The sequence below is a fragment of the Galendromus occidentalis genome, unplaced genomic scaffold (assembly GCF_000255335.2).
Source record: "Galendromus occidentalis unplaced genomic scaffold, Mocc_1.1 scf7180000077102, whole genome shotgun sequence".
NCBI lineage: Eukaryota > Metazoa > Arthropoda > Arachnida > Mesostigmata > Phytoseiidae > Galendromus > Galendromus occidentalis.
Genome location: NW_003805090.1, coordinates 59,110 through 130,821, shown reverse-complemented (window position 1 = coordinate 130,821; position 71,712 = coordinate 59,110). Strand labels below are relative to the sequence as shown.

Below are 71,712 nucleotides of genomic sequence, written 5' to 3'. Positions count from 1 at the left end.
CGACTTCATTTGCCGCAGGATTTGCAGTTCCGGCAACCTTGCCGAGAGCTTGCTCCCGGCAGGTTCCCGAGCGGATTCTGGGAAAGCGCGAAATCTCGTGACGAGATGTGACGGGGTTTTCGCGCGAATTCTCCCGGATCGGACAAGAAAATCTGAAAGCTCGTGCTCCGCGCACCCATCTTCTTCGTGAGCTTAATGGCTCATCGAATTGAGCGTTCTCGGAGGAAGGACTTCCCTTTCATCGAATAGCGCAATCCCACGTGCTTGGGAATACTTTCCCTTGAGGAGCCTGGGCGAGCCCTCCGCTTCTGACGAGCATCGATGCTTGCGGGGAGATCTTCAAATGTCCGACGATAAAGAGGCGAGAGATTAAGAGATAGACGGCGGCGGCGGACTGAAAGGAGAAGAGGACATAATGTCGGCGGCACTCTCTTTAATTGGAACGGCTGGTCTCGCGATAGCTCTGCCGAACCCCGTGGCCCCACCGAGCATTAGTTTTCTTTTGGCGTTGGCCGGAGCACCATTTCTCCTCTCCTCCGCTCTCGCAGTCCCCCTTGTCGTCGCCCTGTTCGGCAGCCGCGCCGTGACTATTGCTGCCGGCGCGGGCACCCTTATTTATGGCGGAGTCGCTAGAGTCGTAAAGTCATAGACGACTCCGCGTTCTCGCCGATTTATCATCAAACAATTTTGCATACATCCATGCGGATCGTCCTCGTATGACCCCTACAACATATATAGCTGGGTATAGCTTGTATAAAGTTTATAAGCCGATATAAATTATTGGAACACTGGACGCAGACTCCGTCGGAGCACTCAAGCTGTCCTGTTACCCGATCTGGGTACACGATGAGCTCCGCAGCAACGGGCTCGCCAAGGAGTCGAAACGGATGATCGACAGAACAGACGGAAGCGGCTTGCATTTAATATCGGCGGAATTTTTCCCGAGCAGTCAAGGCATTTTCGCTTCGGGAACAGCGACCTCCCAACATACGTGCGTGAACGTGGAGTTCGCGGACGCGACAACGACCGAAACGGCGACACTGTTAAGGGCTTGGCTGTTCAGCTGAGTCCCGACATCGTTCATGTCCTAGTTTATGATCAGGGCTCGTGGGAACGACGCTTAGGATCGGGACTACTATTTTGAGTTATTGAGCACATTTGCGAATACGCTGCCATCTCCCAATCGGGAGAATACGTGGGTACAAGGTGAACAAGACCAGGACGAGGACTACGAATATCTAACGATCACTTGTATGTAGTTCCCTACCCACGTACTATAAATTCCGATTCTGTCTAGTTTAGAGCGTTCTTGGAAACGTTATGCGACCGGAACGATTCCCGTATGAGCTCGGGATCCGAGACATATTTCCCCCTCCGAGACTGGCGGCGGATGGGTATTCCCGAGAATTCGCAATTCCGCCGTCGGGAAAGGCTACGGTCTATTCCGTTGACGCTGGAGACGGAGGAGCTTGAGCCATTATCCAAAGACGTGGGGTACACGTCAATGTGCAGAAGGCCTTTTTGCAATGAGACGACGAGGAGGAGCTTTTCGGAAAAGGCACCTCAATGGAGATCTCCGGAGCGTCCCTTAGCAAATTTACGAGGATTGCGCCGCTACGAGTGAGGACTCGGCTCGCCTGGCGCCTCCTTTGGCAGCTCTTCCCTCCGGCGGACCTTCCCCGGAAACCGAGGGTTTTCCTCGCAGTCGCAATACGGAAAACAGCTCGCAATAGCTGTCCGTTGCCGTCCGCATGGTCGCTTGAGTGGCATTCGGGCGAGCGACCGACCGACCGACTGAGTGACTGCATGTCCAGGAGCCGAGAGACGGACGGGTGAGCAAGCGAGCAAGTAAGCAAGCAGGCAGGCAAGCGCACAAATGCTCCGACAAATAGAACTTGGACGGCGATCGATGGTCTCTTTCTGCGCCGCGGGCAAAAGCTCCTCTTTGAATGAGTTCTTGTAATTCAACGTCTTCTCAGAATCAACCCGCTCGGCATTCTACGGCTTTTCTGACCTGGCGCACATCAATGGGCTTACTTATTTTTTTCGATTCCAGAGCAGTCGGAGCTGTTACTTCCGATGGATTCCATGCGATCGAAGCCTCTCCGAATCACCTCCCGCCCTCCACTTGATTCGTCTGAAGACGATCGGTCATCGGGAAAGATATGAGATTGAAATAATTGAATTTTGAATCGTGTGTCTCTGAGCGAGCCACGAGGTTAGAGAATAGTGTCGAGCAAATTATCGGGAAGAGATTGACTCTAGACATGGGCCGAAAGCCTTCCACAGGAAAATCCGCTGTAGGGTCGACCCCGCGGACGTTTCCTGGGAGACCAGCACGGTTTCCCGCCTGAATTCCTCAATCCGCGGCTGACAGAAGCTGTCCAGAACAAGGGACATTCCGAGAAATTCGACGAGACTAGGAGCTCGACGAAGAGTCGATTGAATCGATCGAGGGAATTCTGATCGAACATCTGATCGTTTTTTTACTTCTCGGGAGCTGACGAAGCCGAAGATTTTCGAACTCGAGTCAGTTCGATACGAGTCGCATCATGCGATATATGATTCTATCCGTCCGAATTCGAATCCATTTTCCAGCACGCAACTTTTCTGATCGCGACTCCCTCGAAGGGTGAACACAAGCTCAGGGACAATCGTTGTTCTATCGTCACGGGGTCGATCTACGGCCTTGATCGCTCACCTGCATCGGTCAGACATGAGACCGATGCGATTGCTTCGATTCAGTAGCTTATGCCCTACGAATCCCGAAGCGGTCTCATCCGTCTGCGTCTGACACTCAGAATACGTGGACGATGTCCAGATCTGAGGGCTTGAGGCTCCGAATCGGTCAGCCGGCTATTTGAATTTCGACCTAAACAGTAAGGCGCGGCTCAGCTCCCGTCGTAAGCCGAACAGCAAGGCTGCTACCTTTGGGCATGCGATAAGCGAAGTCACCGATCAGAGCGAATGCTGTGCCATAATCGGTGATCTCACGGAGGCTTCCGATACTATCAATCACAGCAGACTGTCGAACAGGTGTAAAGTATTCAGTGCCGAAGGCGATCTACTTCAGTGAGTCCGACTTCAATCCTAGGATGCCGATTCCTCATCTGCGCAACTCCGTTTGTGTGTAGCCCTACCCATTTATCGAGAGAGCTTCCCAGTGTCGCTACGCCGGACGAATCTTCGATGACGAACTCGGGTTTTTGAGCCAGTGCCCACGCGGATTCCCATCGGATGAGGCGGTTTCATAGTGGGAAGAGCGTCACGACTTCTCGCTGTCGACCACGAGATCCGGACCTTTGATCCAATCTACAGGGCAACGCATGCATTGTATAAGCATGCGGGATTTCCTGCGAGCCTTGCTAATTTATTCTCGACCGGAACATCAATCTACATAGGGAACGGTCAGACTTCTGTACCTCCAGCTACGACACGCTGGAAGCAGAAGCACTCAATTTCCGCTCAGCTCTGGGAACAGTTCATTTCAAGACTCTTATTCCCCGACTTATGCTCGATCTGATAATGGAATGAGTGTACTGTGTACTCTACGGCTATCCATTCCAAAGATTTTCGATCTGAGCTCAGAAGTTCGAGCTGTAATCGGTGGTGTTTTCGGGGACTCCGCTACCTTTTTCGTCTCTGTATCCGCCCTCCACCTAAGACCTCGCCACGTTTCCGCGAGTCAGCCTTTGTGTGGCCCTAAACGCTGATGATGCATTGTCGCAGGCATTGCACCACAGGCGTCCGCCTCGAGCGATAGGTGAACTCACAGCTACAATGTAATACTGGTCAATGAATGCTCCCTGCACCCACGGAAAAGGGAATTTCTAGCGAGAAGAGATCAGGGCTTGATATAGTCTCTTCAAATTAAGAGCTCGAGCGGGGTCCAGATGAGGTTTTCCAACAGATCCGGTTCCGCGTGTCAGGCATGCGAGGTTCGCCAGATTTTCGCGGGCCTCATCAGCTGGAATCATCAAGAATATACACACAAAAATGGTCATCGATATACATATGCACATTAGGATATGTAGCATCTGTTTACCGCAGCTTGCGAGGACCTGTATCTGCGGATCTCGATGGAAATTGCGGATCTCCGAGAGATCCGATACCGATGCATTATCTTACAGCCGGCTGCTTCCGAAGTAGGTGCTGCAGTCATCGCTAATCTTTGACAGTGATACGGTCTTCCGAGCAGACTGCCTCCACTCGAATTTTCGCATGGCAAAGGAGACGAAGCCCTCGGACGATCGACATTTCGGTCAGCGAGCTATGCTCAGGGAAAGATCCTTTTGAGCAAAGAGCTCCGTAACATCACTTTTGCTCGGGACATTAGTGCGGGCTTCGACTCGCACTGGATGAGACCCACTCGGGAAAGCTCTGCATCGGAATGAAATGGGCCACTCCTAGAGCATGAGCATCAAGGCTATGATATTCCATTGGAGAAAAAAAATAGTTCCACTCAACAAACTTTCCTCTTAACGACCCGGTCCGCGTAGCAGATTAATTCCGTTAACCAGGGTGTTCATCGTCAAGGCTCCGGAGTCTTTATAATCGTCTGGTCCTCAGACCTGCTCCGCATGTCCCTAAATCTCTTCCCGCGGAATCGGATGTCTCTTCCCTTATAGAGACATCTCTTGCCGAGAAGAGGAGCGCCTCAGGAATGTCCTACGGAGAGGAGGAAAGTGCTGGATCCTTAATCGGATTTCGCGGAACCCTGTCGATTGCGCGGAGCTCTCAAGCATGTGGACGTCTCGTTTCGATTCTGTTGATTGATTTATCGTGTCCTCGAGTGAATGGATTTCGTGCTAACTTGGGGAGCTAGGTAGATCGAGAGCTCTCAATCCAACGGAATATTCGGTATCCTTCGGTCCTCACGAGGATTGATACGAGAAACCGATCGTATGGCCGATCCTCCGGAACCCTCCGAAATCGTCTAGGCCTAGGGGCAAGAAATGAGTCCCGCATCATTGTCTCGGACGGCGCAGTCCCACTATTCCTCATGAGGAAATCGAGAATCATCACGAGTACGGGCTCGAGGTGTAAGAGAGCGTTACGACGCGAGTTCAGCATTCGATCCAGCACTTCATCATGTGGATCAAGGATCAAGTGAATTCCGAAATGAGAATTACGGTCAGGTGGTGTGACGCGTGATGCTTCGTCGGCCGCACCGCGACACTTTCACCGCCGATTTCAGCTTGGCCCTATTTTCGGAGGCTATAATGTGGAGTCCGGTCATTCGAACTCGAGACCGTCATTGAGCAGCTGTCCTTACAAATCGAAAGTCCAACTTCTCTTAGACAAGGAGACGTCGTTGATAAATACGGAGCTCGACGTTGACCTCACTCCAAACGGCAGCAGCAGCAGGTGTGAGGTTGCACACACTCGGAACTCATTTGGATGCTAGGGAGATGGTTGATGACGCGACTCCCCCGTTGCCGCCACCGAGCGCGACGCGTCAGAGTAGGCGAGCTGACGTGAGTAAGACGAAAGAGAGGGGTGAGCGCGAGACTGAACGACCCGCGCCGTAACTTCCAGTCCCGAATCTCGTCCATCCCACGGCAGCCCGCGGGGGGTTGATCCGAGTTCCCTCATCGGGGCTCCCCGTTTTCTGTCCGACCATCTAGTGGCTCCGTGAGCCGTACTGCTTCCGTCCCTGTCCTACCATCCTCGAATTCTCCGGGATCCAGAGACTCGGTCGCACAGTGAAATTCCAACGTCTCGAGCACCACTTTCAAGCCGATATTTGGAAGATCCGTTGGAACGAGGCCAGCAGCGAGGCGAGCCGGAATGGCCATAGAGAGATAAAAAAATTAGCATTGCATGACATGGCGCAGTCGATACGAGTGACGCTATCGTCCCGCTTCTGTCGTCGCAGGCGGAGAAGCCTGCCTAGATCGGTCCGCAGAGCCCGCTTCGGTGGTCGTCGGGAGCAAGTCAATTCTCTGTAAAATGATATCACCGGAAAGCGGTGTGGGTCTCTTTAGCCTACGTCTCCGTTCTCAGTCAATGTTTGCAGAAACGTTGGGATAGTGTCGGGATGACATGTTGAACGCCCGCTTGTGTGCTTGGAGAAATTGCGCAAAGCCTGTTGTCTTGGAAGCAATCGGAAAGAAGCCCGAGGCATTCAGACCGCAGAAATCGATATCAGAAAATTCCTCCGTCGACTTTCACTCCAATAACCTACGGCCGGCGACAACTGCATCAGCGAAGGGGAACGGCGGGATAGCCGAGGAACGCGGGAAAGGGTGAGACGAAGGTGCCACAAAGAAGAGGAGAGAGAACACCGCTCCTGCAGCCAGCTACCATCGTAGGAGAGGAGCTCATTTGTGTTTTCTATTTATGGGACGTTCATTCTTCGACAACTTTCGAGCTCTTCTCGCAGGATAGCGACCATGTCGTCCTTCTGTTCCCCTGGCTCGGAGTGTCTCGGCCTCGCCAGCAGTCCTGCCTGCTAGTCTCGATCGCTCCGGTTTCCGTTCGCTCGCCGAGCGAAGCTAAAGGGAAGATCACACATCGAAAGCACGCACTGTGTTCCGGCCGCATCCTGATGAGGAAAGGATGCGTCCGTTTCGACTTGAAAACGTCTCTGATTTCATCATACGAACGACCGAAGGTATCGCGTCTTTCACGACACCGAAATGTTCCTAATTCATCGCTCTGGTGGGCTTGACCTGATGGCGCGGTCTTGTCCAGGCACAAGCTATCAGTCGATTCTGAGGCCTCATAATGACTTGTACGCAGATATGACTGATAAGCATGTTCGTTCACCTTGCGTCGAATTTCGCCCCGATGTCGCGGCGGAAGCCGGTGTCCCTCAATTTCCCCGAAACTCCGGAAAATTCCGGACTGTGTCATTCGAGATGTGATGCATGGACTGAACTATCTATGTAAAGCACGTTCTTCGATTCGGCGGCAGCAATTGTGAATTTCGGGAAATTCGAGGCCCGACCCACAGCTTGCACCCACGACCAAAACGATGACCAGTCAGAATCTATGTCGTTCTTTCAATGAATGGAATCGCTGAATTCCCTCGTGGAGACTCCGATGACAATCATTGTCAACCTTCCTAGATCGACCTTGGCGTGATCGGATGGAACTTCCGGGTTTCATTCCAAGGGTGTCGGGTTTCATATTGTGATTATTGTATAGTGAAAGGACATTGAAGATAACGAAAACAGCCGATCTGACTCCGAGATTGAGACGATGGCTCCGGATCACGCAGAATTCCCACTGGAAATGGCTCAGTCTGAGTTTTTCACGCTCTTCATCTCCCAATGAGAAAGCGCTTGGAAACTGTAGCTTGGCTGAGCACAGCATGACTACCTACCAACTTTCGCTATCCTCTGCTCTCGGCTCCCGAAAAAATCCAATCCGCCCACCTGACGATCTGAAAAAAAGTTTGTCACATATCGTAGTTCAGCACGTGTCCTTCGAAAGAAAAGAAAACGAGTTCCTCCACGAGTATGTACAACGATTCGTTATGTCGCCATTACGAGGTGACTGACAGATTAACTTCGTTAGTGCGCCCGCGCCCGAATAACCCGACAAAGGCTTCGGAGTTCGCGGGACCGCCAAAAGACTATAATGAGCAGCGCAACTAACAGGCGTCTAACTGATATGACGTCGGGCAAGTGAAAAGTTCAGTTTCTCCTGTTCCTCTCCGACTGTTTCTTCGATTCAGTTGGAGCTTCCCGTAGCGGATGAGCGACGCTCCGGGTTGGGAATCAGATTCTTCGCCTGGTCGAACTGCCGGAGCGGACCATTCGGCGGCCATTTCTCCCAATGGAATAATTTAAATGCAATTACAGGGAAGATGTGCTCCGATGTTGGCCGTTCGATGTCCCGCATTCCAGCAGAGCACCAGAAGAGGCCTTGAACGCTCTTCGTTCGCGTCGCTCGACTCGATCGGAGCTGGTGGCCTATTGGATCTGATGATTCACTCACGCTTGGTAATCCATCGTTTTCTATCAATATTAAAACGATCCTAATACTGCACTCGAGCCGATGCTGCCGCTGCCCAAACTTCAACGGCGGCTCTGACCTTGCTCCTGAGCCCCGGCGGGAGACCGGAGGCCTCTTCTGACATTCCGCTTACGACCCGCTGAGATCTCATGCAATATGCCATGGGGCCGTGGCTGTCCCCCGGACTTTTCCGGTGTCCTCAGGGCCACGTCGGCTTCCCTGGACAAGTCCTCTCCTGAGGACTTCTGCCACACGCTGCTCGGTCGTTCGCGGTCTGTTTCCTTGGGGTTCTTAGACTCGAGAAACCGCCCCCCGCCCCGAGGCATTCTTCTTCGGGTCGCCTCCGACCTCGCCACCCTTCCGAATGCAGGAGCTGCGAAGAGGGATGTAAGCAGAGAAAGTAGCGTGTGGGGGAACTTCCTGCGTGGAATGGCGCATTCATCTGCGCGTGTATGCGGAATACGAGCCGTGCAGACGGAAAGACAGCCAACTCGACAGCTGCTCGGTTCGCCTTTCTCTGATGCGATTGATGATGAAGGAACGATAGGAGCAGCTCCCTGATTGATTTTTATGTTGACTACTTGAGCGACGACCTTGGCTGCCCGTTCCGTATCCTTTCCTCCTACTTATGTTTGTGGTCCCTGCTCTAACACCGTTCTTCCTCTCAACGTGCGTTCATGGACTCTTGCTCGCGGTCGGAGACTTTCTTTCCGGCAATCCCGCTCGACCTTCACAGGTTGGTGTTTGGGTGAGAAATATGTGTGCCTTGTTCGACCCCCTATCCCGAACGGTCGAGGCTGAGCTTAGCGGTGTCCGAGATTGTTCCCGAAATAACTTTTCCTCACACTGGTCCCGGAAAAAACGTGGAAGGTTTTCGCAGCGGCTTCAATGGCTACAATTTATCTCGCGGGGCAGCTCGCATTGGATCAATTTTTCTTTCAACGCAAGGCTTGTGTGCTTCGACGGAAACCGGCTGGCCTTGACGACCTGCCTGGACGACCTCTGCGGGCCCCCTCGGCACGAGTTGCGCGTTTCCCGAGGGATAAACTCGGAGCGGCCTGCAGCTCGGGGCTTCCGATTGCCCTCAACACGAGCTGGCTGTAATCTTCCCCATTTCTGTGTTTCGACGAACGATCGCCGTTCGGCCACCTATCGAACAGACTTTCATCTCTGTGTACATAATTCAAAATTGTTTTTCTTGCGAAGATTCGACGCTCAATCCGTTGATTGGGATTGATTTGGATTCTCCCTCCGCTCACCGTACGCCCATACATATTTGAACGCCAAATATGTTCGATAAGAGAGAGAATCCGTTCAAAAAAAAACAGAATACTCCTTCATCCCAGCCCCGCTTCCCAATCGTCATGGATTGGGCTGTGCCCATCGTAGGGGTTTGAAAAAGGAACGGAAGCATCCCGGGATGGCCGAAGGGTTAGTCGGTGATTGATTCCCATCATTTGTTAGATGTCACATGAATTATACGCCTCTCATGTCGGATAGGATTTCTCGGCATTACATTTCTCACGCTTCCTTTCCCCATATCTGTTGTTGCGGAGAATAATACGTGTGACAGTGTGGCAAGACGAATCTAGTGCACTCGAGCTCAAACAATACCATCTGCTCGAGCGACACATTATTAGCGAGCGGGGAAGGAATCTCCATCTCGAGCGAAAATCCACTCATCAACATAGACACCAGCGAGTGAGCATACCATCGTCTCCCATAGATGATTATTGTTTTCCGTCTCCTATGCGACCCGGCGACGGCGGAATTCATGGATCCATGGTTAGCTTGCGTGCGCATGGGGGCCGACGTCGAGCGCACAGATCGAGGCGAAAGCTTCGTATTCTTTGAATTATGAGGCTCGTCCGCGAAAGAAAGAACAAATGGAAAAACTCCTTAAGGAGACAGAAAATGAATTTCTTCTCAACGAGTAAATTGGCGCGCGTGTACCTCAGTACGCCCGGAAATCGCGAGAGCCGATTCCGTCGAGGATCGGGTTCGCTGGAAACCGCCGATGGAAATCAATGATCCCGATTGAGAGTCGAGCGATTCTCGATCCGAGAGAGGACATTACGTCGGGCGAAAACAGGGAGATCATCGGGAAATAAGAGGAGGAAACACGAGCGGTCGGATTGCGTCGCCCCGGAGAGCGGCGATACTGACTGAGTGAGTGAGAATCACAGGCCCCGAGACTCGGCACCGCTAAGCCTGCTGGGTCTTTCCTGAATTCCATTAATCCGATTCGCAGGGAAGGATAGTCAGGGACTGAATTATTCAACGCCGGAGCTGAATTTTCGCTTTTCTAAGCTTGTGTCTGTTTGATGCTTCCGAGCATGAAGACGTTTGATCGAGGAGAGGAAGGCACGGAGCTGATCCTCGCAGAGAGTATCCAGCAAACCTCCAACAATTGAACTCCTGCTTCGAGGTCTGCCGAACACGGCGAAGAGGAACGACGCGAATACCAAACAAGCTGACTGCTTACAACAACTCGGTGTTCGCCCCTCGATTCATGGAAAGCCCGCGACAGTAATTAGTGCTCCTCTTATTAGGAGCAGGCAAGCGTCCTCAACTCCAATAGCCTTCCGATCGGTCGAACTTACAAATAGAATTACTACCTGAACACGCGGAGACGGTTGGTTTTCGCACCAGTTTCTCTCGATAATCGCTTACGTCTCGCACGGTGAGCTCCCCGCATTGTAAGGCCATGGTGGTCGCCGAGTCGGTGATTCCCGCAGATATTGTGGTTTGACTACAGGAAGAACCTAATGAAGAAAAACCGCACCGATTGATCTACGTTATTACTCTCTCGGAGGCTAGAGGTGGAAGTATCGACGTGGCCGCTCCCTGTCGACGCGTATTGCAAATGATCTCACGAGCTCGGTTCGGAGGTCGCGCATCGCGAATCAATGATACGAGGATGAATCATTTAGCTCGACAAATGAAAATAAATCCGCGACCTTTCCCCCAACACAGTGGCTATGTTCCCGGGAACGTTCGGGTTTCAGCCACTTGTTCCGGGGAGTCCGAGAGAAGGTGACCTCAATCAATGGTGGTGCTCCCCTCGGCTCTCCACGATCTCGAAAGTCAACCTCACGAACAGCTCCATCTCGGACTGAGGAAATCCGCCCACTCCGGGAGTTCGTAAATTTTTTTCGTTACTCACCAGCGGGAGAGCATTTCCGGGAAGGACTACGTTCCATATTCGGGCGGATTCCGCTCCTCAAATCTAAGCCCTTCCACAATTTCTAGGATTGTCTCGAGCTGCTGCCAGGGAGCTTCTTGATTGCGTGGGAGAACCCGTCCATCGAAAATGGCTGCGGCGATTCCCGGAAATTCTCCCACGGAGAGGTATCAACGGTGAGGTAGAGATTCCAGTGAGAGGCCTTCGGAAGCGGTTCCGGATGCCGTCGGACATGGTTTCTTATCGAACATCAGGGGAGATAGATCTGTCGCATAGCGTTCGCGCCCTTGACGGCTGATATGTGCAGTGCTCTCCGAAGAGTACGGAATCTTTGTGCGTAATGGAAGATTATTGTTTTTGAGTATCAGCGCATTGTTCCTGCTCCTCTTCTGGGTCCCCCCGAGTCTTTCCACGCTGCGTTCCACCAAGGAATAATGCAGGTAATCAAAGAGAGCTGTATGAGTCTCCGCTCGACGCAGCAGACGATAGTCTCTGAATTCCGGAGTGGTTTCAGTGCGTTCAGAAATCGCCGCTACGAATACTGTACGCTGAGGAGTTGAACTAGAAAACGTTGATGATAATTTTTTGATCAGGGCGAGTTCAACGTTCCGGAGGGATCCCCTCGGGAAGAGGCGCCGTAATAAGTTTCGCTCAATTCGACGTCTTCCCCGGCGGGGGACAAAGTCCTCTTCGTTCCATGGGAGTCGATTGTCCCGTGTCCCCGGAATCATCCCTATCGTGCCCGACGTTTTCCCTGTGGCCCGTTTTCCCATTAGCGAAGCGTTTTCGAATTGGGCGTGCGCCCGACATGACATTTTTCGCTCCCTTGTCACAACAGGCGTTAATAGCTCACTGATGTCTGCTGCCCCGACGGGAAAATATCGCTCCGAGACTTGCTCGAACGAGACGGCGTTCTATTCACGTCGACTCTCTATCTTGTGCCCTCTTTCCTCACTTCTTGAGTTCTGATTCGGTCAGTTAGTCAGTCGGTCGGCTGTCGCCCCTCGCAAGGCCATACGTATCGCCTCGGGGTGCATAGCTAACAAGCGAGAGTTCTAAGGTCCACATGAACGTCTGCAGCGAATTTGCTTAGCCGGTGTAAACTTCGGTCGGTTGGTGTTGGAGAGCGGCAGTTTCTTCTGTCAGAGTTTATGAAGCGCCGCGTGCCGACTTGTACGTCTACAAATCCGATTTAGTTCCGGTCGACTCTCTGTCCGCGCTTCAACGTGAGACTCGCGCGAGCTCGACGTCGGGCCGAGTTGAACCGGAGTCCTAAGCGACGAGCCAGACGCCCACTCAATCCTCTTACCGGAACGCCGAGTTCAGCTCTGCCTGCACATTGTGAAGGAGTCGCTGCGGAGATTAACAATTTCGGTAGGGGTTTCAGTGGCCGCGCTGCCTCCCGACCGACTCCGGAAGGCCACAAATCTGCCGGTATCAACAGTGGTTCGGAACCGCGACTGGGTTGACCACGACGTCGCGGGTTCTTCGACGACATCGATCTGGGCCTCGAGCGGAAAGATAGAACTCGGCAGAAAGGCACGTTAGACCGAAAGGCCCCTCGTGTGGTGAGGAAAAGAGCATCGAGGGAACGGGAGTCGGCCACCGAACGAGAGAGGCTCGACCGGGTCTATTTGCGGCTCGAGAAAATGGCTCTTGAGATTCAGCTGTCAAGAGAATCACATTGACTGCCTCCTCGGCTGCTCCGTCGCTCGCCGGCCGTCGTCGCCCCGTTCCCGCATTGCTGAGGACTTCTTTTCCTCTCTCTCTCTCTCTCCAGATCGCCCCCATGTCTTTCCCCGTCTGTCGTTGGGTCCCGGCTCAGAACAAGGTCAACTTGATGATGAGCAGTTTCTTTCTCAATTCCCACAATCAGTTGAACACTTTCAGTCTCGGAGTTGGCTATCCTAGAGCGGGGCACGAAGTTTTTGAGGGGAAAGGGAAGACGAAAATGTGTAGTGGTTGGGTAAGAGGTCAATACAAAGCGACGGCGAGGGGCGATGAAGGGGCTGGGGAGGGGAAACGAGATCCATCACTAGGTAGATGTCCGCTGCCCTCCCGGCTGTCGATGGACGGGTGAAAGGAGGCTAAGGACGTAAGGATGGCGTTCAGTAATGAGTTCTGGTCTCGTTAGGGCCCAACGAAGTTGACCGCGTTGAAGACGAATGGAGGTGGATGAGCTACGACTGGACTCAGAAGAGCTTCCGAGCACCCGACGGAGTAGCACCATACGAAGAAACAAATGAATATCCATCCGACGCGACGTACAAGAGAGGAATGGTATGCAGCTGTTTCCGCATAATAATTCACACAACTTCAGGCCAGGGTACATTGCTGCCGAATTCGGTGGGATTCCGCACTCGACACCGACATTTGGAGTTTTTCTGTCTGATGGAACGATGACCGAGACATCTCTTCTGTATCCGAAGTCCATCTGACGAGCCGTCGACGGTTCTCGCTCTCCTCGCGACGTCTGTTGTGGGAAGAAACGAGCGGGTATGGGGCGCGAAGACTCGTCTTTCGCGACGGCGGAATCTACGGCCATTACATCGATGAGAAGCTGACGATCGATCCGCGATTGGGGTTTGAGTGCTCATTCGACAAATTCAGGTAGACATAAGGGAGGAGAGGCGCGGATATTCAACAGGTGACGCCAGAGCCATCGAAGAATTGTTAAAAGGAGAGCTTGTTTTACGGGCTGTGTGCGCTTCTCCGTTTCCCTCCGGAATCGACATAAAAACCAATAGCTTCGAATATCCTTGGAAAAGTCGGAAGCCTCCCAGCCGACCGACGGAGCGAGGATAGTTCCCGCTCTCGTATATATATATGCTGCCACCCCGTTGCTACGTAAAAAACTTCCGAACAGGAAGTCGATTCTGTCGCATCGTCGTCTCGCTGCTCGTTGGAGACTCCTCTCTATTTCTCTTTCCTCGATGAAAAATGTGCGGGTCTTCATCTTCGCAACGGTCCCTTTCCACTTATGCCGACGGATGCCAGTGGCGGTCAGTACAGAAGTATCTTCCGGTGCTCCCGCCGAAGCCGAGCTTCAATAGACCATTATAGCTGGCGGGAAACTATCAAAGCTTCGCTGGGTTGTCGGAATCCGTATTTGGAAAAATTGCCTACTCGGACCGAGGGTCACCTCGAGGAAATGAATTCGTGCCGTCACCCTTCGGAGGATATTCCATCCCACAATGTGCTTGGAGCCGAGTTTGCTCGATCATGGCTCGAGTTCGTGTTTGTGATCGCGCTGGAATAGGCGGTAACAGATGGTCTCTGATTGGCGCGATTCCGGTGTACCTTCTTGCTTCTTATCTCGTAAGCCTTGTGCGCGGATCGCGTTCACTTAACTCCTCCGTGTGCAATCTGTCGCCAACACGCACCAGTCTAATAGCTACGTCGTCAGCTTGCACCCTTGCTCGACGACTATGAGCTGCGTGTCGCGTCGCCGCAGGTTGCTCCAAAATACGACGACAACCCGGTGAAAGGTTCTTATCCTCCATCCTCAGAAGCTCGTGGGTCGGTGCAGGTGGGCGGTTCGCTCCTGCATCGTCTCCCAGTCCGGAGACTTGTGAGACTATTCACCCCTTTCCCCAGCGCACTTCCTCCCGAAATAGGTCGGGACGCTGCTGCTCCTGCTGTCACTTGGAAATCACTTCGAAAACCGCTCTGTGGCTGGCGGGAACAGGTTTCCGCAGGAACCGCCAATGGAGGTCCGAGTTCCGCTTGCTCCGATCACGCCATTCTCCTCTGATTTGAATATAAACTGGGAAGCGTCGATCGTACACAATGGTCGGTACTTACGTGTCACCGGCGCTAACGTATACACTCCGATAACAAAAGTCGATATTTCACAGCTGCTTTCGACAATAGATGTCGTAGTTTTGTCACGTTCATTCTGTTCTGCAGGAACAGATGCAAGCCACTCTCGACTACGGTGAGACTCTTCATGTGTGTTGACGGAGGAACTCTCCCCTCCGCGATTCTCGGAGACGCGAACGCGATTCCCGCGAACATTCGAGATATCTCGAACATCGATTTGGGCTCTTTCGAGGAGTTCTCAAATTTCTCTCTCTCTGTCCCTCTCTCTATCTATCCAACTATCACTCCGGAAGGCTTGGAGAGCGTTGCGGGAACACTATCGAACGGGAGGGCTCAAAATTTTTTCAAAGCCAAGTAATTGCTCCTCGTCCCCTACTCATATCATTCGAGAAAGTAAGAATGTCGAGAAGTTTCCTCCGTAAGGATCGGAGAATCGACTCCTCAAAATCCGCGCAGTATCTGCCCTGAGCAAGGGGAAGCCACCTCGAATGAAGGCTGTCCCCTGAGTTCCAGGGAGAGAAGTGATCACGATCAGAGGGCTTCAGGGAGCTCCCGAGGCCCGCCGAAACTTTGCATCGCCAATTCAGAGATAACTGAGGGATTAAGGTGGATTGGCAGACTTTGTAACTCCTCCGAGACCCGCTCGAAGGAAATTCCCCCGCACGGATCCCAGCTGCACGCTCTCTCTGTCTTACCTACATTAATCGCATTGATTTCTTTGATCAATCCCTCTATCCATCACTTGAATATCTGAGTCCGACTTGAATGCGCGGACAGGCGCAGTGGAGATTTATGAGGCGCGCGCTAATATTCTCCGCCATCACCCCTCGCCCCCCTCCTTTCCGGGAAAAATCAGGCGGGACAGCGAGGGGGAAAATTCAGTTTTTCAAGGGATGTTCGGCGACGATCCCCGGTTCTACATTCCTCATCAAGATTCGCGCTCGAACGGGCGCTCGATATTTCGCGCCTCGAAGGGGACAGCTTCGAAAAAATACTCGAGCTCCGGAAGCCAGTGGCGCGCTCGAGCAAAAATGTCGGTCGAGGGATTCCCTAGGCACCGACAGTCAGCTCGGAGAGGGGTTCGAAACTGGCTCGATCGAACCAAAAATTGTGGTCAGATGTCACGATGATGTCGGAACGTGTTGTCAATTCGAATCAAAATCGAACACGTGAAACTAGGCCCATGCGACACGCTGAATGGTGCTTGATTGAGTGGGTGAGTGACTTTCTGCGTGGCAGACCGAGGTGGAAGTCACTATCGAACGAATCGGCGAGGAGCGGGACCGTCGTGAAGAGACGAAATCGCGGTGAGAGAGCCCAGGTGAGCACCGTGACCCCGATCGGGCATCGGGCCCCTCCTCGGTACTCGTGATTACGTGTCGCTCGAGTCCATCAAGAATAGAGTGTATCGGAGCGGACACTTTTAGAATTTTTCTCAGGTGGTGGTTTGTGAACAATTTGACGTTCCTGACAAGAACAGCAAAATCCAATTTTGGCCCCACCGCGAGCTCCCACTTCCTTGTTGCTCCTCCGCCATCCCGCTACTTATGGATCCTCTGTGTCCCATGATAGTGATTCCATCGAATATACGTCGACGACGAGCTAATATGTTCGCTCCGTCTCGTTTCCCTCCCTTTCCTCTCGGCCAGCCGCCCCCCCCCCCCCCCGCCTCCGCTTCTCCGCTCCTATTCGCTCCTTCGTCTCACCTTCCCCCTCTCGATCGAGATCTGCTTCCTTGAGTTCGCGGATATCCTCCCCGACTTATGAGCGAGCCTTTCGAGGACGACTCTAGAATGCGATTGAATACGAACGGATGCACAGAAGTGAACTCGGGAATTTCTGGAATTTCCCGACTCCATTGTTCAATATAACATCTCGCTCAGTCAGATCACCAGAAGCCGCCTCAGTGACCTCGGCCCGGGGCGATCTCTCAATATATGTACTCCTTGAAAATTCGTTTCTCAGAAATAGATGTGTCTGCGACTCGTTGTGTCGACCGCCCGGTCTTTCGATCCATCGGCATGAAATCGATATACCGATGTGTTGTACGGCCACCGAAAGGCCAGCGGTCGGCTTCGCAATCGTCGGTCGACTCGCTCGGCTCTTCGGCTGGTTGGCCGGCCGGCCTCACGGTACGATCGCGTTGAGGAGGTATCCGGCAACGCTCTATATTTCAATTTCGAGCACGTATAAGACGGCCGGCGTCGCAGCTTCCGAAGGGCCGTCTGGCCGTCGAAAACAAGGATGTTGCAAACAAGTACAGCGAACAAGTCTCTCCGATCACGCTTGCTACCGCGTCGAACTCTCACGTGGTCCAAGGGACGATCGGGAAGCATCTTCCTGCGGAACTCGGATCCGGAATTCCGGGATTCGAGAAACCACCCCATAATTCTCTCGATCTGGTCATCAAGTCTCGTCACAGGAGATGTTACGCACCCGAAGCGCATCTGAGAACCCGCGCGCGGAGGAATCGATGCTGTTCCCTCGCCGTCGCGGGAATCGGCGAGAAACCGCGGTGAATGATGCTAACGAATCACTCTCGAATCTCGCCAGAAATCGATCTTTCCGATGAGGAGAGGAAGAAATACTCGGGTTGGAAAGGCCATCTGTCTGTTCAATGGAGACTGGATTCGAGAACACTCCCGAGGAATCAGACCGAGCTCTGGCACAGACTCCATTCTCCAGTCACTTGTGTTCGAGCCGCCTCGCCCGCTCCGAGAGCTCTGTCAAAGTTCTGAACGGAGGATCTCTCAGATACTTAATCTTGTTCTCTTCTCGCTCCGTATTTCCGTCGAGAGAAGACGCAAGTTGTTGAAGAGAAGATGAGTCGAAGACAGAGTGCAGCGGTACGGGTTGGACTTTCTCTGGTCGACTCTCGCCCTCGTTCTCACTCCAGCGCAAGCCAGCGCCGTCTGCTCGGCTGCTGAGCCCCCTCTATGTGTTCGCTCGTCTGTCCGTCCAGCCCTCAGTCAGTCAGAATAGCTTTTGCTCGAAGTTCCCGAAACGGAAGTGCGTGGCGCCGCCGTCGTTAAGCAGTCCGCTACCCAAGATCGAATCGACCTGGCAGTTTCGGCGGTCTGCCTCTAACAACAACAACAACGGGGACAGACCCACCGACCAAGGCGAGCTCTGGCCCGAGTCAATTTTTCATCGTAAATACGCTCGCTCTGCCGCCCCAGTATCCGCCCCTCTACGATTTCTTCCGCCGGCTGATTCCTGTCCGAGCCAACAGTACAACATGGCACGTGTGCGGATATCGTTCATTATTTCTGTTCTGAAAGGCCGAGACGCCTCTCGAAAGCCGTAGTTCCCTTCGACAGTCGGGAGAGGATCCGGTCGCGGAGTTTTTCAGGGAGAGACAGGGAGGCGGGATTCAAGGGGTCAGAGATGGTCGGAGGATCGGACGTCGGAAATACGAAGTCAGGAGCGAGCCACTCCACAGCGTTTCGGCTACAAGGATACCTACAACGACAAGGTGTGGAAAATCAGGATATATCACCCCTTTGGAAAGCGGTGGATTTCAACCTTCGCCGGATGGAAGGAGACGCCAGCGAGAGCGCACGAGAATCTCCAGCTGGCTCGGGAACATTTTGGAGGACAAATAAGCTTTGGCAGCTGCGCGGACTGGTCTTTCACACCTCCCGGAGGCATACTCTACCTCGGCTCGGTCTTTTGTTTCGAAGAGCAGAACCCAGAGGATACCGGCGGCCGCCGACGTAACAAACATGCAAGCGTGCAAGTCAACAAGCCCGAGCGCCGAACAGGCACGAACCAACAGAGCAGATAACGATGCGAGAAAAACCAGTCGGTCCGGCGGCGTCGCGTCGTCAACGGAGGATGGGGTGGTGTTCCCTCTTCCAGGAAAATGCTTTCCCAGGGAAGTCTTCGGAAGGAATGCGTACTGTTTGTCGTTCTGCGTTGTGTCCCGCCACGGCGCGACGGTCCGGAATGGAGTGAGCGGAAATAGAAGAGAGAGGGGTTTTTTCGGAAAACGTTGGCTCCTCATGAGGGACGGTCGGCTCCGGGAAGAGGTCCGTTCCGAGTTATTTCTCGGGGACGGTTTGTTTTGAAAAGAAAAAAAAGGACCGGAGCAAAGATTCCGCCATGAGGGGGTACGGCGAGGAGCGATTAGCCATGGAGCGTTTGGCATACCAGACCGTCAGTCGAGGCAAAGTAGAAGCTTAATGTCCTAAAACGACAATTCGGGAATCTGACAAAAGCAGTTAACTCGCTCAGGCGACCGAAGGGCCGACGCATCGACAGACCGATGGACCGACAAAGCATCCACCCGAGCAAAAGAGTTGGTCGGCAGCCGGCTCGTTGGCTAGCTGGCTACCAAGCGAGCGACGTCCGCTCGGTGGGAGCGATTTTAAGTGCTGTCATACTAAGCAGCGAACGGCTCACCGACCAACGTACGGGTACGTGCAAGAAAGGTATGTATGTAGATGTGAGCCGCCTGCATGGAGGCGTCACGGAAAAACGGCCAGCCGAACGGACATACGGCCGGCTGGACGGACCCGTCAGCCAGTCACCGAGAGGACAGGCCGACGAGCTTCCATGCTCTATGTTGCCCATTAAGGATGGGCGACTCTGTCATCAAGGACGAGCGGCTTTATTCGGCGACACACTCGTGTCCGAGAATTCTACAAGCTCGTGTTCGCAGCTCCAAGTCTGACGTGACGTTGAATTCATTTCAGGTGTAAGTAACTGCATCTTTCGACGCTCTCGACGATCCTCACGCTCATTCATCTCCGAACCGATGCCCCCTATCTCCCCGACCTTTACATTATTTGTATTCGAGAGAACATCGTTCGGGAGAATCCACTCACGGAAGCTGAGAGAATTCGGAGCCGACAAAGAGCGTGTTGCATCAGGGCCGTGCAGGTGTACCGAGGAAGGAACCCCTCGCGAGACTTCGCTTTATTTGAAGGTGATCAGCGATGCCCCAGTGGCGTGCGCGTTCGTTTGAACAGTGAAGCTTTAAAATCAAGGAATTGCCCCGTCGGATAAAAAATTGAACCTCCCAGCTCATCGTCATATCCACCACGTCCTCCTCCTCCCCACCAAACTCCACCTGAAGTAGTGTCATTACGACCAAAAATCTTTCAGACTATCAAAAGCGACTCAGCTCCGCTGCGGGAACAAAAGCACTTTCTTTCGGTTGAATGGAACCGAGAGGAACCATGCATCATTGACTGAATTTGTGCTCCCTGCCGATTGACCGGTTTTCATCCAATACTTTTTTCCTCTTCGATGGCTCCCCCGACGCTGGAACCTGAGTGCGAACCCTTCCTTTTCCTAGTGTTCCATTGTCTTCGATCATTTGTCAAAACTCCCCTCGTTCGCTCCTCTATCTTTCGCTCTACCCATTATGATTCCATTGATAATCAGAACCGTAATAATCGCCGGTGTTCTCGAGAACTATTTCAACACTTCGAGAGCTCTTGCTTTCGGAATCGCGCCAACCCGATGAAGTCGAACTCCGTCTGAGCCTGACTTTAAAGGTCTGCACTCCCCGCTATTCCCCGGTGTTGCTCAATCATGTCTCTTCGCAGCTAGACCGGCTCGCCAGAGGCAGCACTCGAAATACCTAGAAGAAATTCCGCATGAAACTTCTGCGGCGTCAGCGTCCTGAATATGAGGAGACTCTCCTTCCCACGCTAAAAGTCGTTGCGAAATCGGTTCATACCGTCTCCAGGAAAAATCTCCCTCAAACCCGGTATCGCAGACCTCAGTCGGGACTGAGTTTTTATACGAATGATGATCTCACATCGCGATCCCTCGCTGCTCATTTTTGCGAAGATCTTGCGCGACAAGCACCCCGAGAGCTCTCAACAGGAATCTCTGACCAGCCAAATCTAAGAAATTGGTCCAGGCTATGGACTTGCGAAAGACAAGAATGAAAGCGCTTACTCGATAAAACGGATTACGGCCCGGTCCTGAGTCGTTTCCTGTGGTCTGGTACCGCTAGCACTGAGCCCACGCGTGAGACTCCGCCACTGGAATCCATGTCCGGATTGCGTTGAGTCCCCAGCACGAGCTGTCAGAATTATCGGGGGATTTCTCGGGGATAATTCACTACTCCGTTCCTGGTGTCTCCTTCACGAAAATCCACCTCGAATTTCTGTTCGTTTTGGTGAATGTTGGATTGCGAGCAAGAATCCGTTCATCGGTACCTAATCATCAGGACATACTAATTAAACAGAAGAAGAGCTATTGACTAATTGGGCAAAATAAGAGACTCTGCTTAATTGAACAAAAAAGAGCCGCATATAAAACTCCACGGGCAGAGCTGACCCAGGAAAGTGAGGCTGCTCCCCTAATAGAATTCTCAGCACAGGAGAAAAAACGAACAAAGAGTATCTATACAAAAAAAGCTCGAATGGCTTATTATTCTGAAAAGGGACACAGTTTCCGCCATCCGCCAGGTAGACCAACAGCAACAAAGACACCGGCCCCGGGCAGGTGTGTCACAGCTGCTACTTCTACCGCCGTTGGCAGCGATGCTGGAGGTGCAGCTTGTTAGATTAGCCGATCACCGAAACGACTCCGTACAGGGAACTGCTCTTTGTTTCCAGCCATTCGACTCCTGAGCTCATTTAGGTCGTAAGTATCTCGTGTCTCCGTTCTCTCAAGGTGCCATTGGATGGTGGCGTGTTTTCCAGGAGGAGCATTGCGGAGCTCCCGCGTCTCAGCTACGCATCTGGCAGAAATGCTCGAAGGTGACTCATTCCGTTCTGCTTGGCTATTCACAACGGTGCATCCGATGCAAAACTCCGATCTGTCCTCGGCGTGCCTGTCAGTCCGTCCGTATGACGTTTGGTGCGACGAAGCAGCTCCCTCGTACTGCGCCGGGCCGTCTCGGAGGGAAACTGCAGCAGTGACCTGCATCTCGACGCGCTTGCTCCCGCATCCGACGGCATCGGGATGGGGAAGGGGCGGATGGGGGGCGGAGGGGAAACCCGACTCGAAATGAATCGCCACCTCGCTGGCAGGCTTAGAAATCTCTCAAAATTGGTCCGAGTTCGGTCGCAGAAGATCGGCCTCCTGGGCCTCTTCAAGCCGCGGATGCCTTGCTCGGGACTTCGGTTAAAAATTGAGACTCGATCGACTAGAATAGCCGGCTGAGCACAAGTTAGCACAGCCGTCGAAGGCCGTCTTTTCCAGTCTCTGTGTCGCGGCCTCCCCGCGGTGTGCCGGAACTGTGCCACCGAATCCTCTCGCCGACCTTCCATTCAAGAACGCTAGAAAGTTTTTCACTCGGTCAGGTCTTTTTGTGGCCTCTCTCCAGTCGAATCTGTCGGCGCCTCCGAAACCCCGTCCCTCGTTGGCTCGACCCGGCCGCCGTCTGTCGCAAGCCGTTCCCAGACCGAGACAATCAAGCATTCAACTTTGACCCTTGAACTCCTCGCGAAGCAGACATTTGCTTCTGGCTGCGCGAACACAGCGAATGTCGTCGTCTGTACCTCTCCGTTGTTTCAATTGGAGTCGGCTCGAGTGCCTTCTCGACTCACCAGTCATTTATTACGAGAGAGCCATCTGTTCGATTTCGAAATTACGCAGTGCACTGCACCCTGATGCAGCGGCCGACGAAAAAACTTTCTACGGCCGTAGGGAATAATTCACCGACTCATTAGGAGACGAAGAAATATCAATTATTTATGGCTAGGTAGCTCGGCAATGCCACTTCCGATGGCTAGTAGGTACCGGGCTACTATCGGGCGACCGCAAGACGCAAGCGCTCAGATCAGCTCCCGGAGCCCGGAGCCCGGAGGGAAATATTCGCGCCATTCCGACCCAGCTACGGGAATGAGCCTTGCCCTCGAGCCCCCCGAATTTCGATCAGAGGTTTTCAGCGCCGTCGCTCACTGCGGATGAGCCTCGACCGGTCTGTCGCAGGTCAGGAGCGGGTGTTGCAATGGCGATGTCACAACTTACAGCACCCTCCGACGAGAGATGATGATCCCCTTCATCCCGATGTCACGTCGATTTTTCTCCGAAAGCCAGAATCGCCAGCTCCTCGGTCAATGCCCCTACTTGTCGAACGGACACTCGACATTAGCGTTTCCGTGGACGAAATCCGTATTGAGCACAGTTTCTGCATTACAAGGAATTCCGTTGAGTGACACTGTGTCGAGGCGGCTCGAGGCTCATCAGTCAGACAACGTTCCCACGCAAAGAAGACTCGTCGCGTTGTGCAATCGCGCCGCTTGTGCAAGCTCTGCCCCCGTCGTATGACATCATCCAATTCAATCGACATTCCTTGAGCAGGTGACGGGATTGCCTGGTGAGACAATGTTTCTTGAGTGCTCGGCTAATTCTAACGAGGTTCATAGAGTGTCCCCGAAGTTCATCGTTGGGATGTCTCGACCTAATTATCACGAGGTCTCAAAGGGCGTCGCTTCTCCACAGGAATCCGAGTCGTCGACGGAGCTAGGAACTCGCTGATACCCTGGGAAACCCTGCCCGTCCCTGTCTCCGGTGTCCTGGACATGTCCTCGGGAGCTCATTCGTATATCATTTCATATTGAGGACTAATGAGAACCAGGATAGAGCTCGAGCACGAATGAATACTTGAAGAACACTCTGCGTCTCCGACTCGGAGCGCTGTGGTAACAGAATAAGAAGGTCGCTCGGGGATGCTCAGGTATAGATTCCGTCGCCAGAATCGATGCCGACGGCTCGGATCATTCAAAGAGCCCGGTAAGACAATCCATCGTTAGCTGGACTCGACAGGGGCACGCGAGCCTGAACAAACCCACCGCAACTCTGACCGATGGCAGCGAATGGATCGACACGGAATGATCGATTCTGAGAAAAAAACATCCTCATCTCGCGTCCTCGTGAGTGGGAGGAAAATATGAATATGCTCCGCGGAACGCGATCTGCAATCTCGGGAGCAATGCAGAAGCGGCATCGGACATAGAACGAGGCGAAATTGTACACCTTGCCATCTCAGTTGACAAATGTTTCCGAGGAAATGGAGTCGCCGGGAACGTTCCAGGCGATCCATTCGTTGCAAATCCGAACCTGTTGCCCTGTTGCCGTATCCCCTCCGCTCCTGATAGATAATGTAAATGGCACGGGAGACAAATCCCTGTCATTACAGGCGGAAGGCCAACAGAGGAAAAGAAGCAACATTCGGTGGTGGGACTGGTGCAGCTACTGCAGCAAGCAATTGAGAGTTACAGGGATCAGTAACTCTGGGGGGAGCCGACCAAGAAAAAACATGGACGGGGATTTCGCAAATTGATCCTGGTCTCACGTCGTTCCATTTTCGAAGCAAACAAAAAGACTCACACGGAAGGAACAGCCGAACACGGAGCAACCCAGAGAGAATATCCCGGAGGGAAATATACGGTCGAGAGGGGGAGACTCGCGAGGTAGGAGAAAGAACAACTTCGAGTGGATCGGGGACACGGGAGGAAAGGAAAAAGGGAGAAGACGGGTGATAATGGACGAGGGAGAATGAGAATGGGAACGGTCGGGAGAATAAGATGAAAGACGGGCGAATGTATTGAGATCCGCAAGCAAGGCAGAAAACAAGGACGGAGGGAATGGATGGTGGAATCCAAGGGAAGGGACGAACTTGGAAAATTCGAGATTCCGTCGTCTTCTGACGTCCGTGTTCCGCAAGTTCAAGGTATATTGCGCAATCAGCCCCACTCGGCTCGTCTTGGCATCAACTTGTTCCACCGTGGTATTGGTCACAATCCGAACGTGCCATTTACTGGTTCTTTTTTCGGGGCGGAGGGAGTGCTTAGGCGATGTAAGTATCCGCTGAAGAAGAGAACATCGTTGGTCAGCCGACCAGGAGGATGTGTGGCTGGGTGAAGTTGTCCGTCTTATTCGGAAACACTCAACATGAGCGTCGAGGCGAGTTGCAGCGACACTTCCTTGACTTTGTGGCCCTCGGTCTCCCACGTCTCTCTGCTTTCTCCGTACTGCATGCTCCGAGTCCCAGGGGACCCCTGACAGCCAGGAACGAGCTCGCCGGAGCGTGAGAAAGGCGACACCACCACGCAACGAACGAAGGAGCTCGCTACCGGCAGCACCAAGGTCGGGAGCAAATACCAGTCAGTCTTCTGCTCCGCAACGATGTGCTGCGAGCTGCCGGCAAATCGCCGCTAAGGCCCGCTCCGTCGGTCGGGCGGTCTCTGACTCAATCCGGCGGTGGTGCACGCAAAAACGGCTGTGGACACGGAACGAAGCCACCTGCGACGCTCCAGTCGTTCTGCTCCTGTCCCTTCGACGAAGTCACCACTTCCCCCACCATCCGGATCTTCGTGTGCGTTTCGGGAACACAAGAGGGGGAGGGAGGCGGGAATGGAGCCATCAGCGGGAAAACCCCTCCACTCCCAGTGAGCCGCAATTCGGGGCTTGCTTTGGCCTCGCTCCGGATTGGGAACTAGCGTCGGAGGAAAATGAGTCTCCAATAGAACTATTTTGTCAGGAGAAAGGTTTCCAGATTCTAAGGTCGATTGAATCCCTTCATGGTCTTGCCGAGCTTCCCTGTGGCGGCGACCGATCTGTCTAATCGCTCATATGCGGAGCGTAGAGTTTCCATGAGGACGCCACGTGATGCCGAGCCGGTCCGATGCCAGAACTTTATCAAAGACTATACCGGTAGCCTTAACCCAGTTACGAAGGTCATCCGAAACAATGGCTCCTCGTAGTTCATTAGCTGATATTGATATTAATCAAACGATCCTGAGACAACAGCTTGAGCCCCGAGGCGACTGCAACGGCTGCCTTGATGTGGACAGCACCGAGAAGCGCATTATCTCCGAGGATCTGCCTCGGTTCCGGAGCGGAGAACGAAACTCCGAAAAGACTCGGCTTTCCAGAAGATTCGCTCTCCCATAGCAAACGTCGCTAAGAAAAGGACAAAGACGTCGGATACGCTCCTCGGAAGCGATGCTTAGTTAGCCGCGGAGACACGAGGCAATTCAAGGTGTCTCGCTGAATCATGACCTATAAGTCGAAACTCGTCTCTTTCTTAAGCTCTGAAGGGGTAGCTGTTTTAATTTATATGCTAATGCTCCGGTCGGGATACATGGGGCCGAATGCTCGAGACCGCCCGGGGCATTCGGTTCCGTCTACGTGATATGTCTGTCTATTCGCGGCGACTTCAACTCCATCCAACCCCTACCCGACTCAATCGCACGGTCGTCGAAGGACTCCGTGATGGTTGAACTTCGTGGGAACCGCTCCGACCCACTCAAAAACTAGCGGATCCTGCCTCCGGAGGACGACGGCGCGGCGCGCTGCTGCGGGACTCGAGGTTACTCCCGGAAGATTGACACTTAATCGTTCGAAAGTTTCCGGAGCGTACTCGACCGAGTTGGAAAACTATTCTGACATACAGCGCACGATCGCTTCGAGGATCTTGGGGAATGGAACCACGACGCGAGGGGCGAAACAAACTTGCGATTTCCATCGCGAGACGAACACAAAATCAATTATTATTATCGGTCGGCGCAAGGGGCTGGCGAATTGAATTTTTTTCTGCGTCATAATTTGTAATCCAGTCCACGGCACTCAGGATCCCGGTCCGACACCTTATCCAAATTTTTCGGAGTGTCACTGGCAGACTCATCAGGAGAGCTCACTTCGGGCGAGACGAACGAGCAGGTCCACCTCCACATAGCCAATCAAGTTGTTTCGCGAACACCTGCGGACCCGGCCTCTGCGCGCTCACTTGTTTTAGCGGCTTTCGGGCAAATATTGGACCCCAGGTCTCCGGCTGCGAAATACATCGCGAACGAATACTCGACCGAGGAAACTTGTAGCAGCCCTCAGATATGGATCTGACACCGGACCGCTAAGCGAGTAGTGAATACCGTGATTGTGAGTTGTGTCGATCGATCATGCAAGCCAGGAAAGTGTACGGGAGAACTGACCCAGGATCCGCTGCCGAAAGGCTTCACCGATCGTTCTTGGCAGGTTCCCGTGTTTCCCAGTCTAGTGTCGGTGTTCATCGCGATGGACACGGACGCTCCTAGTACTCCTCGCGATTCCAGGCGGCAGCCGCCATTGAGCGGCTCGGATTCATACTCAGCGCTCGTGAGCACTTACCGCTCCCTGGAAATGAGCGGCCCCGGTCTCCAGGGGAATTTCCGCGTTTAATAGAGCCGAACGTTGACGCGGCCGGGACGGCTAAAAACTGTCGTTCATGGCAAAGGCTCCGGCGCGTTCGGAGCAAACCGTCGGGTCTCGTAACCCAAATATTTAGCAGTCCCCTGATTACATGTTTTTTTCTCACTTTCCTGCAAGCGTCATCCGTCTCACTAGTTCTGATAGAACCCTCCCGTGGGGAAAGCTCCAAAAAGTATCTCAACGATCCACGGGCCTGACCGAGACCTAAGCTTCGGAATACAGGAATCGAGCGTAAATATTGCGGTGTAACAGACAGATGAGGTTTCAATTCCTCTCGATGAGACGTCCTTGAGGCACGAAGCGCCCCTCGCGAGAGACCGTGGTGTCGTATCACGCCCCGTCGTACATTGATACAATACCGCAAACGTATCGCTAACTAGTCCGATGCACAAGAGATGAGAAAGTATCCTTTGACATGTAATATTTATTATTGATATTACTGTGATTAGCTTCAAGGATCTCCTTTTCACAAGCATCTGGATCGGAGAGCCTCACTGAGGCTTCCTCAACACTCTCCGAGACGTAATCTCAGGAAGCTAATAGTGCAATCGGATACATCGACTATCCGCCGCAGTGCCGCCTCGACAACTAGACCTGTCTCCAATGAGATTGCTTCCACCGAGAATCGACGTCGTCGCTTTTCATCTGGTCTAATTCAGCCTTCCAAGTACTTACGTGGGAGGCCAGACAACATTTTCCGAAAGATACAATTCGAAGCTGGCGCTCGCTACTCTCGTCTTTCGCACGGGTGAGGTCTACGCAGCGCCGCCGCCGCAACCGCCGTAGCCACCAGAGGAGTCGCGCGGAAATAGCGAATGGGAGCTGCCGCTTCCAGAAACCGTCTGACCGAGGCGTCGCGGGTCTTTCGAATGTCCGTTTTCCGTGGGATCGTTCCGGGATCCCTCAGAGAGAATAATATTTCCGGGGAGGAAAGGCTAGAAGCGGATTCCTCTATTGCATCGACGTAACAGCTGGACACTTTTTCACGGAGGCCTCTGCGTGCATCTAAGCCGGCTGTAGCCTCTGGTCATTGAGAGGAGACGCGCCACTGCGTGAAGCCTGCGTCCTTCATTAATGACATTCCTTGCATACGCAGCGGATCACAGCATGCGTACATATAAGCAATGCCACTCCGCCGTCTCACGGGCGAGCGCTCAGGCTCGCTGAGTCGGTCACAAGGCGGACCATGAGGCTATGGCTCTCCCCTAATGGCCGAATTCCTCCAAGTTTACCGATCTCACAAAACACACATACACACGATATGTTCAGAACTGATCTCTTCCTTCCTGTCGGCTAACAGCGGAAGAGCGTTCGTACTTTTCGGCAGCCATGATGTCGCCGTCCGGACCACGGTGGGCATTGTTGTCCCAGGACTCACACAACAAAAGCAGGAACGCATCAAGGTTCTCCTGGTATGTTCGTCCCCTGTTCGTCGAGAGTTTCTTCCAGGGGAGAAAGTTTTTCGCCGGAAGTATCGCACATATCCCACGTCTGGTGCCGAGAGTAATTCGCGTGGCATCAGACGGATGGGAACAGCGGGGAATGAAAATTGAGCACCAGAAAGCGTCTTCACATATTGCCCAGTGCTCAGCTGCGATCACTCACCTCGTTGCGAATTCGGGAAACTGTCACCGTGCGTCGGAAATATTCCGAGTGATTACGACGGGGAATTATGTACCTACTCCCAATCCTTCTCCGGAGGTAATTGGGAGGCCACTCCGATGGGAGAGCATCTTGCATTCAAGGACACGGTCCCTCAATTTACGAAACGTGCAGTGTTCGGGGCGAATATTCTCGATAGATGAGAGGGACTTCTGGACGTATGTTGAGCCTTCAGATCTCCACAGGCTCGCGTCGACAAGGCTCTCAGAGGCTAAGTCCCATCGGACGCACAGGGCAGCTCATGTTCGACCTTTGCTAATTGATATAATGGGATCCGATTGGATATGAATGACTCGTCTGCAACGAGACTCCGATATTGCGGGGGATGATCCGTTGAGCTAATGTGGAAGTTTCGGCAAAATCATCCGTCTAATCCCGCTGTTGGGGCGTCGACGTGTGGTGGTCGGTCGACGAGATGTGTCGATGCGTCGGTGTCCACCGACTTCATTCGTAGATCAAAAATTCATGAGCCGCCCCCACCCGCATTTGGCGCGTCCACTTGAAATTCATCTGCTTTTGTTGAATTGATCGGAGCATCGGCGGCCGGAGCGCTAGAACTAAAACGGTCGGAGCCCGAAGAATCGCTTTCGATGTCTTCTCGGAGAGGTATTGGACAGTATGAAACAAGCCACGGCTCCGGCAGGCCCTGTATGGGCTTTCCATCGGGTTTCCGTGAGGTTTCCGTCAGCTTCCCGTCCCGCGCCGGCGAACTTCCGAAGAAGACGGGACGTCGATGTGCTTGCCGCTCTGACCACTTGGCTATCTGTAGCTCGAGTTCATGGATCTTCGTTCCTAATGAACGTCTGCTCACAGTATCCAACATCGTGGCAACCAGCTCGTCGAATTACCTCTAGGGATCTGGGCGGCTGGAGGAAGAACGAATTTCGAGCTCAGTTCGAGGGTTAGAAAACGAGATGAGCTCGGGGTTTTCATCCGATGAACGACTGAAATGAAGCGTGCTCGCTGAAAGCCCAGCAACAAACACACGAATTGCTTTTCCGATGGAACCGCAGCGAAAATGCATCTCCGGAGGTCGAGCTTAATGAATGGTCCGATGAACTGACTGACTGACAAATGAGCGAACGGATCGAGAGTAACCGCTTCCTGTAACGGGATAACGAATTCTCGTTCGTTCCTCCAGAACGCCGGTCGTCGTCTGGAGAAAGCCGGCATCGGATGACTCAGCAGATACCTCCGAAGTCAAATGGCCCGTCGGCCCGGGCGGTCTCGATCTTGTGGGGATCATTGTTGCCTCTCATGTCGTTGTGCTCGTCCGCTCGACCCTCCGCTCCACCTGCATCTGGCCTCTACAGTGTCCGCGGCAGTAGCCCGGCAACAACACAGGGTCGGCAGTAAAAGAGATAGATTTTATTACCGGCGATATTTTCTGTGGTTTCGCGCGTCTACGAGCCTCTTCGTTTCGCATTGAATCGGAACGTTCCACGCGACGGCGCATCATAACAACGAAAAGAACCGATGGAGCTTGACACTTGGCGTTCGGCGGGAATCGCAGCTCAATCCATCTTCGTATCGATGTCTCCTCCCGCCTCTGGATATTCTCGACATCCTTGGAGGGAACGAGTGACGGTGAAAAGAACTACGCACTTCGAGTTCCCGGGCGGAGTTCCCTCTCACGATCGTTCATGAAACGAATCACGGCCGTCCCTGTCTGCTGAGTTCACCAGTACGTCTGCACTCGTGGCAATCACATCGGCTATCTGTCTATCTATTCATCTATCCACCTGTCCAACCGTCCATCCATTCAACTGACAATCCATCTCTTCGTTCGCTTGCCCTGAATACCAATGAGGGCCATGACATGCGTTTGCGCCGCATATACTCGAATACACTTCACCGCGAGCTCGACAGAGGCGGAATATGCGAGCCTACTTCGACACCTGTAAAACACCAACTGCAGCCTTAAGCGATCCGACAGCGCGGCGGAGGACTGTGACGAGCGGAGCCCCCATGCCTCATCCGTCTTCGAATCTCCTTCAGAATGTCCCGAGGAATTTCATACGAGTGAAACTCGACCGGTCGGACCGGATAAATTTCGAGCGCTGTTCAGGGTCGGAATTCCCGTAGGAGAAGACACGGTATCTATAAGGCAATCGCGCACAAGAATAGCCTTGGGAACGATGCTCCGCCGATCGGAACCTTTTCTCTAGACGAAACGGAACGCTATCTCTCTCGAGGTGTTCTCTCAAATGATTGTGCAAGAATATGGAGGATTTTCCAGAATTCGGAAAATTATCGGACCAGCATTTCCCTTGACTGCATGGAAAATCATATACACACAGGGGCGGGTTTATTTCAACCGGAATACGCGATACGCCTCATTCCATAATGGATCACTCGAGGAATCTTCGATGTCCGGCGAAATCTGCATGGGATCCATGCAACAGTTTCCACTGTGAGAGAACCCCGAGGCATGCGTGGATCTCGTCCAGATACAGTCTTTGTGAATAACTGGTTCGATTCTCGGCGAGCCTGTGACTCTCTGTCGTCCCATTTGCCCGGTCCCGACGGAGATTCCAGCTGCGCCAGATGCCAGTCCGCATCCCAGCTGTGTATGAGACTCCCTGCTTTTTTGGATGGTCGTTCCCGCTGCTCGCCGACGTCGCAAACTATCTGTTAAGGACGACGGACTTGGGGCGATAAACGTGCACAGAAAGTATTGCATTCCAGATTGCGGACTTGTTCTGAATTTCAACGCCCCATTCCGTCCTAGTGTACTGCCTGCATCCGCTCCTCGGAGTGAGTTGATGAGGATAATCATCATAATTCGAGCGCGAGTACCCCAAAATGAGCTGAATATGCTTTTATGTCTTGTCCGGTCGTCGGCTCGATGCGAATTCTCCGCTATGGACACTTGAAATTCACAGTAAATCGTCGTAATCTTGGATTTTTCCCTGAGCTGCTGCTTGCGACTGAAGCTCCTCGTCCAAATTGAGCTATTGCTCGAAGGGTGCTCTGTCTCGTCCCTCCGTGCGGTTTCTCAAGAGGCACGCCGCAGACGTCCCAAATTTTTCAACGAGGAGTCGACCCAAATCCATTCTGTGCCAGACGTTCCTCATGGTCCCTTCCAGCGATAAGTGAAACTAGCCTTTATCCGATGTATATCGAAGATAGAAGTTCCGAAGTACTGGTCTCGACTGAGGTGAGGAGCTCCGCGAATCTCGCAGACCGTGACCGTCGAGTTTCAGAGAGGAGAAACTTCGAGAATGATTCACAAATTCGCATTTCTTCGTCGATTGAACGCATGGATGCATCTCGCTCCACTTCTGGGATTATTCACGCTTATCCGCCCTCGCTTCACTATTTGATCCCTCATCCCCTCGTCGGATCCTCATGTGCTGTACTCATAAATTATTTTTCCCCCGAAGGTTCCTGTCCTGCGGAGCACGCCCACGTTCTGGTTCCGATGGGTGCGGTAGCTCTTAAAGCACTTTCTGGAGAGAATAAATATTATTTGGGAAATTCCTCTCGGCGAAGAGCTCCGCCACTGGCGAAAATCTATCACCCAATATTCCATCATCATAATCAATCATCACATGGACATAATTCATTCTCTAGGTCCTAAGATCGATATCCAATGTCTCCAAGCCCTGCGAGAGCTTCTTCTCATGATTCCGTCGTTACTCCCCAGGATCTCCGGGTAGTTCCAGTCCTCAAAGACTTAACTTTCGCCCCATGGAGTCCTTCACGAAGCCCATGAATCGATGCAGTTTCGCCACGGGTAGCTGCGAATCCAGTATTGATCCGGGATACGTCTTCTGAGTCGAGGCGGACAAGTACGATACTGATCCGTCGACCGCATGAGGGTCCGGCCGCCTCACAAATCATTAAAAGCTTCGGATTCTGAATAGCGATATCATCGTTCTAGAATCATAATCGGCATTTGATCAGGAGTTCTCGGACCCGATGTAAACATGTTCGGGTGGGAAATGCGAACGGCTGGAGGTGGCTAGGTTTCGGAGCCCATGCGGGAGATTCGATTGAAATTTCGACGATCGTGACCGGCTTCTCCTATTATCATCAGAATTGTGATCCGGGATATTTGACCCTCCCAGGCGGCAGGAAGAGAGAGCTACTGGTCGGCGAGAGCAATAATCTTCAATAGATGCGATGAATATCGGCGTCGATAGACGGTCCGAGTCTGTGATCGACGGAGCGCTTAATTCAGAATGGGGAGACGTACGATGAGCTCGGGAGACACGTGAGAATTCGCGCATATGTGAGTTGAGTGATACAGCCAGACCAAGTCATTAGTCATCGAAATGACTGTCGAATCGGAGACGGGAATCGTGTCCGACTATTATCTCCCAAATCCACCTGCTACACCATCAAGGGACAATCTGAGACGCGATAATGAACGAAGCGATATTCGATCCGATGGTCGCAGCTCTCGTCTCGCCGGCGACACGGGCGATCCTCCTCACGGGCATCAATCTTCGCAACATCTTGGATCCCATGAAGCTTGATCGATGGATTCCGGCAATAAATCGAAGAACTCGCGTGATTTGGCCGGAATTCATGCCGCTCTTAGCGTCGGCGAGCGAGTCATTCCTGACGCTCCATCATAAAATGAGACTTGTTGTTTGTGCGTATTCGCGTATCGATTTTGAGTGATTTGCCTCGATTCTAACGGAGTTCTCCGCATCAAAAGTCGACGGGTGACCTTGCTCGTTGCTCCGCTCTCTTCTTTTTTTATCTCGAATGCGCTAGGCGTAGCGTCTGAAGTAGCGGTAGATCCAATCAGTGCCCGATGTAGTTGAAAACGTAAACGTCTTTGTCGATATCGGCTTTCTCGCTTCCGATCATCTGTGCACGATGTAGATGCTCTTCCACCGAGTCGACGAGACAGACGCTCTACTTGTAGGGAGAGTCGACCGCAGCCGTGTGTATGAAGTTATGCCGCTTGGAGTCGGCAGCTGGCAGTTCCATTAGATTTTCCATTTGCTTCCGAGTGCATTCGTTCAATAATTAGACCCGGGTTGAATTATACCCGTTCGCCTACTCGGCTCGTATCGCTGTTTGCGCTTCCCGATGCTCCTGCAAACGAGGTTACCGAGCTCGGCCGAACCAGCCACTCCATCCAATCGACCTCGCGCTCTTCTGACCTCGAGTTCTAGATAGCAGTCCGTCTTCCGCTACAGTCGGGCAATGAACGAGAAAGTTGTGCATCTCGACTCCCATCCTCCACCACAACGCAAAAATTATATCTGCGAGCTCGGAAAAATTCTCGGATTCTAAAAGAGGAAACTCACGCCAGCACTCATAGCCCTCAACTCCCATGCCGGGGTGCCTTTAGCCGCTTCCGCAGATCTTGTTCTGGAGCGTGCTCCCTCGCGAAAGAGATCCGAGAAGTCTGGGAGTCGGAGCAAGAAGAGGAACGCGCGGAGCGCGGCGGTGAAACGAGCAGCGCTCGAGTCTTGCGCAGGTCGGCGGTGAACTGGGCTGAGGGCGGTGAGATCACGAAGATTAGACGAGTGGGTGAACGCAAGTCGAAAAACTTCGAATTTAGCCCGGCTAATGAATGAGGAGCTGAAATCCGTGTTCGCCAAGTCGAGATTCTCCATAGAGCTCACCTTCGCCGCGTAATAAGTGACAAGCCCACGAATAAGTCGCCGGGACGGAATTCAAGCAGCCGACTACCAGACGAGGAAGAGCTCTCCAGTTGAGCTACGAGCAAAATTCAAGATCTGGCTTGTTCCACGCTCGGAGAAAAAGCACACGCGATACACTCAAGCAGCGGGAGGGAGAAAACGGGCGACCCGCTATCGAAAGTAAGTCAGGGAGGCAACTTGGCGGAAGAGTGATCATTTGCATCAGCTGGGAGCAGTAGCAAGTCGACGTCAACGTACACAGGGGCTTCCCGGAAGTGACTGCGTAAACTTGGGACCCATTGATTCTCGTCGTAGACTGTACGTGGAACGAGCGGAGAGCACAGCGCCGAGAGGAAAATAAGTTGAACTTGCGAGGAGTGCGTTCATCTTCATATGAACTCCCTTGCGCAATCCCAACGGACGATCCTCGAAAACGAAAACCGTCTCCCCTTCTGCTGTCTTCGCTGCTCTTCCGAGCTCCGTGTCAGTTGGTTTCGCCCATCTGGATTTTCCTCTACGCTTCTTTCTTTCGCGGAAAAGATCACATGTGTCCTCAAAAGGTCTTCCCGCGTAATACTCCGGGGAGGATGGAAACGGGGAGGCAAAACGCCGATGGGGAAGCGGGAACGGCGGCGTCGGAGGACGCCAACAACAATGTTCAAATAATACAATTGATGTGAGACGGAAGCGAAACTTTGGTTCCTGCGCCTCGGATCCGGTTCATATACTCCAACAAGACGATCATACAACGTTGGCTAAAGCATATCAGATTTCTTTGATCGTCCAGTGCTCTACTTTTCTTTCGCCTTCATTCTTCGCCGCCTCTCTTTCTTCCTCTTCCCGGCAGCTCCTCTTCACTCCATCCGGGCCGGTCTTTCTCGCGTGCCCTCTGGCTGCTTACTCTGAATGGAGCGATGGATCCCCAAGGAGATATATTTTACAAAGTGAGTTGCCTCTTCCCGACGTCGAAGTGGAAAACATTCGAATTCGGGGTCAGTTTTGAACGACGAGAACATTCAAATGTTCAACTTATATTCCCTATCTCTCCCTCATTGCGATAGCTGTAGCCGGCGTTATCTCGAAGGACGTTCCAAGCGTCGCGAGACGATCTTGGAGTTTCGAACTCCGAATTCCTCGGTCACAATTATCCGAAGAGGCGGAAGCCCACACACCACTTGATTGGAAGCTTCTCCTCCCTCGCAGAATACTCATATCGGTGGTGGAAAACCTCCACGCAGGTCGAGAAGGCAAGCAAACGGAAGAAATTCGAGAGGTTCCGTTTGCTTTTGTCCGGCGTGAGGACCTTTACAAGCGGAGTCAACGAAAGCTCGAGCCCAGTCGGAGTCAATAGAATTGTTGTTGACCCCAACCTCGGAGCCTCGGGCCACGGAAGTGCTCTCTGGGAAGCAAGAGACGGATCGGGTGTTAAAGAAGGAAAGTGCAACTTCCGCTCGAGACTCCCTCAACGCGTCCATCGACCGTTTGTTGTCGGCGTCTCTGACGAAGATCATCGCTTGCCCGACCAGGGGCGGGTTCCTTTGTTGCCCTATCGCTGTGTGAGCACTGCGGAATAAATTTGATGGAACACAGTACACTAAGGTCTGGCGACTTCGACCGAGAACTCGCTCGAGAAAACTCATATTTCCCCTGCTCGGAAGCGAAAATCTCTAGTTCCGGTCTGATATTCCGCAAACTGATGTTGATTGTCTGATGTTGACGAATTTCTGTATTCCATGTCCTGGAAGGAGCTCAGCGGATTGAATGCCGAGAAAAACCCCACCATATCCGGCCTGTACGCGAGAAGCATTTCCGCGTGAAGCGAACCGATGGGTTTCTAATGAAAAAGTGTCAAAATTCCCGGGCGCATGCTCAGAATACCGGATGAGTTTGATTGCTCAAAAACCTTCCGGACAGGGGAGGAAATTGCAACAGTCATTCCTGCTCAGCACGAGAATTCCGTCGGACGCTTTAAGGAAGAAGAAAGTCCCTAATCCCCGCTCCCGCGTGAGCGGTTTCGCGGCTGCGTTCTCACTGACGCAATTTTGCGGGACTCGACGAGCATCTTCCCTCTTCCACAAGAAAAGCATACAGAGTTACGCATGCAAGCTGGCGCATACACAAATAGTTTGATGCACGTACATACATACATGCATGCATAGGAACGAACCTTTGGGGAGGGGGGGGGCTGAAGGATACCAGGACGTACTCTTACTTACCAACGTGTACGGGAGCGGATAGAAAAAAATAACTGAGTTCTTCTCTCTAATCTAGTTATGACTGTATGCCGGTGGCCGTCTGCATGCGCGGACGAAATCTAATTTGTTCAGAAATGAGAACGTATCCAGTGAGAACACGTCCGGACACACGGTAGCAACGGCCGGCAACGACAACTCGACTCTTACCTTCGTTCTGGAGCTGCATCGAGTTCCCCGTTCGACGCGTCGAACACGAACTTGGAGAACCGAAGTCTGTGGCGGTAGAAAAACCCGTTCGAGTGAAACACGCGTGGAGATAAGCGCGAGCTTGTCGGATAACCCTCTGCTGTCGGGCGCTCACGGCGACAACGGCGCCGACGTGTCGGTGGCAGAGTTTCCCGGCGGCAACAGGCTAGTTGGCGAGGTGGCTTCTTCATTCTAATCGGCTTATGAAGTCGCCGTACTTCGTTTCATACGGGGAAAAATACGAACTAATTAAGCTCGACTCGTTTGTTGGAAGTATCGCAACAATTGGCTCCAAAGCCCCAAAGCCCACGGGACATGAGCCAACTTCCGCATGCTCTACTGCGACCATTGACGACCTGTGCGGCCTGTCGCTCCCCCGATTCGGACTGACTGGCTGGCTGCGGGACTCATTCAATTCGGTGTCGTCGCTGTGAGGCAAAATTACGAACATACATCCGGGGATCGTGTTCCCCTGCGGGAGTCCGGATAGTCCCGGTCGCCGATTCCCAAGGGCTTCTGGGCCTGCCGCCCGCTCTGCGTTACACTCGTGATTTCGAAGAGTACGCGTCTTTGGACTGATTCCTACTTTTGGCTGGATTAAGTCGGTCGTAAGAATCAATGTTTCAGATTATCCTCGGCTTTTCGTTCGACTTCTGATGGCTGTTGATTCACAAATATTGATTCGCGCTCATTTGGCCGGGGCTCGATCGAACGCTGTTTTCCAGGACCGACTCGTGGCAAGCATGAAATCTCTCGCGAGCCTCTGTCGGATGCATCGAGACGGTGACGTTACGGCTGTCGGAAATTGCGGCTCCGCTGTCACTTGCGTCTTCGACTCTTCTAGTGCCAGTCGGCCGAACAATCGTCATCGTCGTTGCTGTGCTCCCTGTTGTGCTGGAATGTCCTGTCATCGAGAGTGAAAAGCGGAAAACGGACGACTCGTCGAGTATGACTCATTCGACGACGGGCTCCGTTCTGCTCGAGTGGTCATTTCTCGGAACTCCGAACGATGAGCACCAGCTTGACGTGAGCTCCAGCGAGCTGGACGATCCGACTGCCGACAGAGATTATACTTTACTTTGTTTGTCTTCGAGGAGTAGAGTGTTCGCCATCGATGCGAAAGTACGCAATGGAGTATGTAGATATTCGACGTGTCATCGGAGCGGAGGCTCCTCCTTCGGACAGAGCGACTCTCGAATCGTCGTTCACCTCGTGCTCGCTGAATCGATTTCAGCTGTTTTGCATTTCCGTGAGGGGAGTCTCGACTCGCATCGTGTCCAAGCTCTTGCTTCGAGCGCACCGGCCGCAGGAGGGCTTGGTGTTCGCGTCTGACGGAGGCCCGAGCTCGGGGAGGCTTGCAGTGAGCTCGAACTGCGCTGAATAATGATTAAGGTCAATGAGCATCGTTGATTGAATATAACGTATGACGGACAGCGTTTCATGAACAGAATGTCAATGCTAACGTTGTTATTCCCCTCGCATGATATAGCGACGGGGCTGTTAATCTCATCGACCGCTCGATCGAGAACAACTCCTTCATCGGATCGACTTCCAGAGCTCGGTACGGACAAATAATACATATCCGGCCTTCATGGTTATCGGGAGAACTCCTGACACCCAACGATATGGTCAGGAATTTCCCTCATTTCAGCTCCCCGCCCGGATCCGATTCGATGGGCGTCAAGACCGGAATTCGAACCCGGAGGACTTTCCCCATCGTACGCCTGCGCTAGATGGCTTCGCCATAGTAGGCGGAACTCTGAACAGGTCCTACTCACTACTCACTTAGTAGGAGTAGCCTCTGGTAGAAAAAGGCCCCGTACGCTACGAGCATTTCAAATAAGCATTCCCTTAAGGACCTGGACAGCGAGAGATCTGACTTAATTATCGGCGTGTGCCGACTGGTCGTCGTTGCTCGGATGTGTGGACGCGGAAGTAAATGGCGTTTAGGGAGCACGGACATCTTCGTGTTTGTTTGGATCTACTAGAGGATGGGTCGAGCCGGGTGCTGAGGTCGCCGAATGTCTCGTAAACAACTTCAAGGTTTGTGGGAAGGATTTCGACGATGGATAGGAATAATTCCCCATGATCGATTTACGCCAAACGCAAGTGAATGCGGCGAGCCGAACGTGATGAAGGAAGTTCTGTGATTGCGCTAATTCGATTTATTGTCTGGAAAAACTAAGTGATTGATTCTCTCGGGACATTCTGGACCTGCGGTTTAGGATCGCTGCTCTGCACGTGTACGGACGTGCTGCGGGACGCGCAGTGTCATATTTATGGCTCATGAGAATCTTGTCATAAAGCGCTTTACGGCCGAATCATGGACAGCGGCTCCGGCAGGCTTCATAAGCTGCAGAAAAAACGCTCCGCCGCAGTCGCGACTTCGACGGAGATGGGAGCTTAGAGTCCTGGAGGCCCGGAGACGCGCCTGGGATTGAGAACGAGGAACATTTTGTGAGGAACAGACAGGCTGCGTACCGGGCGGGGCTATGGGGAATTCTGCCGGTGAAACGGTCCACTGGAAAGATTATTAGAACTGGGACGAATGGAGGAAATCTCGACACAGGAAACAAGCGTGTTTTCTCACGCCACCATCACAACAGGCCACCATCATCATCATCTATTAGGCCCGAGCGAGCGAGTGCACGGGTTCGCAGTCCTACTCGTGGGAGAGGCTGTGGTAGCCGCTGTTCACTGACTATACTACATTTGCTGAGCAACGAGCTATCGTTACATCCACATACGTTCGTATAGATATGTTCTGCTGTGCCAGACCGTGTTCATATGCAAGACCTGTCCACGTGCATGCAGCTACAGAAGCATCTTCGCAGGTACACGCTGCTATCCCACTCCTTCTGACACGGAACTCGTCACGATCAGCCCGAAGTGATTCTCGTCCACGCGCTGATCGTTCTGATTCGCTGCTTTGGTAGAGGAGCTGGTCGTGTTTACGTCGGATAATGATTTTTCATCTCTTCCAGGTCTCGAGCTATCAGGCAGTTGAGAACAAAAGTCTGATAATAATTCACGGAATCTCCACGATATCGCCGGAGGAGTCTATCGCTTCAAGCTATCCGCGTCTATTCCTAGATCATGCCTTCACCTCACGATGCGAAACTTTTGATCTACCACTCCTCCGGAAGCTTCTAAATTCCGGCGCTATCCGCGGAGTTAAACATTGAAGCGTAAGAAAAACTGAGAGAGACGACGATGCGTCCGCGTCGTGGTGAACCATGATGAACCGTGAACCACTGTTCGAGGCACAGGTGCCGCTCGTTGGGTCTTGAGAATCTCAAGCCCATCAGAGAATGCGAGTCAGCGATTTTGATGAATTTGAAATTGCAGATTCGGCCCCAATGATTCATTTCTCAGATGCAAGAAAGTCGGCACTCATGCCCGTACGACGTCTCACAACTCACAATATTAGCTCCAGCGTTTGAGTATGATGAACATCTTGTTCATTCGATTCGGAGCCTGGAATCCATCTTTCTGGTGACTGCTTCTACTCGAAATCGAAGACGCAGATATTCAATGAGCTCAATAATTCATTCTGATTTATTTACAGGTGTCTGTCGTATATCACAGTTTAAATCAAAGCAGCTGCTGTCTTTATTCGAAGGCTTCGGTTGTGGAAGGCCTCGACGTCGACGACGCTACTGCAGCACGTGTCTCACGTCTGGATCCGAGTCCTCGCTGCTTCTGGCACGTCATCATTAGTCGAGAACACTAGTTCTCGACAGTTCTAGACAACATTTTGATTAGACTCGGGGTTGATTTTCTCTTTATACACATGGCTCGGACAAGAGGCTGCATTCTGGCAGCTGATTCGTCCTCTCGTTCGGGAAATTGAGCTTTTGTGGAAAAATTAATCTTTCTCCCTTTGCAAAAAAGATCTCGAGTTTTCCTCTGAGTGTGGATCGTTGCGACCGCACCCGATCATTTTCTCTGATTTACAAAGCCTTTCGAGCGGGACCGGCGGCTGTGATCGACGCTCCTCTTTTTCGTGGCTCTGGAACGACTCTCCTTGACCGAACTCACGCAGCTCTCTCGAATCTGGGGTCCAAAGGGAGACCACAACGCCTTCGGTCATGAGGTTCCTCTTTGGAACTCTCTGGATCACCCTCCCTCCCTAAAATTTCCGCGTCAAGAATTCGGGAGGAGCGAGAGCGTCGCCCAGATGTTCTGGACGGTACATTCCTCGATTTTGGCGCGAGATAACGGTTAGAGAGCGACCGCAACCGCAAGCGAGTCCTCTAGATAGTGCTACCCTGCTCTTAGAACATCATACATAGTCCGACGTTCTCTGACATACGTCGATCCCCAGCAAACTTTGCTCGTAGAGAGGCATGCGGCCCATCAGCGGCGGCAGGGGCATGGGGTGTCCTCCCGAAGGACCCAGCAGCGGGTCGAGAAGAACTTGCGGACCCGCACTCATCACTGCCAAGGGATCCCGTAGAGAGCAATAGCGCTCTTCGTCATCCAGCGTCGTCTGGAGGTCCCTAGCCTCCAACTCCTCTAGAGGCGACGCCGAGGTGCCCATTTGGAAAGCGCCATGAGTCTCCTTTGTACAGGACGAAGACTCTCCTTCCTCAGGAGACAAATTCTGAAATTTTCAATAGCGTTGGCTCTTTTTCTCCTGCTGCTATTTTTTTCTTCTACTGTCCTCAGAGTCTCTGTCTCTCTAAAGCTAACGGGCACACCATTCCTCCGGGGCTCTCTCGATTTCTTCTGCCTTCCAAGTCAAAAGAGCACTGTCTGGGCTCAGGGGAAGAGTTCCTCTCATTCTCCACAGCGACATGCATTTCGTGCATAGCCGGAGAAAACTTACTTTTGAACAACATAGCCTAAGGTTAAGCTGTTGTCACGTGGTCCGCGCGACCACGAGCAAAAAAGCCATTTGTAAAGCCAGTAAAGGACCCAGAGTGTACAGTGTGAACAGTGGATGTCCGACCGTGCCGGCGCTCACTTCGTGGGATTTTCTCGCCAATTGCTCTTCGGCTGGAAAATAATAGTGTGAAGATGTAGCCGTTCTGTAGTCGTTCTGAACGGGGCGGAGAGAGGGAAACTGTTCCATCCAGGGGGCGCCCCTGGGTTCTCCCGGGGGAACGAAGTTATCCTCACGAGAAACTCCCCGGCCCCGGATGATCCCAAAAGCTCTTCTCGGCTTGGTATCCATCATCCAGGTCTACTTGTCCAGAGGCAGGTCTCGCAGCTGCTTGTCAAAGACTCACCGTGTAGAACGTGCACTTGCACTATTGCTGGTGATGAGTGTACCGGAGCGCACGTGTAGGTTCCGGAATGCTGTTTGTTGGCGTTGTGGATGACTAGGCGAGACAATTGTACGTCTACGCTCTTTTTATTGTTGTTATTATCGCTAAGAGGCACGAGGCTGATATTGACTTCGCTATGCCGATCGTAGTTAACGACCCGATCGCCATGATACCAAAACACGTGACTCAATGGCTGCGGACAATCGTGTATAACACACGTTAAGCTTATGGAGCTGCCGCTGTTGACGAAAAGCTCAGGACCTTCTTCGATGGATGCGTGCGGCGCTGTAAGGCATGACAGACCTCTATAAGAATCTCGTCCATTAACGCATGCATTAATCCCTCATTGCGTGGTGGGCGACCACCCTGACCTCCAGGACCCTTCGAAACAGCGTGGGACCCGGGTGCCAGAGTTTCTTCTTTCCCGCGTTCCCACGAGACCCACTGCCTCATTTACGAGCCTTTTTTTTCGAGTCCGAGTCCTGCTCTGCGGGGTTCCCCTTAGTGCCGGGAATTTCTCTGGAAACTCTCCCCAATGTGCGATCCCATGTGGAGGCGGAAACCGTCCCGACGTACATCGACTGCTTCTACCCCAAATGAAATACGAAGAACCACCTCCTCGGCAGCAGCCCGCGAGGAATAGTGTTTGATGCTGGATGTTCGCAGCGGAGGCTGCCGGACGTCATGGCATGATTCACTTACAGAGCACGTTGAGATGGACATCGAAGCTCAGCATCGGATGTTGCGTATTGACCTGGCATTCGTAGGTGCCTTGGTCTGTTTTCTGCACGGCACGGATTTGCAGCATCCAATCGTCGCGATCGCTGACACCGTCTCCCCGTACCGCCGAAAAACGATCATCGGTCGTGTACGTCATCATACCAACGGTCAATATGTGGTAGTCGGACGGCCGTAACCAAGTCACCTACGAGAGGGAAACGCACGGATACTATCAATACGGATCTTCCGTTCTGCAAATGACCCGAGCGGCATTCGTCGGAGATCGATTCACCTCACGAAGCCAACGGATTACACATTCTCGGCGTGAGGTCTCGAGTTGCATTCCTTTGGTGGATTTTCCGGGCCTCGGGTCTGTTGTGCATTCGAATTTTCGATTGGATGCTTGTTTGAGATTCGTAGAGGAAAACGTGATAGTGAAACTCACCGTTTTCTGACCGATGTTGTGTACGTAGCAATGCAAATAGACGGTGCTGCCTAGCTGGCCCGTGACGTTTTTGGAGCTGAGCGTGCTGTTGATCTCAGGCGGGGGATTGTGAGCTTCGAGATGGTTCGCCACATTAGCAGGCATATCTTCCCTACCGGTGAAGTGTCTTCTGTTCGTGTGTCGTGCGGTACCTGTAAGGAGAATCACATTCTTCAGCTTCTTCCGCCCTGTGGGTGTCACGTATATTCCTCTCACGCTCACTGACGTGGGCGTGATTCGGAAACTCTCACGAATGCCTCACGCTACCAATGATTGAGCCTCGGAGGCTGGGAGATCTTTTCCGAAGAAACAAGAATGTCCACTGGGGAGCGGTCTTTCATTCGGCCCTGAGACGAATGTTTCCGAAATCTTCGCCGTGGAGAGGGAACGCGGAACTCACCACAAGAGAATTCACCCGCGTAGGATGCGAAACGCATTGCGAGCCCGAAATTCACAGGACGGGAGCTGAGATGGAGGAATAGTAGCTTATAATTCGAAATCCATCTCATGCGGACTCGATCGGCTCGCAAGAATAGCGCCGCTCAAGACGAAGCACTCGGGCTCCGCGTATGAAGGAACCTGCGTAATTCATGCACAACAGCTGCTCAACAATCACGTTCAACTCGTGGATAGGAGGTCTCGAAATGACCCTGGACTCGTATGCGGAGAATATACATACATGCATATATACGTGACGTCTCCCCACGAGATCCGCAGCAAGAATGAGGGAGTTTACGTTTCCGAAGAGCGGCCAGGGGGAACGAACTCAACGGCGAGCAACTGAACGTCGAGATAGATATAATTAGGCGAAGCGCGCAACACGACATTCTTTTTCTTTATCGTCGAGGATAATGAACTGTGTAATGAAGAATGCCGGCCATTGTGGACTCCATCCACTGAACGGCGGTCGGTATACGCCGAATACAATGAGCTTTCCGTCAACGCTATATATCAAAATGGAAGACCATGGCCACCCGGAGACGTTCCCAATCGCCGTGGGTGAACGTTCAGGATGGAAACGTCATTCGTGAATTATGAACTCGTAGCCACGCTCTCCCTCAATCCAAACGGACGAATCTTTCTCCCTTCACGTCCTCAATCTCCAGGTCCGTTTCTTTGGGCGAGAATGATTTTCTTCCCCTGCTTCCTTATCGAAGCTCTTCGCGAGGTTCAACCGCTTGGATGCTGGCTCAGAAGTGATGACGCCGCAAAAGATCATCGCTTTAGAAATCCTGCCGTAGCAAAGCAACTTTCGCGTCAACCTTACGAGGTTGGACGCGTCCTCTTTTCCCGAGGTGAGCTTCCCTGCTCACACGAGAAAGTTTGCGACTACCTATCAGACACGGCTATCTCCGCAGCTCGGCTCAATTTTCGTGATTCCCTGAATTCAAGATTGTTTTGCCCAGTCGTTTTTCTTCCAAGTTCTATTCCTCATACGCGACATCGATTCCTGACAAACCGCGGTCAATGCCACCTGCGATCTTCGTTTGCTTCAACTCAAAACGCTCGAGGTATGCCTTTGGAAGCGTTCCGCTAACAGTATAGCGCGGAGAGGAAGCCCCTTTTTGACCGCGCTCTCATTCTCCCGCAACGTCTCTGTCGGTAGGTGGAAGGATCTCGATTTGAGCTAGAACGCCCGACTGGGAATACTCGCTGTCGCGTCCAGAGAACGCAGGGAGTCTGAAGACGACACAGAAGCACGTAGGTGGAAATGAAATCACTTTGGAATAGGAGCAGCAAGTGAGCGCAGAGGATTGCGGGGAACTTCGAGCTCGTTCCCCGCTCGAAATACCAAAATGTCCCGAGCGGAAATGTGGGAGCATCTTCAAATTCGTGAGGCAGTGTCATCATCCCCTTCGAAAATGCTGAAGAAACTTTTTGAACGGTTTCGAGTCTCACTTATTCAAGATTGTTTTTCTCAACGGGTTGCCTCCAACGGATATCGTTTCCACAGGGGTTAAAACTTCCAATAAAAGTGCCGACAGCCTCTGGCAACGACGCACGACCCACAAACACGGTCTGGAACATAATCATGATTTACATCCAGCGGGGTCAAGCTCATCCGACAGCGCGGCGCAGCGGCGAGCTTGATGGGAAAACGCACGCAGAGAAGTTAATGAAACGGCGAATTCACGGGTAACAGAAGCTATTCGGAATTTCAATCGATGCGGGAGAGTATGTCTCAAATGTAGAGCGGGGAACATATTCATCTGTTTTTCGGTCGCCAACAATCCTTCGTCCCGGCACGACAAGCTTCGCGGGAGCGGTTCTTCGGCTGCCTCTATTTCCCAACTTCATCCGGCGCCATACAATTATAGACCACCGCCCGAACTTGAGGCACGTGCGACGAGCTTGACGAGACACGACAGCGCTTTCCTGCGGAAAAGAGATTTGTTCCCGACCCGCAAAACTCTTATTCAGTTATTTTCATCAAGAGATCGGCACCCTTCCAGACCGGTCACTGGTCCGCCATCGCCGATGTCGGGACCGATAGAGAGTGCTCAGTTTCCTATACGACAGCCACTGATACTCCAAATTACTTATCAGACTTCGACCGTTATCGATGGGACATCGTTCGATTCCGGGAGGGCGTTTTTCCGTTTAGAACTTGATTCAAATACGTTCGTTCCATGCGTGTGGAATTATGGAACATGTCAGAGATCGACCCGAATGTCGCTCGATCACACCCAGCCGCACTCGTCGGGACGTTTCTCTCTCGCAATCTCGGCAAACCGACGAATCTGGTGGAATTGCCGGGGGAACCACGTGCGAGAAGCGTCGAGAAGCTGAGGTTCCGAGATCGCAAAATTGCGTCAACGGCACCCTAATGAGACTCATGAGCCGACGCGCTTCCGTTATGGGGGATTGCGACGCCGCGTTGTGTGGCGATCGGGAAGTGCCGTTCCGAAGAGAGGCGGACGAGGGAAAATTCCGCAGCAGAATCAAAACTGTGCTCGACATGCATATATGTAGAAGGCTCGCAGTTGGGAGCGGCGCTCTATACTCCGGAATTCCTGCCATTCCGAATCGTCGGAAGAGGGATACGAGGAGAGACGTCGAGCTCTCCACCGACCGAGAAGTCCTCCTGCATAAATTCGACGATCCGGCACAAATAGAATCGGGCTTACGAGCTTTCGCGAGAAAGTCGACGGAGATAGAAACGATTCCATGTCTTTCTAAAGGTGAATTGCTGTCGTCGGAGCGCGAGTAATTTCCTCAAATCCGAAAGCTCCGATTCGAATCCGTCGAGGACGAACCCGTAGCTTCCGACAAAGGTATCACCGTGAAGGATCTGTGTCTGAGTGAGAGCTCTGCTCGGAATCCTCGTCCCGAATATTCCTGATATGCAGCGGCATTGTTCAATGCCTTCCATCAGAAGCATCCGAGCACATATCCCAAATCAAAGCGAGGAAAATGCAAGTGTTTCCCGCGATCACGAGCCGAAGGTCAAACATCATCGAAGCTATGCCCCTCGGAGAATCATCGGGCCGCCGAGTTCCGCGTCTGTGTATGACCGAACGATCAAGGTCCCGTCGGAGCTGTCCTTTAGATCACATCGGCGCCACCACGAGAGCTCTCTGCATGGGAAAAGCGGAAGCGTCGATACTAGACGCGAGGGTTGCGCCGAAAGAAATATCTACGCAATAACGAGACCGCCTACACAAACTCTGTGCATCCGCTCCTTTCAGAAGACCCTTTATCGCGACGATTCGTGCCACAGCAACAGCGTTCCTCTCTGCCGCGGGGTCCAATGTCCAATGTTAACTCAAACAATTCGAAAGCCGGACAGAAGTGGTCTGGCGTTCGGAAGCCGCAGCCTGATAACAGATGACAAGATCGCCGACTTGATTGATGCACACATGTACGATGTCGCGTAGCACAGCCGACTGACTCGTACCGAGCGGGGCGAACTCGGAGTTTGAACCCGAATAGTTCATCGCGTAGTATTGACCACGTAGGCGAACCCTGAGTGAATCATCTCGGAGGGTCAGTTCCCCTTGGGCAAACAGAGTATCTATCACAAAGTTTCCTCGGACACTCATTGGATACCAATCGCGGTGAGCTATTGATTCGGTGCCGACATGCCTCTCTCGAGGGAGTCCCCGATGACTCGAAAGTAAATATTTAGTTCCCTCCGGTCGAAGTGTGTAACTTTGCATTACACTGTGATCGGTAGCGAATCGGAAGCCACGTTTTTTTTGGAATCGACGTGTCGTGTCCGACTGGATGACAAGGAGGATCCGTCGCGTGACAGTGAGCTCCTCGGGCTTGCTTGGTTTGTCCGTGGGCGTACGTAGACAAGCAGAGGGATCACGTCTACAATCAGCAGCTTGCTCGAGGACGCAGACAACTTGCGCTACTGACATCTGGATGTGTCCGCCTACTGGCCGGAAAGGCGTGTCGAAGGCAGCGCCTGCTGTAGTCCGGCTAGTGCCGCCACCGGCACCGCTACAACGCCGCCCGACGGCTACCGTCAACGGCGTCTATCTCCAGCGCCGCGACGACTGCCGAGGCGACCGGGACGACAATGACGGAAACTCCAGTCTCGGAAAAGAAAAGACACCGTTCCGAACAACCAATTGTGACTCCGGCTGAAAGACTCGGCTCCGGTTGCACAGACGATAAGTGTTCGTCTGCTTCGTTTGCCGTCCTCACTCCCCTCCAGAACACTCCGTCCGGCCATCAAGTTGGATTCTAATTCAGACCGTTTCCGCTCCATCCTCTTCTCCTATCCTGTCGGCCAGAACCGCTTCAAAATTGATTTTTCCACGTCGAAGGGAGGAAATCGTCTTCTGACGCACTTGCTCCATTAATAAAGCATCAGGCTCTCAGTTTTCTCTCCGAGGATAATTATCGATGAGATGGCTCGAGCCCAGGAAGGGTTCGTGTTCGTCCGGGTCGCTTATGACTTTCCGTTTACACGAAATACGCAGTTTATCGACAATCCTCCTCGTAGAGCTTGGGAGGAAATCCTCGATTGCTTGTTTGTGATCGGCAAGACCATCAGCTCGTCGATCACATCAAGCCTCTCCTCCTCGATCAAAAGATGCGGGAAATGCCTCTGCGTCTTACTGCCTTCATCCGAGATCGTTGCCTCGCAAGTGTCTGGAGTCCGTTCAAAAAGTAGCCCAAGACCTGCGTCATCCCCCCAGTTCAGCCGTCCGGGGGAATGGGTTTCCGTAGCGAGAGAGGTGGAGGTCTACAGACACCCGACACCGCTTCTCGATCAACTTGGAGAATCATTTTTCCTTGAGGAGAGGTCGTGTACACGGCTGCAGTGTCGCATTCAGCACTAATCTACGCCGCCGCCGTCGCCGCGTAATAAGCTACGCGAGCCGAGTGGTCGATCTCCGATAAACGCGATACGCGGTGCAGGTGCGTAAATTCCGTCCCGCGCGTATGGAATTAAGAGGGGGAACGGGCGGAGCACGCAGCTCGGAAGACGAGCTGAGCGAGGGGCGGAGTCCCCACACGCCAATCGAATTTCTTCCATAGGCTCGGCTGTCAAAAACTGCCGGGCTGTCCTGGCCTTCAGATTGGATTCGAGACGCGGTTTTAAATTCCTCTTCAATCTGACCGGATGAGCGAAACTTCAATTTTCGCTCCACGGATTCAATTGCTCGGGTCTTCTTCTCATCTATCTCCGTCACGCTCGTTCCTGAACATATCTCTCTCCTCATATCAATTTAGGTGTCTGTGGGGCCATTCGTAACGCTCCGATCGCCTGGGCAGCATCCGCACGCGATCGCGGCCCCGGCCGCTCCTTTGCGGCGGAGCATCATCGGTGTCGCCGAGGAGAACTCGGGGCGCCCTTCTTCGACTAGAGTTTCGACTTCGATACGGACGGACAACATTTTCGCGACCATGAGCGAAAAGAAAGATGTGCCAGAATCAGCTCAGCCTTCATCTTGATGATATTAATAAAGAATCGGCTGGTCGCAGCTGCTCCCGAAACAGCCCGACTGGAAACGCTTTTTCTTCGAGATCTTCATCGTCCGGTGGACGCTTCGTCCACATTGACTGGACGGATGAAGGGATATTTTGGTGGCACGCCGGAGAGCTCCGAGGCCACGGTCTCCTGTGGGAAATCCCAACGAATCCGCTGAGGATTTCTCTCGAATCATTAATGTGAAGCTGATGGTTATCGAAATGATACCAATGGTTATCGAACCGATGGAGCCAGCGCACTCATGGGGCGTTAACCCCGTCCGTTTATAATGGACGTAATGATGCCGAAAATAACATCGACGATATCGACTACGATATTAATGATAGCCGGACCGACGTAGATAGCGAAAGTCATGATAGCGATCGTTCGAGAGCCCTAGGGGTGGATGTCGACAGAACTCGTGCGATTAGTTCACGAGATTGTGTGATAATATGGAGCTTGTCAGGAAATGAACCACATGCCATGAGGGAGATTCGCCCCATATGAAGTCAACTCAGAATTGAGGCATCCGGCAATCCATCAATTCTTCCGGATTCGCCCTTCAAAATCTCATGATGAATCATATCGTTACCGTATCGTCCCTCCTCGAATTCGGTTCTTTCCCTCGTCCAGATCTGAGGCCTCCCTGCGTCCCTTCGACCGAAGCGTCTCGAGTCCCACAGGGGGGACGGGCGCCCGTTCCCTCACGCGCTCTCCTTCTCCGGTACAACGGGAAACTGGGCCAGCGAGGCCTTGGCGCAAATGCATGGCTGGCTGCCGCTTGCGCTCTCTATTTGTTAGCCCCTTCGCCTACCGACGGTGCAGCGGCTGAGCTGGCGGACGGACTGTCTGCACGCCGTCTACACACGAGCGGTATAAGAAAGGCGACAGCCTGTATAACGAGCGTTTCTTCAGATGGAAGAGGTTGGGAGGACCTGCGGGGAATCACGCCCCTGAGAGCTGTCCACTGGAAGCTTCGCCGACACGACCGAGCGACGGACTCTGTCACGGCGGGCTGGGACTTCGTCGAGTGGCTGTGCTAGCCGGCGAGAGGCAGGATTCTCAGCAGGCGTCACAATGTCCTTGGAGACCTATTAGACGACACGGAGCAGCTAATCGATGTCTCTTCAGTTAAGCCATCAGCAGCCGTTGGAACGCATCTACTTGCGACAGATGTGTTCAATTGCGTCGTTTCAACTCTTCGCTGAGGTTTATTTCGCTCCGCTCTCTTATTGGATCGGTAGTGGAATGGAGAGCTTCCCACGTAATTTTCTTTCTCCTCTCTTTCTGCAAGGTGCTCAAGGGATTCCCTCGCTGCGGGGGATCACATTCGTTTCCCTACGATAATGGATGTGTGTTGTCATCAAGCCTTCTCCACGAACGGAGTCAAGATCAGGGCTCCGTCTGCGCGAGGCTTGGATTTCGATAGCGATTTGCATAATTGCTTCCTTATTCGCTCTTTGATCCGCTTATCGCTCGCCTGACCTGCCGGTGCGCCGGACGACCGTTTGCCAAAAAGAGTTCACCGAGTCTCCGACGGCTCGTGCCCTCCCGGGCTGACAAGGGAACATTACGAACTGCCCCACGCCGATTTTTCTGAAACTTTGCCCAAATAATAGTCCCACCGAGAGATGGAGAACCCCCACCATGCGAGCTGCCAACGCTCGATAGGGAGAGGATAAATCCGAGGTGTATTTCCAGGGTTTTTCACCGTATAAGGGTGTTTTTCCGAAGAAGAGATTCAAGAATGATGCCAGATAATTCGGAAAGCACTCTGCCCGAGAAAAAGGAAGCCGACTGGACCTCCCGGCTTCCGGACAATAGAACGACCATATGTTCATTGCGTATTTTCGTTGCAGAAATGGTAATCGGAATAGAAACACTTGACACATAGTGCTTTTTACAATAGCCACAGATTATGAACGGCCACAGCGAACAGCTCGCTGAGCAACGCGCTTCGTTTACATCGGAGAGCACCTCTGCCAGGCTCGGAAATTCTACCCGTGGGGCATCGAAACCGCTCCTACGCCAGGCACACAGCCTCATCGGTCGGAATTGCGGATGACAAAACTGAATGGATATCAAGGACTGCGACCGGAGAACATCGTTTCCGAGAAGGACTAGCAGTGAACTCTGCCCGAGCTCCCTAGCTTTAGTGAGCGCCCATATCCTCAACGTTCTGTCATGCACGATCAGGCCATGCGCGCGGGCAGAATCAAACGATTCCTTACAATACCCTGCGACCTTCACATAACGTTCGCGAAGCGTGCCGAGGTGCTCCCTGTACTGCTTGAATCGTCGGATGTAACCCGTGTCCCTGACTCTCCTGAATGTATGTTGAATCGAAGCGAACGAGAACCTCCGTGTTGGTCAATGAAGTCGAGCACCTTGCAGATGTAGTCGTACGAGAACAGGTCGTTCGAAACGGCATCGTATACGTCTCCGAAGACGGGATCATACTCATCTCCGACATAGCTCGACTCGGAGTTCGTCAATCTCTCCAACTGTGGCTTCGCCTTGATTCTCGAGACCTTTCACTGAACTGAGGATGTTCCCAGCCAACTTGACGGTACTTGGTTCCGCATCGTCGCCGGCACTCTCGTTCAGACTCAAGGCATTCAAGTGTCTTCGAAGCAGAATTAACAACGATTCCGCGGACACTGACATTGCAGAGATTATTGGAGCAATTCAGAACAGCTCAAACTGCGACCTATGCGACTCGCGCGGAAACCGGTACGATTCCGCGAGCGCAGACGTTTTGTGTGAAGACAACGAAGTTCTCCCGAGAATCTACTCGGACTGTCGCTCTGTGGCGCGCTTTTCAAACACGAGAATTTCTGTTCTCCGATATATCAGGCATCATTCTTGAATCTCTTCTTCGAAAAAACACCCTTATACGGTGAAAAACCCTGGAAATACACCTCGGATTTATTCTCTCCCTATCGAGCGTTGGCAGCTCGCATGGTGGGGGTTCTTCATCTCTCGGCGGGACTATTATTTGGGCAAAGTTTCAGAAAAATCGGCGTGGGGCAGTTCGTAATGTTCCCTTGTGAGTTCATGTCGGGTTGGTGTGTCTCCCGAAGATTCCCCGTCGCATCGTTCGGTCGAGGACACAAACGCTGAGAAACAAGAACAGCCCGGGAGCGTGCTCCATTTTTCCGTCGGTGCAATCGTAGCGGGGGAACTGCGTGCCCATACATTCAAAGAATCGAGACATTTGCGGAGCTGCAATCTCGCTGAGTGACCCTTTTTCGCTTGGCCTGTTCATAAAAAAAAAGAGTGGAGAGGGAGAGGTCTCAGGGTCGCCGAAGCGTTGCGGTTGCGAATGACCATTACGTTCCCGACCGAACCAGAAGCGTGTTATCCTTGTCAGCACTCGCGATTCGCTCCTTGTCCTATCTCAAAACTTCTTATGCATGGCAGAACGAGGCTTCGCTCTGCGCAAACGTGACCAATGAGGAGACGCTAACGTGACTTTCTCCTGCTAGCTCACTAGGATGCTCTACACGACACACTTGAATTTTGCGTCTTCGTTGCAACTTGGCAGAGTCAAACGTTCTCCAGACTCACTGACGACGCCGAAGTCGGTCGACCTCGATCAAAGCTCCAAACGACAACCTCTGTGACAACATTTCCGTGTTTGCAGTCGCGTCATCGAGGGAGACATTTCAGAGACACAGATCTCAGGAATGCGAGAGTTCTCATCGATCGTAAGATCGTTCGTTCCACAGTTGCGTAGAATTCTGAGAGCGCGGAGCGCACCCACATCTAGTCCAATCCCAATAAGGTGGGCTCGGGACTATGACCCTCAATCGCGGTATATTGGGCGGGACGCAGACCTCGGGCAGAATTTCAAGGATATCCGACCTGGTGGCTCTACCGTAGAACGAATTCGTGAACTCCGTGGAAGCTCGCCCGATCAGATGAGCATCGCTGTTTCGTCGGAGCTCGAGCTCGGCTGTTCGTCCGGACAGCCTCGGTCTCGCTTAGCTCCACACTGGCTTTGCCGCTGGATAGATGATGGTAGCTGGGGGTCGAATCGTCTACGTGTCATCCGTTCCCGATTAAGCGAAATGGGCGGATCGTTGTTCCAGATATCGAGACGCAAGACAAACCCTGATAAAGATGTCTGAGAAAATAGGGTTTCCGGAACGGCGATGCGATTTACACGAGGCCAGGCGTGCTCGGAGAACGTCACGTTCTCCCTCTTTGAACACAAATAACATTGCCGATTGAAGAGCGGATAGTAGCTGGTGCGAGTATGCGGGAAAGGCGAGAGAAACAGAGCAATGCGCGGGATGGGACGACAAGGAACTGTTTCGCATTATCATCAGAAGCGTACGAGGGAAGACTGCGTTCGAAGGGGGTGAGGGGCGGCCAGCGCAGCAACTTTCGACCTCATCCCGGGGACGAGGAGGGAGCCCGGAGAGAGAATGCAGGCGGATCCGAAGAAAAATTTCCCCTCAAGGAAATCACTCGGTCCCGACGTCAAAACATTTCTCTCGCCTCAGTAGTTAACGGACAGGCTTCAAACAGCGAGGGACAACACGACGGAGCGACAAGTTGCAACTCCGGAGAATTGGGACGAAACTTCTTCCCCCCTCATCCGCTGCAACACGCCGACGTGAGACGCCCCGGAGCCCGCAACCCGGAGCCTGACCGCCGGCGCCGACTTCAAGGTCTTCAGACGATGGGGAATGTTCTGGCTGATGTTCTGATGTTGTGAGTGCATCGGCATCGAAAACGAAAAAGGTCCGACGTTTTCGACTCACCTATTTGTTGAGCCTCGGCGTCGCACTTGCACAGGGTGGCCAGGAGCGCAGTCAAATAGAAGAGGTCGCTGAGTTTTGCCAACGACCGAAACATCATTCCGTCCTCGACTGAGCAACTTAATCCCACCAATTTTTGAATCGAGAAACTTTTGCGCTCTCCGGCGGCAAGATGTTCGCGCTGAATCGCCTTCCCTCCGTGAAAGTCCTTAGCAGGTGGATATATCCTTGGTCACACTCGCCGGATTTCGATACGATGCCTCACTAGACACCGCTCTTGCTCGGAACCGGTGAAAAAGTTATAATCCATGTTAACACCGTGGTGGGAAGAATTCACTAGAAATCGTTTCCAACTTCCCGGCTGTCTACGTCGATTTTGGTTCCTCTCCGAATTTTATTCCCCACGACACCTCCTAGAACGCCCAACTGATTCACTGATCGTCTGCGTAACGGAATGCGACGGTCGCTTTCGAGGGGCTTGCGGCCAGTCGGTTTTATTCCTCGTCGTCTACTGAGGAAGGACCCTCAGTTGGGAGAATGGCTGCTGGCGCCGCCGCTGCTGGATCGGGGGAAGGTAACGGTGATGGTGGTCTACCATCGACTCTCCCATTTCCCTTTCTCCGGACATACCCTTCTCCAGCAACGTTGAGACCTTAGGCGCGCATGTCCTCCTGAGGAAGCTGGCATTCCGATTCGGTCAAGGATGGTGACCGACTGTTGTCAGACATGCTGAATGAGCCGGATGACGAAGAGGAATAACTAAAGAACTATTTCCGGAGGTGGAAAATCCTTGGAACGTCAGCTCTCGGGACTTGTGCACTTCCCACGTTTTCCCCGTCTCGAATGAGCGAACGCACATTTTCCCGGGTCGCCCCGCGAGCCCATCGTCATCCGAATAGGATTTCGAGCTGGAAACTCCCGCAATTCTCGTTTTACCACTATTCTGCAGCTCGATTAGGAGCATTCCCTCACCCTTAATCATGTCGACCCGGCATCCAATTCCGTCGACAGCAATATTAACCCGATCGGAGAATCGGAACAAACGATGATTCGATCCGTCAGATGTCTGCCCAAGCCATTCGATTGCAGCCAAAGAGGTTATCATGGATTGGGTCTCTGATTTCTCTCATTGTGGAAAATACACGGAGCCTCAAGGTCTCTCACGAGACTGCCGAGCTCGGGACGAAGTTGTTAGGGATACTCTTCGCTTAGATTCCATTCCTACGCATCGGGACTTCCTCGGGATCTTGACCTGATAATGAGCGATCTCCGGCTCGACATGATGATTAGCTTCTGAACGTATGCTTATTGTCTCGCGTTGGCGTAGATTGCGAGACGGGATCGGACACGGGGGCGAGGAAATCGCGTCTATGATTCGGTTGGGGGAAACGAATGATGATTTCATTGCTGAATGATGCAGCTGTGATGGTGCAGGATTCTTATTCGAGCATGTCGTCCATAACGGTTTCCGCGGGCAGCCAGAGAACAAGATGAGCTACTGGATAAGCAAACGGATAAACGAACGAGCCAAATACCGGACGGACGTGCGTGCTCGAGGGAGCACTTAGCAGCGAATTGCGTCCCATAGACTCATGGAATGGGGCGGGGGGAACGACCGAATAGAGGAAGGCTCTGAGAGTAACCAGAGCAAAGCCTAAACAAGCGACGGGCAAACAGTCGACAACCGAGGGAAGAGCCAAAACGAGGACAAGAACATCTCCAGAGGAACGGGGGGGAGTTGACTGAAGGTTGAGCGTCTTCTCGCGCACAACGATTAGATAATTACTCAATAGATAACGCGAGCGAAGAAAGACGAGACAAACGTCGAGAGACGGAGGGAAGGGCCGGGGGAAGCAAGAGGGAACGACCGAGGAGGAACAGAAAATCAGGGAAAGTCGACCGAGGAGACGGAAAGACGCAAAAAAAGACGCATAAAGGCTCCGAGAGGCTTGAGAGAATGAGCGTTCAGCGGGAGACGGGAAAAAGAGAGTTATACGGAAGTCGGAGAAATGACCAAAGGAAATTGGAGGATCGCTTCTCTTAATGTAACAATCCTTCCTTTAACGTTTTTGCCGTTAGAAGAGCTTAGCGTCGTCTTGGTCGTTGTCGTCGTCGTGGTTAGATGAAGGTCATTAGGGTCAAAGTCGTCGTTAACTTAAAAATAGGAAGATAAGGAAGCCCGGAGAAGGAGGGAAAAAACAAGCATCGCGATAGAAACACTCGTGGAAGGTTCCCCTTCCCCGACCCGATGCTCTCTTCCAGGTCTTCCTCGGTCAGGAAGAGCCGGAAGAAGGGCGAGAAGGTATTCAAAAGAGAAAAAACAGCGCCCTTGCTTGAATCGCCGCGATTAGAGAGGCGCAGCTACAAACAAGCCGCAGGATGGAAAACTCTCCAACGGAGGGACAGAGAGAAGGGAAACAGGAGGGAGGTACACGCAAGTTTGTCCGAGAGGGACGCTTTTTCCTAACAAGCGAAGCTTTAGCTTTCTGACGCAGGAAGGCAACCGGGAGCAAAACTAAGAAAAGAGGCGAAGAGTCTAGACAAGCACAGGGGTGCGTGTGAGGGATGGACGAGGGCAAGAGAGGAACAGGAGGAGAGTCAACAGAAATTGTGAGCCGACCAAGAATTGTAGTCGCCTTCTGCAATCGGGAGCTGACCTTTCACTACCCGTTCAGGCTTTTCGCAGCACACCACACTTCACATTCCCCAAAAATATTCTGCAAAGGCTTTGGTCGTACAGTGCGATCCAATTCTCCAATTGTCTTCCAGCTGCAGGTGATAGGCTCGCGAGACGTGCCGGAAGAGCGTGCTCGGATCGTGGGAGGGCGGCGAGAATCTTCGAGCTCGGATCTGTTTCTCAGCTTACAATGTTCCCTTTGCCGAGGCTTCGCGGAGCTGCATGCACCGGGAAAGCTTGGCGTTTTTCGGTGGCTCCTCGTCGCGACCTCGACGGAGCCGATAAAGAATCCCGAGCAACTACATCGCCTCAGGAACCCATTATGCGGAAAAAAATAATTATTGAGGGAGATATCCTCGGGAGCATGGGCCGAGGAGAAGCGAGAAGTCAGTCAACCAAAGAAGCATCTCGCGAGGGACGCCTCATCCCGCAAACTGGGCTCCGAGAAAGCACCAAATGGGCGGATAAATGGGAGAATTTGTTCCCGGCTGAAAAGTGTCCCTTAAAAATGTTAGATTGGCAAGCTGCCTGCGAGACGTTTGGCGGCGTCGGCGGCATCGCAGTCGTCGGGACGCAACGCTGGCAGGACAAGAGCGGGAGACAGCGGGGTGAAGGGCGACGCGGCGTGCTTGTGGCATTGCACTCTTTGCTGCCCTCGAGCCATGCGGCTCATTTTCCTGCCGGTCCTGTCTGGCTGTCTCGTTGCCTCTCCGAATACCCGAGCCTTGGCTTGCTGGTTGGTTGACGCTCGTTCGTTGGTCGGATGGATCCGTTCCACGGGTGACCTAAGCGAGACGCAGTGAAGCGCTTCCTGTTTATGAGGCTTTAGAAGCTCGGCAGTAGATGCCGTGGCGGCGGCGGCGGCGTCAGCGGATAATACGTACGCCGTTAGCCGCGCACCGATACCAGTGCGCGTATGTCTGTCCTTGCGTCCCGCGGTACGTCCGTCGGTGCGTCCATCCCACAGTTGGCTCGTTTGCCGGCGTTCCAAAGAGCCGGTTCTATGCTCCGCTGATCTCACGTTTCCTGATAATGGAGCACCAAAGATAAAGGTCGGAGCCGCCGCCGATGTATCAGCTACACATTTAGAACGAGCCTCTGCTGCTGCTGTTAACGTCGAGGAGAAGCGTCGTCGGGCTGAAGTCAGTTATTTAGCCCACAAAAGGAAAGGGGTAAGCCAAAAGGGCTCGGGCCGGATAGCTGGAATTCCAAGGGCAGGTCGCGAGGGGATGAGGAGAGAGCGCTGAGACACTCCTTGCTCGAGGCAACGACAATCAGCAAGGGTGTCAGAGACCCCTCGAGCTCCCAGTTCGCCTTGCCTGCCTTACCCGTTTCGAGTTTTGGCCGTCTGATTCGTCGATCCCCACCTACTTTTGCTTCTCTCCGCCGGCCATTCCGTCGTTTCTCCCGTCTCTCCTTCCCATCTATGCTTCGTCCTCCTCAACCTCTCCCCTTTCTTCTCTCTGGTTTCTGATACGCAGCAGGAGCCACTTAGTGACGACCACAAGGCATCGATCCTCAGTTTATCTTTTGTTCGTCCTTGCTCAGTATATTCTCCCTATCATTATCTCTCGATGACCGCGCCCTTGTTCGATCTCCTCTACGCTGCTCTCCCTCTCTCCTCCATCCTCAGAGCTGCGGGCGAGACTAATTTGCCGGACCCTGGTGCTTGGAGTGGCTTCTGCAAAATTGCAGAACAAGCCTCAGGCTGTGAACGCAAGACAGTCATCCGATCGCTTCGGGTCCTGTGATCAGTGCAGCGCTCGATGCCCTAACATCTTTGGCCGAAGGCCCATCGCTTGTGTCGAACTTGTAGTTGTTCCGGAGGAGAAAGTTCATCACAAATGTCTCGCCGTCATAGTTCGATGAGGAATTCCCGCCTCAACGATGAGCCTTCCAGGCACTTCTCCCGAGCACGAGCACCAGGAAACCCGATAGCAGGAAGATTGCGAAAAGGCCTGAGAATAAGAGATTCAAACGTATAGGAGCTCTTATGCGGTTTGATGAATAATTGGCGGAGTTTCCGTCCAGCTTGCGGGAGAGAAAACGACAACGTTGGGTTGGCGCCTACAACGGCAGCAGCAAGAAAGGGAGACAATATCTCTAGTCATCTTGCCGCCATGCATATGGGACGCATTCAGCGAGCATAGGTGGTCGCACACCAGACGGTCGAGAGAAAAAGGGATTTCGAACGCAAACGGGCAAGTTACCAAATATAGGCGGAAGCGGGGACGCCCCCTACTGTTCCCTAGGGTGTCGTGCATATCACTCGCGTCGTCGTTATGGCGCATTCAAAACCTTACTTCTACGAGAGGACGGCCGAGCGGGCAAGCTCACTGCTGAATATGTCGCGCGCCGTCCTCGTGGGTTCTCCCATTGACCATCCGCTGTGACAGAGTCGAACCTACCTAATATTATTCTTACATGAGCTCTGCGGAAACTTCCCCGGTGCGGAATTCGCCCAAGAAGGAGGGCGTTCTGGCGCTAGTTCGCCACTTCTAGAGGCGTTTTTTGCGAATAATTAGGATTTATTCAAGCGGACAAACCCGCGGATCTCTCAAGTTTCTCGAAGCGTGCCCGGTTTTACCTGGCCCCGCATGGATCTTACTGAGAATGAATTTCAGACCGACGTCATGAAGACCCCGCTGAACCACCAGGTGAATTTTTCGGCGAGCCTGACCATGATAGTCTTGCATAATATATTCAATAACGGCAAAATTTGTTCACGAGGGATTTGACCTAATTTCGGATGGAGTTCCAGCTCTCTCGCTTGATCCGCGCGACGCGATGAGACTCCGAAAAATATCCCCCGATATACACATGGTACGAGCACGGAATCCCGTCGTCAGGGCCCGGATCAAGATTCGTGGAATATAACTTCATCGAAAGGGATCGAGTCTTTCCTCCGATTCCCTAATCGCTAGGATTCTCTGCTGCATTTTCACCCTGAACGTTCCAGATCTCACCCAAGACGTGATCCCTCAACATCTCTAGAGAGAGGGCGATCTTCTAGGCGCAGGAAACTCGATTGAGAGCGTGCCGATGAGTCCTTTTCGCTCGGGTCACATCCTTGCGTGCCCGGGCATTTGAAGTCGGGTGCACCTCGATTATTCTGTGAGAGTAGGGAGCTCATAGCATAACATAACTGGAGAATGCAGGTTTGACGCCGTCATTATGCAAATCAAAGCCGGTGCGCAATTTTCCGCATTTGAACTCAGCCATCTCAAGCTTTCCGCGTCTCGGCTTCGGAGGCTCATACACCGTGGATCGAATAGTCGGCGTCGTAATTATGCTCGGCTCTGAAGGTGAGTTTTGGTGAGGAGGGAGAAACGACGGTATTTGTGCGTGCATGCGAGCTCGTCTGTATGTGTGAGCGTGCTTGAGTACGGACATTTGCGCGTTGAGCTGCGTCGGAGTGCATGAACATCTGTGCGTCCGCCAGCTTGAGTTAGTATGTACGGAATAGAAGCCATTGTGAAGCACCAGGCGTGATTGCGCTTGTGAGGGCGAGTGCGGATTACACGGACGGCTAGCGTCCCAAGGACGCGAGTCCGAGCTGCTTGAGTGACTGGCCTGTTTGTCGGTCGCTTCGTCTGCCCGTCCGTTGGTCCTGTCGGCTTGCGGCGAAGGCAAGCAAACGTTCGGCAGCTTCCATGAGGGCGGCACGGCTTTGATGCGTTCAAAAAGTGACACCTAAAAATCCCGGCGGCAGAGCACGTTCTCATTCAGATTCCTGTCTAGGACCCCCTCACGCGGAGTCGAATCGCACTTCTGGACAGCGGACCGACGTCGGCGGACTGATTCTCCTATACGGGGCTTCCCTCGCTTGTCGCTATTCATTGGATCACCGCAGAGCTCTCGGATGGATCCACTTTCATGACGCGCCGATAAAAATTATTCCTCTCGCTAGTTCTCGGGGCTGCATTCCAAATTGAAGAAATACGGATCCGGAAAAATTGAGGTATCTCCTGGAGCAGAATCGACGGTTCTGGTCGAGCTGGAAAATGGACGGTCTGCTCGAGGAATGGAGCCTCGAACGTTGGAGAACAGTGCGGGAGGAGGAAAGGCAGGAATGGAAAATGGAGAAGGAGATCTCAGTTCAGGGCTCCTTGTTGGAAGTAATCCCTTTTTGTAAGGCCACAAATAGGCTTAAGTGAAGCAAACTTTATATTCTTAGCGGCTGGCGGGAGGACGCAGCTAAGACCAAGTGTAGTCAGCGCTTTTCCCTTATAGGATAAAGATGTACGCCATCCTGCCGCAAAAAGCGTATTTGAACGCTTGGTCCAACCAAAAAGAACTACTACGGCAGGAGTCAAAACAGTGAATACGAAACGGTATCGATACCAGACAGCGAAACGACCGAGACGCAGGATATAGGATGAGAAATGAGGCGAAACAAGTGTGTCGACGCGATGGCACCGCATCACCTGCTCTACGATAAGAACTATTGAGGCCTAAGAAGCTATTCCGGCGAAGTCATTCAAGCCATGGAGTGGCCATGCCACTCCCGAATTCGGAAAAAATTTCCTCTGATCATTGTTTCGGAAGGTTTTCCAACCAGTTTTTCCCCGCATGACTTCGCGGATTTCCCCGAAGCTCGCACTCCGGAAGAGACATATCTAGGTATGTATCAGAGAATCTTCGATCAAACGAGATCCGTCGCAGGATTGCGTGGGAATTGCTTCGACAGAGATTTCTGCAGGGGAGAATTTCCGTGTGACGATTGCGCTACTGAAATTAAACTGCTCGTGTCGCTCATCATCATTCCGTAACATGGTTCTCGTGCCTGCAAATCTGGGGTCAGAGGAGATTCTCGGAACAAAGCTACAAGCGATTGGAGATTTGCTGGATGCAGCTGCCTTCGTCAACAAGGGAAAGTCCGCTGAACTAACAATGACTCACGTGGGAGCTACATTCATGCATCCTGCTTCATACTCCCAAAGCCGATAAGTCTCATTCAGATCCTTGCATTCGACAATGAAAAGTCTTTGAGTTGAAAATCGGATTCTCAATAAGCCTGGAAAATTCTCAAGAAATCCAGTCATGTCCTCGAGCTCGACTTTTCGAGTGACGCTGACGTCTAGCAAGATCGCGGGCGATGAATCGGGAAACCGTCGCGCATTTGCGTCCTTATTTCACGGAGCATCGTCTCTCTTCGACGACAATAACTGTTCCCTGTTGGGGGAAACGAAAGGGGCACGAGGAAGATTTGAGCAGCGATTTCATTTGGGAATCGCCTCTCATATTCTAGGCTGAATCCCGGCCTCGATTCCGAAGAATGATAATCGAAGACGAAGGATAAATTCTGCATGAGATATCCTCGTTCCCGTGATGGGGAGGAGAGAGAGCATCGTGCTTCTGAGTGGTCGAAGGACCGTCATCGTCAGCACTCGAGCTGCGGCGTCTCCTTGCCCAATATTCATTGAACACTCTGCCAATGAACGTCTTGAGATATGTTCCCCAGAGAGAATGATTGCTCCAGGCGTAAGGAGCAATAACGTCCGGCAATATGTTGATTGTTACTGCAATTGCTGGTCATTGATGCCGAGCCAGGCATAAAAAAAACAGGAACCGGAACGGCCTTCGTCGCCACACGAATAGTTCCCCATTTGATGGGAGTGTCTAAGGACGAGCGCAGGTATCACCAGCGAACGAAAAACTCCATGAAAAATGACATTCGAGCTAATTAACCCTTGAGTCAGCTCTCGGCACCGCTGCTTCGCTGCTTTGCGGCAAGCCTGGAGCGACAAGGACGGCAGGCCGCAAATGCCACCCGTTCTCCCCGCATACCGTCCTCCTCCGCATCCTGAGTCTTAAACCAGAGCTTCACAGGACATTTATTCCAGCCGGAAACGGATATGTCTTTTTTTACCCGCGCCTCCCCCGCCTGTCAACTGCAGAGATCCCATTCGGCGGCCCATTCCGAACGGCAATCGTGGAGGGACTCGAGAGGAATCTTTCGTATTGGCGCCTCAGAATCTCCTACAGGACTGCCGATCTCTCCGGATCCCTCCATGCAGCTAATCATGTATCGACACACGCAGGATACCTTTGTGTGTTCTTGTCGGAATGGTTCCGAAAAAAATGAGCGGCACTTTCTCCCCACGTCCGCGGAAAACGGAAAGCTCGATAGCGACCCGGGTTAGGTTTCCGACGAGGAAGGAATCTAGACGGAGTTCTCCGCAACAAGCCATCCGCGAGCCAAGATACTCGCCCGGGAAGCAATTCTCTTGCGGAACTTCACCCAAAGCCGAGCGGCTCGAGAATCGCGTGCCAGGAAACGAATCAGTCTGAGGTGAATGAGAACATCGTTCGTGGGAAAAATACGTGTTCGGTCTGATCTAACTTAGATCCCTGGCTTAACATCGGAACATTCGCTGCACAAGCAGCGAGAAAAAGAAAGCAATCCCAATGACCCGCCGAGCTGCAATGTTCTCTATGTGCTGCCCGTCTAGAAGGTGCAGCGTCCGACCATGGGTGTCTCAGGAAGACGTGATACGCATCCCGATATCGTCGCGAGAGCGTTTTTCCTCCGTCTCATTCAGAGAAGACCGATCGAGCGCCCGGTCGTAATGACCTTTTTTTGAGGAAAAAATCCGAAATCAGTATAATCAGCAGAATCGAGCACACTAGTTGCTGCTAGTGTGGAGAGCGGATTCGAGTTTATTTTTGCCCGAAGTCCCCAGAGAATTGGAGACGTATTTCCAACAAGTTCTACGGCATAAGAATTGAGAGCGAGCGAATTAAGGTTTTCCGATGTCCAGCTTCCTGTGGACCGAAGAGCTCCCGAGCTCATCGATGTCAGAGATCACGAACAGAATGCCTCCCGGTACACCGCTTAAATACCCGATACATACATATGGTACATGTAAATTTATGAGGTAAATGGGGTTGTATCGGCACCTCAATGCAGGGAAATAATCTAAAGCTCCTTCCCTCAAGGTCATAAATATTCAAGGTCGCTGCAATCGCGGGAATCATCCTCTGCGACGACGTCTTGCCTCTGCTTCAGATATGAGATAGATTTTTCGATCGCGGCGGCTGCGACAATGCGACAGGAGCCGAACCCGGAGAAGAAGCTAGACGCACCAATAAATCAATGAATAAATTCAATGCTTTATCTTTGACACACATTGTTATCTCCCTCGCGGAGACGCTTTCTTCTTTTCCATGTTATTCTGGGTCTGGGTCAAATAGTGGCGTCGTCGTCGCTCCGTTCCGATCCGATTCACGCTCTGAATATCATATGCGATTTCGCAAGAAAACCGGAGCCGGCGTTGGAGCGCGCGACGCCTCCGTCTGCGTTTGACGGGAGGGAGAACGTTTTAAAAACTGTTCATTATTCATCACCGCAGACGTTTTCCGATTGTTCGCTCCGATTCCGATAGAATTCTTCTTCAGGACGATCCTGAGCACGGATCGAGTAGATCTCGATTATATTCTGCGATTTTTCCTCGCGCCCCTCGATGGCGATCCGGAACAGTTTTCCCAAATAGAGCTCGACCGTAGCGGTCCCTTCCGAATCTCTCCGTCTCTGCTGATTCTGAAATCGCTCCATGCAGAGAAGATTGCCGAGAAGAGGAGAAACGCTCGGTCAGTCGAGAAAGGATTCCTTCGGAGGGCTCGGGCGAAAAAAACTGATGCAATTTGCTGTTTCACGAAACTTTCGTTTCGACGGTCTCATGGATGTCTAATCTGTTACTATTTTTGCATGGGTCTTGCTTATGCGATGTAAGCTTTTGTATGTTCAGACGTCGTGAGGGGTCGTGTACGCAAGCGGATGCCTAACGACCCGTGCGGGAAACCAAATTCAACTGACTGCGTGAACGCCAGACGGATGCGAGCTTTCGCAACTGCAGCCGCCTCCGCCGTCCGCCCGAGGAGACTCGAAATAAAAATCCAGATTCTCCAGACAAGGACTGATGTCGGGAAGACTGTGGGACGGTCAGACCACGACAACAATGTCGACACGGCATGCCAGAGACATGAGTGGGGAAACTGGGTCTGGCTTTTCGAGTCATGGCGCGGACATCCTCTGCACACATCCTTGCGCATCCCATTCAAGCACCCGATGGCTCGTCCCATCTCCCAGGACGTTTTTCCAGAGCTAGAGAAAGGGCGCCGGACTGGCGTGCGAACTAATCGAAGAAACGTAAGCTTGCGGGAATCGGTAGCGCGTTCTACGCGAAGACGTTCCGTTCGCCGACAATACTCCACTGGGGGACACCGTTGCGATACCCTCATATTAAGGGTTTGCTCGTGGTTACGTCGAAGTTGGCGAGTTCACAGTCTCTGGGATTTCATGAGCTCCGCCAATGCTATCGTCGAAGAAATTCTCTCTCTGCCCGTTCTCTTCTACTCGCCTCTAATAAACGCAGCGACAGGTATCGAGTTGCTCCGTATCCGAGTCGTTCTCAGCTGGGATACGTTCATGAATAATCACAATCTGGAGCCGTCCGACGGTGTAAACAACTGATTGTGTGTATCGGCTCCGCTCGTCGACTCCGAGGCCATAACATTGGAACAATGTTTATCTGGGCGGAGACCGCGTTCAGCACTGATGCGAGGCCTCGATAGACTCCTCGGATTCTTAGTTTGTTGGAATTCGTCGACTACGGCAACCTTGCAACCCGAGTTCGGATCTCCTCCGCAACAACGCAGAGATAAACGATCACGATCGTCCTGCCGTTGTCGGTGCGGCAGCAACAGTCAGGCAGTTTGTTCACCGAAACAACGTTGCAGCGAGTATGAAGATCGCTGGAATTCCTCAATGGAGTTCTTCGTTCAATGTCCCGGAAGACACCCGATCCTTCGGGTCTACCACTTCTCCTGTTTTTGTCTTCCCGCGACCTGCCTTCTTGCTTCAATGCTCGTTCTCTCGACTCCTGCCTCAGTTATCCCTCGCCTTTCAGACCTTCATCGGGATAAATATCGGGCCTACGGTCGGGCACAGCTCAGGGTCGGCGCGCTGGTAGCAGGCAGCCTACTGGTCTCGACTGAGGATCACGTCTCGCAGCGTAATCGCTTGCAATCGTCGATTCCCCCCGAGTATCTCTCTGTGGTCTCAGAAGCTTGTGCTAAGTCCGAGCGCATACAACTTCGCTTCTCCGAATGGTATTGTCGGAGCGGCTGTCCCCAGAGATTGGAATCCGTGGTTTCCTGAAGAGTTCAATCTACAGCCAACTGATTCCGGGAAAACACCATATGTCCGATCGCCCATCTGGCGCGAGGACGGCGAGACAATCGGGGGTCCTAGGATCATTGCAAAGTTTGCTTTCCGCGATGAATTCTTCGGTTCTGCCTAAGTGGAATTCCTGGCTTGTGCCATCGCGATAGCTCGCGCTGGTATCCGCTTTTCGAGCTGCGGACGGAAATCCGGACAGTTCGATTTCGGAAGTTGATCATCGATATTCTGAAGTTCTTGCTGAAATGCTGTCTCGTCATGCTCTAGTGGAGTGACCTGCCAAGTATTCTCCCCGAGTCAGCAGTATGCTAGCAGCGTGCTGTGGCGTCGTCTGAGGGACTCCGTGCCTCATCCCCGACGCAAACCGCTGAATCTGGATGAAGTTCTGGGGAGTGATTTGGGAGAGTTGAATTACCCACATGATTTCCATCCCAGGTGAATGTTCTCCACATTTCCAGCGTCGACGTCTGTTCCCGTTTCTTTCACCTGAGGGAGAGGGGAACACTCCCGAGAGAACGTTCGAGCCCCACGGGAAGACGGAGATGCGCGATATCGGACCTGACCCAGTTACCCGCTGAGAAACTCTCGAATCGATAAAGCTCAGCTTTGTCATTCGAGTTGCGCGATCTCCGTCGTATCCGCCGTCTCGGCAACTCCATCGTTGACGCTCGCTCGAGTTCGATGGTGATCATTCGGAGGTTTGAATACAAGCGCGAGGAGAAGAGAGCGAAAAAATGGAGTGGAATATCCGGGCCGGAGATGATTATTATTCATATTTTGACTGCTCCGATGAAAGCCACTGGCTGATTGCAAGGCTCGTAGAAACGCGTGAGAATGCGGACGAGAATCGCAGTGTCGCCAGCTGAGGACGGGACCGAGGGAAGGACGACGAAGAGACGACGAGTCGCTCCCCGCTAGAAAAGAGGCGAGACAAAGAGTGAGGGTGTCCTTGCAATTTGTCCCGAACGCGGTCTCCGTCGACGATGATGACAATCTTTTTCTTGTCATGGGTCTCGTTGCTCGATGCCCTGTTGTTCTGCTTTCGCTTCGCCTCATTTGATGTTCGATCAGGCCGACGAAGATATCACAACCTGGAAAGAACGAAAGCGGGTCGCGCGTCCTGCTCAGGGAAACTCAGTTCGATGAAACTCCCTTTCAAAGTATTTGTTCTCTTTTCGGCTGGACGAAAATCGCAATGCTGATCCGGAGTCTATTTCCTAATCGACTAGAGCGGCCCCTCCGAGCATGGTACAGGGATGAGTTTTTTTCTCTCTCTCCATGGAAAAGCCAAAGTGACAGGTTTGCTCGGACTTCCAGCCCGCCTGCGTGGAAACTATTCATCCCGAGATTCTCTTCTACGGGTATGAATACTCCGGAGCTCCCTTTGTTCGAGCTCAGTCTCCATCCGGTCGAGTCGGGGCGGGAGGCCTTGGAGAGTTTGATTTGAATTCTGCTTTGGGAGTTGCCTGCTGAGAAGGCCATTCAAACTTGTGATGCCCTCTGCGCACCAGGATAGCTCCGTCAATATTCACTAGATAGAAATGTATTATCCATCAGGAAGGAGCCGTCTTGAGCCTACACCTGGCTCGTAATGAATCGCAGGACGGAAGCGCGCCGTAGGACTTATCGCAGCTGTAAGTGAGGATCCGAAAATTGTGGACCCCGCGCCGCGGCGCGCCGCGAACCCATTCTCCGCGAGGGGCCTCTCCTCTCGCGTAAAGTTTCTTCGACGCACCTACGAACTTTTCCAATGGTCGGCACACCGTGTCCTTGGTGTGCAGAAATCCCTTTTCTGTCCGGCTTGAATGTGGGGCGATGCTTTTTCTTCGTCTGCCCTTTTCTCGGGTGCTCTTTGAAGTCGGAATCACACGCGCGCTGGTGTTCCGACTTTGTTCCTAAATAGGCTGGTGAAGTCTGCGGCGAAAGCTCCAACCGCGAGTTCAACTCCGAAGTCCAAACGAGTTCTCGCTTCTCCGACCATGTCGAGTGGAGACAGGGAGCTTCGTGTGGAATCACGGCCATGGAAATAACATGGCTCGGAGAGTGGAGAACTCACCTTGGTGAGTTCCGTTGAAAACTCGCTCTAGAAACTGGCCGACTTGAATTCATGCGACCGGTGCAAATCGCTTCCAGTGCCCAACTTTCGGTTCTTGAAATTGGTGGGCTCCCAGTTCAGGTTGCGAAGCTACCCCGTATAAAGGGCGAAAACCTGATGACCCCGCTCATGTCAGAGGAGAGTTCGCTCCTACCCCGATGTTCGTATGAGTCAGGGATGAAGAGGCCCCGGATCGTCGGGATCCATGAGATTCCGAAGAAGTGCGATGATGACGATGAGGCTCTCGAACAGACTCATGTCATCGGTCAGTTTGAGTATGCGACCTCATGACTCCGGAGCTAATCCCGTCTCAATGAATGCGCGGGAGAATGCGGCTCAGACCCTCCGAGGGAGCTGAGCTCAGACCGCCCGTCCGCTTCGAAAAGATCTCCGAAACCGCGACGCTCTCATTGCATGCCGACTAATGCGTAAATCGTACTCTAACTGTCGACAACGACGCGTCATGCTTCCTCGATCGTCCAGATGCTCATCGTCATGCTTATTCGAGCCAATCGAATTCGGAAGTCAGCGCTTTAGCTTTCCGTACGCAATACGAGCTCTGCTGCCCAGAGCTAGAGGCGGCATTCTCCCTTCTGGGGAATCGCCAGCTTTCCGGCTTCCCTTCAGAAATTCCGTCAGAGTTCTCGAGCAGGTCCCCGCCGCGTGTTCCGACAGGAGTCCCGCCGTCGCCGTCGGGGCGTCCACCAGGGTTTTCGTGAGAAAGCTTCCGCGCCGGCTGCTGGCAATATAGTCAGGCCTCTGTCCCACCCAGATACATTTACATACTGAATTCTCGGGACCGATGGCGCCCGGTCCTGCCCGAGACATTGAGTTCTCACCGAAAATAAATTCGAGCCGGCTCTTAGAATTGACGATCATTAGTTCCACATTTCGGGCGAGCGCTTTCAGTCGATATGGAGTGCCTTATCGAGCGATATTCTATCCGAGGGGGCGAAAATGTTCAAAATGTTCTCACAAGTCGTAGGTCCTGCGTTCTATGTACATCGATGCACCAGGGCGTGCACGATTGTTGGGAGCGATACTCGACTTTTCCCGCGAAGTCGAGGGCAACAAATCATCGGCGAGAGGAAAGGACCGACCAGCCAGCTTTTCGCGGCTTCCGAAAAGAAAGAGCCGCCACCGTCCACGTCAATTTCTTTTCCAACGGTACATGACTCTTATGCACATACTAACGAAGCTGTATTCCCTCCATGGCAGCCGTGTGACTTGCCTTGGATAGCTTGGGAGCCGGTCGACCGGCCAGCCGGCAAGCTGACTGACGGTAACGGCGTACCACTACTACCGGAACAAGTACACGGGGTCATCATCATCGCCACCAGCACCGAGCAAGATCTGTCCTTCGGAAGCTGCTGCTGCTGCGAAAACTCCCGCTCCAGTCGACAGAAGCGGCGGCTAACGGTCGAGCCCGTACTCTGGCAGTCAGCATCAATTGATTATGCACAAATGGGCACTCTTCGCCCTTGATGCTGCTCCCGACCGTTCGGACATTGCTCATCCGATGCTTTGGCCGCTGAGAGCATTCCGCCGGCGCTTCTGAATTCCCCACATACTCCCGTCTCTTGGCGTTCACGCTCTCCCGCGTCCCACTTCTGGAGCCTCTCCACACCTCATCCCTTTCGCTTATGAACAATACCGCCTGATATTTGAGCTCCTCTCTCATCCGGAACCTCGATTGTTCCCAGAGAAGCCTCGTCGGCTCTCCTTCTATTCACATTCCCGTTCGCTCAGTCCCGTGTCCCGCCTCGGAGTGTTTATCGCGTCTTGCAAATGTGTTCTTGTTTTTTCCCCCATTGTCTTTTGTACCACTTACTTTGGATACTTATCATCGAATGAGTTCGAGGGGCTGAGCTCCTCGTGTGTTCTGCCGTCCCCTACCCCTCCGCTCATGCATTCCGGTCTCCGAGCGCGACAGAAATTCGCTCATATATGTCATTAATTCCAGCTGGAAATTCCATGTTCTGGAACTGTCCCGCATATTTCATGATCAGAAGCCCTTTCCATTACAACACCTCGACAAAACGATGCTGCAGACCGGAAACATGAACATGCGACGACGCCGGCCGCCGCGCTGAATGTTCGGATTTCCCGACAAAAGTCAGAATGCGGAAGCTCGGCTCTCATCCATCATTCCAGGGAAGGCCAGGGAATTTTCGAGCCTTTACAGGACGACAGCTCTGAGAACGAGTTCAAACACATGTCCCGTATAGCGTTGCTTCGAAGTGAGCCTAGAAACGAGTTAGACATTGTCCGCGGGTTGATGCTTGACAACGGCTGCCAATTATGTTTTCCGGGCCTTCCGAGAGTCTGACTGCGTCGACGTCGATCTGGCTCCGGGAAAAACGAACGTTTTTTTTGCTATACATAATTCTGGAGAATTAGAGAAGGCTCAACACTCGAGCTCGTTTTCCGGATCCGTCTCGACGGTGGTCGAGCACGAGATTTAGGTCTCTGACTTGGAGACGGAGACCTTTACTCCTTCTATCGATTCCTGGAGCTCCTCTCCGATCGAATTTTGAAAGTTCACGCGCTCACCCTCAGCACGAGCTCCGCTTAGTGGTCCATAGGGCATAGCAACTCATATTTCCCACTAAGCGCTATTTCCGACACGCGGTCATCCTCCAGAGAACGATGTCCTTCGAGCGAACTTGCGCAATCGCCTACGTCGACATCGTTAACCCTTATCAAATTACATGCCCCTTATTTCAATAAAAGCCACAATGTGAGTCTGAGTTTCTGCTGCCGTCAGCGCTTATTCCTCGGGGACATGCGTCATTTCTCAGCTGATTCTGCCGCTCGGACCCGATACTACCGACGCCGTGGGCGCAGGAGAACACGAGTCGATGCATGTCGGGTCTTTCTGGCGAACGGTCCGACGGTAGCTGCCATGAGATCCCGAGAAAGATTCCCCAGATTCTCGAAACTAAAACTGGAAGCCTGCTCTAAATAATTATCCATATACAGATGACTCGAGAGCGCGACTCGAAGAATCCGGGATCAAGACCATCGACCGATCGCTTCGGATGAACCACCGAATGAGGATCTCTCAACCACATGAGGATCGACTCCTCTTAGGGGAAAGTGATGGAAGGTTTTCAAGGCTGTCGGCATCATATTCTTTGAGGCCCTTCGTCGGAATATTTTTTGCTCGTCCTGATGGTTGGTTGCCGCGTTCCGAGGGAGCTGACTGTCTGAGCGAGGGAAGGAAACCACTGAAAAGCGCGTGGAATGGGGACCGAGAAGCAGCAGCAATAGCACGGAAAAACGGAAAAGCAGCCGAGGAAAACGGGGAGGACAATAATGGCTGAGCCAGCAGGGCTGTTTCTGTGTCGTTAGGTCGACAGAGTTGACTTTTGCAAAGCTGTGGCGAATCTGCGGCAGTGGTGGCGTCTCGCTACGTCGCCGACAGTAAAAAGGCATTGAAAAATCACCGCCATTTTTCGCTCTTTTAAAAGACTTAAGTCTCGCTATTAGAAAAAAATGGACGAGGCTTTCGGTCTCTAGGACAGGAAAATGTTGATGCGGGGGCTCCCGGGAATCTGTCGCCCGACTCTGGGAGGGCTTCAGCGATCTCAGCTGACGGTGTCGTCAGGGGGCCATGGGTAGGGGCGCTTAGCCCAGTGAAAGCGCAGCCGAGTGAGGGGTGTAAGACTTTTCCGTTCATGGGTGGATAGCGAAGTTGGAGTACTGGGGAGTTGCGGAGAGGGGAGAACGCCGTTGC

General features: G+C 52.7%; 1 protein-coding gene across 1 annotated transcript; it reads right to left on the bottom strand.

Annotated features, from left to right (window-relative positions):
* Nucleotides 1-41,129: 41,129 nt before the first annotated feature.
* On the bottom strand, nt 41,130-43,756 carry LOC100903690 (zwei Ig domain protein zig-8). The gene is made up of 6 exons (XM_029110787.1): nt 43,720-43,756; nt 43,281-43,471; nt 42,818-43,040; nt 42,077-42,400; nt 41,674-41,843; nt 41,130-41,448 (listed from the first exon to the last, which is right to left on the bottom strand). The coding sequence occupies exons 1-5, from the start codon at nt 43,754-43,756 to the stop codon at nt 41,707-41,709; spliced, it is 912 nt and encodes a 303-aa protein (XP_028966620.1). The 3' UTR covers nt 41,130-41,448; nt 41,674-41,706.
* Nucleotides 43,757-71,712: the final 27,956 nt, after the last annotated feature.

Coding starts and splice junctions, on each gene's coding strand:
- LOC100903690 (XM_029110787.1), bottom strand. CDS start 43,756: ATGCGTTTCGCATCCTACGCGGGTGAATTCTCTTGTG. Junction 43,041..43,280: donor ACAACATCGGTCAGAAAACG/GTGAGTTTCACT, acceptor TCCCTCTCGTAG/GTGACTTGGTTACGGCCGTC. Junction 42,401..42,817: donor TGTCCATCTCAACGTGCTCT/GTAAGTGAATCA, acceptor CATGCCTTACAG/CGCCGCACGCATCCATCGAA.